General features: G+C 39.5%; 2 protein-coding genes across 5 annotated transcripts; both read left to right on the top strand.

The window, feature by feature from the left end:
• Positions 1–602: 602 nt before the first annotated feature.
• On the top strand, positions 603–28649 carry LOC116325745 (serine protease HTRA1A-like). The gene is made up of 9 exons (XM_031746742.2): positions 603–1197; positions 10251–10350; positions 10943–11147; positions 23529–23723; positions 23812–23844; positions 23941–24055; positions 25978–26041; positions 26164–26259; positions 27966–28649. Exons 1-9 carry the CDS (start codon positions 738–740, stop codon positions 28132–28134), a joined length of 1437 nt encoding a protein of 478 aa, XP_031602602.1. The 5' UTR covers positions 603–737; the 3' UTR covers positions 28135–28649.
• Positions 28650–31958: 3309 nt separating this feature from the next.
• On the top strand, positions 31959–51099 carry wapla (WAPL cohesin release factor a). 4 transcript variants are annotated; one of them, XM_031746726.2, is made up of 20 exons: positions 31959–32079; positions 32879–33292; positions 33478–34186; positions 35292–35590; positions 35783–35916; positions 37069–37164; positions 38449–38610; positions 39150–39286; positions 40639–40750; positions 41482–41712; positions 42257–42368; positions 42492–42589; positions 43815–43891; positions 44361–44536; positions 44858–44973; positions 45093–45308; positions 46020–46221; positions 47851–47939; positions 48039–48134; positions 49108–51099. In XM_031746726.2, the coding sequence occupies exons 2-20, from the start codon at positions 32905–32907 to the stop codon at positions 49171–49173; spliced, it is 3516 nt and encodes a 1171-aa protein (XP_031602586.1). In that variant the 5' UTR covers positions 31959–32079; positions 32879–32904; the 3' UTR covers positions 49174–51099. The 4 variants fall into 4 exon arrangements, with proteins under 4 accessions (XP_031602586.1, XP_031602587.1, XP_031602585.1 ...); XM_031746727.2 differs by having other exon boundaries at positions 31963–32263; positions 35786–35916; XM_031746725.2 differs by having other exon boundaries at positions 31964–32263.
• The last annotated feature ends 7548 nt before the right edge of the window (positions 51100–58647 follow it).

Raw genomic sequence — 58647 nt, 5'->3', positions numbered from 1 at the left:
ACAATCCACGCAATTATTGTTCCACCACTGATTTTTCTAATTAGCCATGAGGCTTGTGCGGGTGCCAGGACTGACTCACAAGGAAGCAATAAAACAGGAAAATAAATAAATAACTACACCATAAGGAAATAGTCACGCTGGATGTGTGGAAGGCTGTATAGCGTAAAACATCTGGGCTACATGCATCCTTATTCTGCTATTACTCATTTCTTGTACTAGTGTTTGTTTGCAAGTCAGAATCCATCAGTCATCGTAAGGAAACACTGGTGGACTAAAATATTCTCGATATTCTCAATGTTCTTGCTTGTTTTGAAGCTGACCTTGATATTTTAAGTTTTGTAATAGGCTGAAATAAAACTAATATATTTAAAATCACTTCCTCCCACCAGTCATGGCAATTTTCTGCTCTTTCCTCTGATTATTTATCTTCACACTTTTGGAGACATATCAGTAATTGAACTCTTCCATTCAGTACGTCACGTAAAGCCACCAATCACCCTGCTTGTTGTTATTATCTAGAAAGTGAGTTGCACGTCTGATGCGGTGCCAGCAAAAACGTAAAATCGCGTAATTGGTTACGCAGTGGAGTTTCTGTTAAATGCCTCTCCAGCTGGGAAGACTCCCCCCTCAGCACTGAGCTCTGTCATCCCATAACACTGCTAGCACAGAGCGAACTTTTGGAACTCTTTAAAACTTTCTGGTGACTTTTTAGGGGAGCTTCTTTTTCAGTCTGAAACATGTTTTGGTTGCTGTTGTGCGTAATCGCATTCTTTGCAACCGTGCCGGCGGATGCGCAAATCTCCAGCCGGTATGTTGTCGGATGTCCTCCCCGGTGTGATAAGTCGATGTGTCCTCGGCTACCAGCGGACTGTCCGACAGGACAAACCCTCGACGCCTGCCACTGCTGCCCGGTGTGCGCCTCCGGTGAAGGCGAAGCCTGCGGCGGCAGTGGGAAACTCGGCGACCCGGTGTGCGGAGAGGAGCTGGAGTGCTCGGTCTCCGGCGGGATTGCATACACTGTGACGGTGAGGAGGAGAAGCAAGAGTGGGATTTGCGTGTGCAAAACCACCGAAGCGGTTTGTGGAAGCGATGGGGTGTCCTACCGGAATATCTGCGAGCTGAAGAGGGTCAGCCGACGGGCGCAGAAATTGCAACAGCCACCTGTTCTTTTCATTCAGCGAGGAGCCTGCGGGAAAGGTAGAACTCAAACTGTTTTGATCAAGACACCCTTAACCCTAAATACACTGAGATATTGATAATAAATGGGAGGGAGTAGATTCGACGTTTAAAGTTAATTGATTACAGTAGTAGTGTCAAGAATCACGAATAGGCTACTCTCTTTTGAGCGTTGTGGGCCAAAAACATTAGTTTTGCAGCTGAAATCAATCGTTGCACATTTTCTGTAATATGGTGTCATTTTTTGGCCGTTTTACCTTCATTATTTACAACTTGCTCTTGAACGTGACCCCACCATTCCTCACTGGGCATTTATTGTCTCAAGGTCGCACAGATGTTGTAGCTCAGCGTTGCATTCAGTGGCACACAATCCCCATGTGTCTGGAACCACAAGAGCAGCCATTCAAGTGGGTTTCCCCCTTGATCCTGCATTACAATTAGACTTGATCAGAGAGGGCTTTTCTTTTGTTTTGTTTTCTTTTTTTCCCCCATGGCTGAATGAAGCCACGAGTTATGCCCCGTTGTAAAGCTTGATGTGAACCTTAGGATTACTCTGGCATGCATGACCAGCAGTCACATGACTATAATCTGGTTGATTCCTTTATGCCATGTGGTCTTTGCCTGAAAAATGTGCATTAGCTGAATGGAATGGAATGTCAAAGCCTGATATGTATGATATAAACTGTTATTAAATATAACTGGAGATATATTTATAATGATATATGTAAGTGTTTCAGTATGGACCTGCATTTTGTCATAGTGTCATGTGACAGGTATTTCTTCCTAATCAGTGAAGCTCACTTATAATGGGACTTCACTCTTCACATCTGCTGCTCTGTGAAACAGTACAGCCTAAATGAGAATGCACATTCTGTACAGAATGAATCAATGAGTCATATATCATCATTAGTAGTGTAATTGTTTACAACCTATGCATGACATAAAACATCCAGGAATGAAAAAACGATCACTAGTGATGCTGCAGGTGGTAAAAACATTGTGTCCTTTATGAGTTTTACTGTTACTGTGTACGTACTTTTTTTTTTTTTTTTTCAAATTTGGCAACATATGTGCACTTAAAGACACATGAATGACAAGGTTCAACACCTGTTGAATCAAAGATCTATAACTTACCTCAAGAAACTTAACTGAATTCCCCCTGTCACAGCCCCCCCCCCACCCCAGCTTCTTCCTCTCTTCTCTTTTTGACTGTGGAAGTGTCTTTCACTCCTGGTCTGTGTTGTCACTCATAAATCACACTTAACAGTCACACGAAGGAATTCCTGGCACTGATTCAAAGCCAAAATTCCACCTCTGTTGAAGACTGTTTAAAACAGGCGGGAGACATTGAGGAAAACACAAAATTAGCAACCCATATTTTCGGGAAAGTTTTACATGTACATCAAAAACCATGTGGGCACAGTGGAAGGGCAGACTGCATCGCCACATTTGTTTGTCAGTCATGTAAGCAGCTTAAATGGTTAAGTCATTCCCGAGCAGCTAACCATGTCTGAAACTGAGCAAGACTGTGGTGAGTGCTATTGATTTTCCAAGACACCCTGTGAGAATTTCCAAAGCTGGAAGTTGCATTTCATTTCGTGCATTAGATGTGTCCCTGTCCAGGCTGGTGCTGACTAAGAGTCTGTAGCATATATTTAAAAAAAATGTCAACTTTAACATAAATTGTGAACAGGTCTGTTGACTCAGAATGTCAAGAGCTGACACTGAAAAGAAACTTAAACCCCTCTGAGTGCCTTGAAATACACCGCAACCTGGCCTCATGTTAAGAAAAACCGTGTGAGTTTAGTTGCATGATGTCATTTTGTGTCTGGACAGTAAAGGCGTAGCTCATTTTGGGGGAAAAAAAGAAAAAAACTAGGCCAAAATTTGACTGTGACCTTGGTGTCATAGTTGTTAAAAATGATCTAATTATTTTTTTTAAAAGTGCAGAAAAAAACTTTTTGGCAGTTTAAAAGCATTAATGTGACACAGACTGACAGGAAAAGTGCTGAAGAGTATTGGAGATCAGAACTGAATCACTTGGTGCCTCTCAAACTGTGACGAGGGGTTGCATGAAGGTGTGAACGTGAAGATGAGGCTGACAATACTTTCTTACAATCTGTTTAGACTTTTATCCAGTTGAAAACCCGACACAGTTTGCGCTGCTCTTTAATTCAGAGCTGATGTTGCAGAATGTACTCTGTGACTCCAGCGAGTGACATCTGCTGAATACGCACATTCTTCGGCAACTTGTCTCAGCCACTCATGATATTAAAACATAATTTTTGGGCACATGCATGCGACTTTTGTTATTGTTGTTCTACTTGTCAGTGTCTGCTTTTGGTTCTGAATGTCTGCCTGTCTGCTTTTCTCATCTGTTCTTTTTCCTGTTTGATGTCTGTAATTCTCCTGCTTCCTTCATTCCTCTCTCTGCTAAACTATATTTGCTGCAGCCTCTTCCGTGCTCAGCCTCTTTTTAATGTCATCTAATACTGACTGCAACATGAAAACACATGTGTATGTCTGAATTGCCTAAATTGCACTAATTACAGAAATGTGATGCTTTTGCACCACACCAAATTACTGTACCTCCATTCTTGTCTATGGGCCATGATAAGTGTTAGTAAACACTGTACTGAATATTGCATTGGTTCAATGTCCTTTAAAGGGTTAAAACCTGCTCTTGAAGTTGCTGTACTGATCGACATACATCATTTTCTAACAATAAAATGTGACATGGTTTTGAATGGGTTCTCCATGCTGCTCTAACTGCCCTGTTACTAACTCAGTGTGTGTGTTTCTGGTTGTATTGTGTGCTTTCAACCTTAGATGGAGTTCACAATGGAAAAAATTAACTTCACTGGATTAAAATAGGGTAAATTGAATCAATATTGGGAATGGAAAAATTGGGTTAATTATAATCACTCAGTGAGTCATTTGAAACAGCTGCCAGTGTGTCATTGTAGTATTATAAACAGCTCAAATGTATGCTTTCATAACTGGGAAAAAAGCCCCATCGAAACAAAATGATTCATGGTCTTAACACTGTAGCAAGCTAGCATTCATATGTACTGAATCACTGAAGAAGTACAGTGAGCCAAAATCAATGACCTACTGGAAGTAATTTTATAATAACATATGTACTAAGGCGCATGCTTGCCATGATTCTCCAGTCTCTGCTGTAGTAGTTACTTTTTAAGGCCAAAGAGGAACCATAGTATTTACATTTTATTTGCTTTTTTTTAAAGCAATCAATAACGTCCTTTGGCAACAACCCATTTGACGTACCCTTTTCTTCACTCATCCATACCTCATGTGCCTTACCTTACTGCTGTCCTGACTTTCTCTTCACCGATTGGTTCATTTAATCCTGTATTCCACCTGGTACACCTTATATACGGGCGATACACCCTTCCCGTCACTTTTCTCATGCCAATGTGAGAGTGAAAAGAGAAAGAGTTAATTTATTAAACATTTCTATCTTTAAGTTAATGATTTACTCTAAACTTGGTTTGTCTCTTTCAGAGCTTATATGAGTTTCCCCTTTGGTTAGTTAAATCGCCTGTGATCTAAAGGAAAACAAACCTAAAATGCCAGAGAATAACTGATGGCTGTGTTCTTTGCATTCTTACCGCATGTCCATGCTGATAACGATCCTTTCCTTTGACCCTCCTTCTTAACATATCTGAAAGATTTCCTAGTGCATTAGCTTAATTCTAGCTGGACTGAATCCACTTTGTTCACATCTATGTTTTTCCATTTCTTAAGGATTTTTCTTAGGAGAACACAAATCGTCTTTTAGTCTGCAGGAACCAATAAAACGAAGGGCCCTATGCATGGGAAATCTGAAGAAGATAAGACGCCCTGATCTGTAGCTTGTGTGTTGAGTGGGGAGGGGTAATGGATGTATGGGGTTGTGAGGTTAGGGGGGCTTTGAGTGTGTATGTTGGGAGGGGAGAGTACTTTTAAATTAGGTTCCTTTTAATAAATGTTGTTTTTGAATGGTTTTCCCCACATTTAATGCTTGAACTGATTCCAAAAAACTCTTTCAGACATCTGATTATTGTTAATAGATACTTAAATTTTATTAGGCTCTTGCAGTTACCACACTTCTCAATATGTCTTGCATGTGGGCAAAGTCTTAACTTCATCAGGTCACAGGAACTTAAAGCAGGTTTATTACTGTTTTTATGTCAGTATATCATTTAAATTGTGTCGTGAGAGTGTGTATACGCTTCTCTGTCAGGATAAGTTACTGCTTAGTAGGAATGCCATCCTCCCACATAAGAACAATTTTGTTTTTGGACTGCTTAAAAATCTAAACACCACATCCACTCTATATTACATGCAACTCACTTGACCCATCCCTACTTTAACCTTAAGTGCCATCTCCAAAATATCTGCTGAATAGCAGTGTAATGTCTGTGATACTGACAAGAGTGTTCATAAGTCTCAGTCTGCCATTGCCCTGAAACTCAAGTGATATTTTGTGGTGTGCTGCTAGTCATTAACATTTACAGTATTACTGTTTATCATATTATCATACTACTTTTATAGTCAGTAGTTATTTCTGCTAATGCTTTCCTATAAACTGAAGCAATTAGATTAAGTGTCTGACAGGGTGAGTCTGAGTAACAAGAGTGTGTACTTGCTATTACACCAAATATATCACTTCTTAATTTACCAAGTGTGAAATAGTCCATTTCCAGTTTACTTTCTATAAAGTTGTTTATGCGTCTTTGGTGCACACAGATATACTCACCAGCCACTTTATTAGGTACACCTTGTTAGTACAAGCTTGGGCCTCATTTTGCTTTCAGAACTGCCTAAACTCTTTGTGGCACAGATTCAACAAGGTGTTGTAAACATTCCTCGGTTTTTGGCATCACATAGTTGCTGCATATTTGTGGGCTGCACATCAATAATGTTGCATCACATTGCAAAGGTGCCCTATTGGACTGAGATCTAGTGACTGTGGAGGCCATTTGAGTACAGTGAACTCATTGTCATGTTCAAGAAACCACTTTGAAGTGATTTGAGCTTTGTGACATGGCACATTATCCCGCCGGAAGCACCCAGAACAAAAATGGGTACACTGTGGTCATAAAGGGCTGGATATAGTCAGCAGTAATACTCAAATAGTGTGTGGCAATTAAACAATGCGCCCTTGGTACTGAGGGGGCCAAAGTGTGTCTAGAAAATATCCCCCACACCATTAAACCATCAGCCTGAACTACTGATAGAAAGCAGGGTAGATCCATGATTTCATGGAATTTACACCAAATTCTGACCACATGTTGAAATCACATGTCATCAGACCAGGGAACATTTTTCCAATTTTCAGTGTCCAAGTTTGAAGAGCCAATTTGAACTGTAGCCTCAAGTTTCCTATTCTTAGCTGACAGGAGTGGAACCCGGTGTGGTCTTCTGCTGCTGTAGTCTGCTACGTCAAGGTTCAATGTGCTGTGCATTCAGAGATGCTCTTCTGCGCACTCTGTTTGTAGTGAGTGGCTATTTGAATTACTGTTGACTTCCTATCAGCCTAAAGTAGTCTGGCCATTCTCCTCTGAGCTTTGCCATCAACAAGACATTTTTGTCCAGACAACTGGATTTTTTCTTTTTCTTTTTTTTCTAGCAAATGGTCCCAGCAGATTCTGCAGTTCCTGAAATAAACAGACCACTCCATTTGATGCCAATGACTATGCCACATACAAAGTCTTACCCCCCCACGTGATGGACTGATTAAATATTTGCATTAACAAGTAGTTAAGCAGGTGTACCTAATGAAGTGGCAAGTGAGTCTATATCTCTATATGATCAATCTGCATGAAAATTGCTTTCAGTCTATTATTGGTGATCCTGTTAAAATGTTTTAACCAGGTGTTTTTCATGGATATTATATGTGTTTATGTTGGTTTTGTTGCCTATGAGAAAAACACTGTTACTTGGATTTCTAGTTCAATTTGCTTTTTTTGAACTAAAAAGCCATTTGCCTTGTTTATTAGTGACCCACAGCTTACTTTTACATTAGCTTGTAAATGATTGCCTATAGGTAATCTCCAAATAGCTCCTGCGGGCAAATTATACTCATTAAATTTGCATGCAGTTATTTTGAAACCGCATGCAGTTTCTGAGTCTATTATAATGTACTCTACGACTCCAGGCACAAACCCATTTTCAAAAGTTGAACACACCATTTCTCACACCATCAAAAGTATGTCCTCTTTTCTTTCCTTATAATGACTCTAATTAAATGTATAAATGTCACACACACACATAAGCTGTTTAGAAAATTACCTTGCAATCACAGATCCCATCTTACTATAGCAGCAGTTCAGTAGGTGGAGAGGTTTTTCGTGAGCAATACTTAGATGAGACAGTGATCAGAAGCCTTTAAATCCCACTTTCTCTCCACATATCAAGATGAATCAGTCACGTTTTGGCATCTAGACAGCTTCTTTTCAGTTTCGCTCATAAGTCAACTTAATTTTCCAACAGTAAAGTCTTTCTAAGCTTCAGCTGTAAGCTCAGTTAAGCAATGAAATAATCTATCTCACTATATAACTCAGGAGAAAATGGCTGATTCATGACATCCCGTCTCTAACAAATCACCACCACTAGGCCTATAAGTCTGCTATCATCACACAGGCATTGTAGTGGCAGCAGAGTGTTCCTGGTTTCCGCATGTGTGCAAGGAGGCCTCACTCATTATAACATGGCGAAGTGGAAGAGACTGGGAGCCTGTCTGTGCACTCCAGAAACAGCACAGATTCTGGACACTGGGCCCTGCTTTCTCTCACAGTAATCCTATCAGAGCTGACCACGAAACCCCCCGGGTTTGAAGCTAGCAGGGAGGAAATTACTCCAACATTTCCATCTTTTCTTCATACTATTGCAAGAAAGTTGTGTGGCATTTATAATGTTTAATACTTGATTTAAAGTTCAGGAAAATATATGTTGGGGTTGGAAAAGAAAAGTGGTTACATTTATTTATGAGCAACTTGGGTTTTTTTTTCTTCCAGTGGCTTTTAGCTCTAAGAATAGCATTTGGTACACCGTATGCCCAGAAATAATCATCAACTATTTGATGGATTATAGTAAAATTCTGCACAGGGAATCTTAATCGCCAGATGCCCAGAAACCTGCTAACTTTGGTGAGCCCCTCGTTTGTCCTTTCATTACATTATGAGGTGGGCATTTCAATTTTTTTTAGATATAGCTTGACAATTATTAGATGGACTGAAATGGATTTCAGTACATACATCTGTACTCAAAAAATTTCTAGTAAAATTGTTGATTTGGAAAACATTCATGATGCTCAAAGGGTGTATCTAGAAGGAATTCTCACCTCAAAATGTACTTTATATGTTTACCTCCGTACTGTAGCACTGTTCATCCATCTAGACTGTTTTGGTGTCCAGTTCTGGACATATTGGTGCCTCACTTTAATGCGGTAGAAATAAATGATATTCCTCAACAACAGTGTCTCTTTCCAAAAAGCATGACCTTACTGCCATTGTTAATATTTAATAACAAGAGCAAAAAATCCAAAAACCTTAATGCAAGTAAGTTCATGTAGAACTGTTTTCTGTCTACATCCAGTGTAAAGGACTTTTAATTACATTACAGCTCAGCAGAGGGAAGGTGGGAGGAGCAATATTACCAGAATCACTACTACTGTGAGCTACTTGTCGCAGGTGTGCATGCATGCATCTTTCTGCGTTCATGATTCAGTTAAAAACATAACAGTTCCTAACCAAGTCACTGACCCACTTTTTCCTGACCTACCATTGTGAAGTGTCTGAAGAGCATTTTAGCTTTTAAAACTGGAAGTGCTGGAAAGGGTGGGTCCAACTTGGAAACCACATACTCATCAGGAAAGTGTTAATCCAAGTGAGAAGTAAGGTAATTTTCCTTATGACTTTTTCCAGCAGGGGTTGGTAATTAGTCGTCCCAAGGGGCCTGATGAGAAACTGTTGTGAACTGTAGTGAAGGGCCTCTCCGATACGTTAAACTCAGTTCTGCTCAATGTTAATTTTATGTCTTCATTAACTTTTCAGTGTTGCCCTCCACAAAAGTCCACCAAAAAGAGATCTGGTTTAAGTCACTTTTGAATTAGCATTATTTTTTTTCAGATACAGAACTGATCTGTATCCATCTTTTATCTTCAGTTTTCAATGAAGGTTGCTAGCTCACAGCTAACAAACTCCCGCTAAACAAATTCTGGTGCTTCACTGGGACCACGAAAACTTCAACCACACACAGAAGAATTTACTTCCTGCAGTTTGTCAAATGTTTGTGGACTGTACTTTTTAATGGTGTCCCATACAGCAGCATGATGCTCATTAAATGCTGGTGTTAGCTTAACTGCAACTCAAGTGTCTCTTTGTTGTTCCTTAACCCTTCAGTGCAATCACTGATATCCGGGGGATGATACTTTTGCAATTTCTGTCATCTAGGAGAAAGTAATGACTGAAAATTGTTCTTGTGAGACAAAATAGTTCAAAGTACGTGGCAAAATAACAGCTTATGGATGGAAGGATGAAAAGCAAAGAGGGAAAGGTTGGGGGCGTCTTGATTCATAGCCTTGCTTAAACTGTCATTTGGGTAGGATTTAATGAGCAGGTAAGTCAGTCAGCATTTCCTGACTTAGCCAAAGCTGGATGGGTGATTCAGTGACTTTGGCAGTCCCTTAACATGCAGTGTCACACTGTCTGCGTGTTATACTTGACAAAAGAGCTGTGGATGGTTTTAGAACTGCTCTGTTTTCACCCTTAACCACGGGGTAAGATAAGGGTAAATGTCAGTGTGAAGTGTTTATTTGTAAGGTTTATTACCAGACTCTGTAAATGAGTGAGTACATGTGTGTCAGACCTAGACCTAGACAGTCTCAACCGCAGATGAACTGTCATCTGTTCTTTTCCCAGATGTGTTATGATGAAGGGTAGTTTAATTTGTTGGTTCTCTATCCTCACACAGCTCTTACATCATGCAGTATTTCCAAGCATCTTTAGTTTGTTTTTACCAGGCTGACATCCTATTTGTGTATTTGTGTGTGCATGATGTATTTCCAGCTCAAGACAATCCAGACAGCCCGAGGCACAAGTACAACTTCATTGCCGACGTGGTGGAGAAAATTGCTCCGTCTGTGGTTCACATTGAACTTTACCGCAAGTATGAGCCGCGTACCTGTGTGTCTGTGCTCGGTGCTGGGGAGGGGCAGACTGAAAAACCCTAGAATTTACAACTTACCTGTGTACTTAAACACACTGCACCAGTTGGTAGAGCACCTTATTCTCAAGTTTAGTCTTTCATCTTCTTTTTAAAAATCATCCGACCAGCTTTTTGTGCTTTTTAATCTCTGCTTCTGGTTGTTCTTTGACACTTTGATTCTCCATCTGTCTCATTTCTCTTCTGTCTGTCACCATCACTTGTGAAGTGGTTTTTTTGAAGGTCAAAACTCTCTGATTTCCAGATTTCTGTCTCTCCTTCTTCCGTCTTTGTTTCACTTAGATCTGTCTCTTGTTTTATTCACCTCTCCAGCTTAGCTTTATATACTCACCTTCTTACTATTTATAGATATATATAGTTAGTGTACAAACTCACATGCTTTAAACTTCGTTTTCTTTTGGTTTGCATTTAACACTTCTATTACACCATGTACTGCTTTATTTTACTATTCTGGAAAAACTGTTAAAGGGGAGAGGAAAGAATAGCAGTAGTCTAACCTACTCTTTCCTAATGTCTCTCTTTCTTCCCTCCACAGGATGACTTATTCCAAGCGTGAAGTGGCAGTGGCGAGTGGTTCTGGTTTTGTTGTGTCTGAAGATGGCCAAATTGTGACCAATGCCCACGTGGTGGCCAATAAACACAGAGTGAAAGTGGAGCTAAAGAGCGGCGCCTCCTATGATGCCAAAATCAAAGACGTGGATGAGAAATCAGACATCGCCCTCATCAAGATTGATGCACCGGTTAGTTAAAGTGTCAGACTTCTAGAAGTCTTGCAAAATATAGAAGATGTGGTAGTTAGAGGTGTTGTGAGTGAACCCCATCAATTTTTTGTTCGCTTTTGTTTTTGTTGCTTCGTATCTAAGCAAGCACACCATAAAAGGAATAGTTTTAAATACTGGAAATAGTCCTCATTCACTTTCTTGCCAAGAGTGAGATAAGAAGATCAATAAGACCATACATCTGTCTACATTAAACATTAAGCAAGAGCCAGATGTGCTGATTAGCTTTGTTTTCAGTGTAAAGACTTGGCAGTAGAGACTCAAAGCAGGCATGCACTTGGCTTCTGTTCGCCAAGAAATAATATGAGCATTTAACTACTTGTTTATAGTTATTTGACATTTCTATTTATGTACTGATTAAACAAACGAGACAAAGGTATGCTTTCAGTCTTTATGCGCATCTAAGCTAATTGCCTTTTGGCTTTAATTCTTAGCTAGCATACAGGCTTGAGGGTGTTATTGAACTTCTAACAATATCTAATTTTCAGCTATACAAGTATTTTCTAAAATTTAACGGTAAGCCATGGTAAGTTTTTAATGATTTCTTTGAACTATCTGTTTTCCAGGGTGCAATGATTGTACATGTACATGTTTAATGACTTTAAATTTGGTGCACAAGTTTGAATTTATTTTGGATTTTCTGTCATCCACACAGGGTCAGAATTATACAGGCTCAACTATATACACACACCCCTATTAATATGTGGTTAAATTTCCCTTAGCAAGTTGCACCTCTTGTTCTCTTGTTGCTGTGGCCAAATATCAGTCTTTGTCTCGCCTGACTGTAAAACCTTTCTCTAGAAGACATGTGGTTAGTGCATGTTGGCAGCTGCAAATTTCAGTCATGCTTACTGTTGTTGCAGGGCCTTCTTTCTTGGTCAGCCCCCTATTGGTCTATGGTGGTGTAAAACTTTCTTCTCTATGTACAGTAAAGCTGGTGTTGCAGTAGTTTCCAGTTCGTGGGAGGCTTGTGTCTTGGTATTTCCTGGGTTGTTTTAAGGATTTTAACCAATTTTCTCTCATCTGAGGGTGATACTTTGGCTTTTCTTGCAGACTTTGGCAAAGTTGTCACAATTCTGATTAACTTATACATTTATTTGAACTGATGATCTTGAAATATCCAGTATTTTAGAAATGGCTCCAAGAGACCTTCATAACTTGTGTAAAGCTACAATTCCTCTTCTTACATCTTTGCTGAATTCCTTGGACTCTCTCATTGTTCTGAGTATTGGTCAGTATTGATCACTGAGTCAAACAAATCCTTTTTATCTTGACAAAAACAAACTACCAGCTGCAGTGAATCATGATCACTGAGAAGTTAATAGGCCTTGGCCTTTTATAGTTAATAGATCCTGCAGAACCTTCAGCATCACTTATTAAATGATTTAAGTAAAGGTATGTATGTATATATTTGACTTTTGACTGTAGGGATAAAATCTAAACCAATTCTTGTTTTTTAAAATGCTGTACAATTATTCCACCATTATATTAGCATGGTATCCATGCCCTTGATGACTGTACATAAATGTGCCACCACATCTCCTTGTCTAGTCCCATACTGCAGTAAAGAGAAACAGCTTTTACAAAACTACAGACGTACCTTTGTGTGTCTATTGCCATGTATGTACAAGTCTCTGAATTCGTTTCACCGAGTACTGTACTGAGTTCATTTGGCCAAATTAAGGCTTGACAAATAAGCATTTATCCAAAGAGTCCTGAGTTAGTTGGAGTGAGAAAGTCTGCAAAGGTATTTTTGACCAAGCTTTCTGAACTCACAGCCAGCACAACAGAATAAAAACATTAACTCACGGTTTTGTAATTCTCCCGTTAACCTGCTGTTAAAAAATATTATGTTGGTTTGGCGATTCAAGTCTGGAATGAAAGTGTTCTAAATTTAGCCTCGTACTCAGAGTGCAAGTGAAGCAAAGTGAGCATGCAGGTGCAACCAGATGGGTCTTTAAAACACAGCTGGCTTGCAGTCAGTCCAGATCTTGTTAGTGTTCATACACAACAAGCTGCAAAAACAACTGACAGATACTACAATGCTCGTTTCACAACCAATTTGCAGAGACGCTCACTTATTCCTGGCAGGTAAAAATCTTTGGACGGTGTTGATATTTAAAGGAAAACGCATTGCTTTGCAGCACATATGTTTGTTGCATTTTCTCTCCAGTTCTCTCAATGTCCCTATCTGTCTGCGTTTTTGTCTGTCTGCTGGACCAGAGGGATCCACGTTGCATGTTAATCACAGCCAGTCATGTGAAGGAATGTGTGGCAGAGAGCCACGGCCTATTGACTGCGAATCATAGCAGAGCTGCATTAGGGAGCTCACTCTCATGGCTCTGTGACACAGCTGAAAAGTTGTTGGTCACGATTGCAGCATGAGGTGTGTTACAAAGACACCCCCCCCAACCACCCTTAATTCTGAAGAGGCTGAAGCATTCAGGTCATGTTCGGTCCACAATGTGAGCAAAGAGTGCAGAAAAGAGCAGTGACATGTGCTTTGTGTTTGTTCATTCTATGATAAAACCTGTTCAGTCTGTTGATGACAGTCTGGTCTTTATTGAGGGGATTTCCCCTGTTTGTTTGCAGCACATGGTCAGTGCCTGTGCAGATTCAGGAATGACTGGTACTTATAACATATAGTAACATAAAGATATAGGCCGTTTAAGAGTCTTCGTCATCATAGAAACCTTTCACTGCAAATGCATTTGAAAAATTTCGATGCATCAGACTTTTTCTTGATAAACAACAAACCTGCTTTACTAAAAATCGCCTGCAAAATAAGAAGCAGGTAATTTTAGTAGGTTTGCTGTAATTCAAGACATTCAGCACTATGAGTATGAAGTGTTTGTTTTATATGAAGCCAGAATGAGTTATCCAGACCATGTGTCAGCGATGAAGCCCCAGAAGACCTGTGGTCACTTTGGAAAGGCACCATTATTTAGATTTTCATTTGGAACTCAGATTTCTATTAATGTGCAGAACTTAGTATGTGGAACTAGTGAGAGTTATTAGATGGAAAATTAGACGATGAGTCTGTTATAATGTGAGGGCAGGAGGGCAAGCAAAGTTGGTGTGCATTAAAAGGGTCATTAAAACCATGCAGAATAATTACCTCGGGGTGTTTAATTATAGCACCTACAGTGTAATAACCACATATTTCAACTTCATAATAGTCTTCTTTTATTACCACAGTTTTAGATGACAGAGTAATGTCAACATAAAATCTGAGGTCTGAGTATGAAGACTTCAAATAAGCCATCGTGATAGTAGCCAAAGGTTAGTGAAGCCTCCAGCACAGCAATTTAACCATCAGCATCTTAGTGTTTTCAAACTGGATGTTATGAGTAAAGGGGCAGTTCTGACCATGAAACCAAAGAAGACTTCCCACTCATACTGTTGAATGTCCTGCTTTATACTACATTTTACTGCAAAGGTGAGTCTGTGCTCACAGACTAAGTAGCCAAAGGATCGTTTTCCCCTAGACTCCTCTGAAAACACACATTTTTGTAACTAGAGGATCATCCACTGCTGGCTATTAAAAATAAGATTTAAAGGGACGTTAGGAATGGTTTGACTTTCAGATCCAAAAGCTACATCCATCTTTCAGATACAGTCTGTAATCCATATTGTTAAAATGACACAATCTTTTAGTTTTGAAGATGATAATAGCTGAATTTGGCAGAGAATGATTAATTCAATGCCTATTCACTGTCTATGAATAAATCAAGAAAAAAGTGATGTTGGCTATTTCTATATCATTTTAATTTTCAGAGTAAGTAAGTAAGAAAAAGCTAATATTCTCTTGTTTAAGCTTTCTATTTTTTGTGTTCAGAAAGATTTGAGGGATTTTAATTTTTTAAAGTTACAGAAGTCAATTTTCAGCTATTTTGTTGCTGAAAGTCTTCCATCGTCCCCTCCATCAGTCATCATTTGCCTTTGCTTACCAGTCCCAATAGTGTTCTTCCAGTTAAATAAAAGCTAATTGTTTACAATGTCAGCAGTATAGAAGCAGCCAAAAATAATCAATAAAACTCCACAATGGTACAATTGTTTATGAGTGAGAAAGTTTGAAGTTAAGTTTTCCCTGACTGTATAATGAATCTCTTCTCTTTTCTTTCTCTCTCTTTTTCTATGTGAAACTAGAGTTTATTGGTAGCAGGGCCCAGTCTGTTCCTGGGGCTGTGGTCTGCCCCTCAGCTCTGGGGAACACATTAGTCTGTCTACAGCAGCTGGAACTTCAGAGGGGGACGGAAAGAGGGGGAAAAAGTGCTGTGCTCACTTGTTCCTGTGTAGAGAGTATGGGGGGAAAGAGAAAGCAAGAGGGACAGAGAATGAGAGGGTGATGTGGTCAAGGCCTGGAAAATGGATCCACATGTCTGAAGGACTTTGTGAGCTAATAGGTTAATGATTGCACTGCGTGATGTCGCGTGATGAAGCCCATTGAGTTTTAGGTTTTTAAAAGTCTCTCATACCCTTGTTCACTTATACCTGTAAGTGATTCCAAAGCCCGTTGGACATTTCTTTACTTAGGCTGATAGAGAGCCCCACAGACTGCCTCAGAAGAACTTCAAAGTTCCAAATGTCCTGTGCAGTATGTCATATTTTTTAACATTTCAGTTTATGGCTTAATCTGAGCAGTTATTAAAAAATGATTTGGTTGCTTTAATAAAATGCAAATGCAGTGCCATGCATTATCTTTGACTCTGCAGCTTAAAGGTGCCTCTTACCAGTTTATCTTCAGTCTATAGTCCCTTAACACTGCAGCTCTGTATAGTAATCCAGTGCGAGAATTCTACTTGGCCACAGGAAGGTTGTGGTGTGTGATGTCTGTGTTAGGAATATCCATCCATCCATCCATCCATCCATCCATCCATCCATCCATCCATCCATCCATCCATCCATCCATCCATCCATCCATCCATCCATCCATCCATCCATCCATCCATCCATCCATCCATCCATCCATCCATCTTCTTCCGCTTATTCAGGGCCGGGTTGCAGGGGCAGCAGCCTAAGCAGAGAAGCCCAGACCTCCCTCTCCCCAGCCACCTCCTCCAGACTAAGGCCTGGCCAACAGACGCTCCCTGGGCCTGGAGCCAGGCCCAGGGCCCTGGTAACCCTATCCTGGGCAGGGTGAACTGTTCCCTTGGTGTTCTACTCATAGGGGTCTTCTGAATTGGTCTTTGTCTGGTCCCTCACCCAGGACCAATTTGCCATGGGAGACCCAACCAGGGGGCAGAAGCCCCTGGACACCATAGCCCCTGCGATCCCTGGGGCACACAAACCCCTCCACCACGATAAGGTAGTGATTTGCAGAAGGGTGGAATAGTGAGGACAAAATGTTAAAATTACCAAACTCTACCTTACTTTCAATGATAGTCATCTTCTAAAGATATTGTGAAAGTGATTGAGCTTTTTATTCAGGTATATTAAAATTTAAACTGCAATTGTTAACAATGGCCAGGGCATGAAATAGAAAGTCTTGGCGGGATATTCATTACCCCCTATCTGGATATCCTAGGCCTTGAAAAACAGGCCACTGCCTCCAGAGAAGTGAACAAAGTAGCTGAATCTGGTCATGACATTGTGTATTATTTGTAGGCAACAGAGCAAGCAGCCATCATTTTAGATATTGCAAACTGACCCCTGCATACTAAATTAAAATCTGCTTTTGCCCACTTACATCTGAAATTACTGAGAGGCTAAATGTAGAGCTATAAATGTGCCATCAATATCACTGTAAGTGTATATCCTAGAATAGGTGAAAAAACACTGTGTGAAGATAAGGTGACTCAAAAAGACTCAAAGTTAATGAATCATTAACTTTTTCTCAGCTTTACAAGTGCTGTATTGTGGTAAAACAGGTCTTTTATTCTCCATGTGTTCTCCTGCAACAATAGAACTGTTTTTACTGGCGATCAACATTTTTAACCAGTCTCTCTGGGAAATTTGCCTGGTGTTGGTTTGGACAGGGCTAATGCTGGATTTTGTGAATGTCCGTAAAGCAGCCTGCACTGATCTGTTTATTTTGTCTGTTTATATTAGTAACACTGGGTAAATATTTCTGCAGAAGATGCCCACATTTCATTTAAAATCCCTCAATTAACAGAGGTGATAGACAAAAGCAGTTATTCAAACCATTATGAAAGTGTATGTGTCCGCATTTGTCCACGTGGGTGTAAGACAGCTCACTGCGGGGACGTGGAGGTCATGCTCCTCTGCCAGTGGAAAGACACTGTGTGTCGCCCTTTGGAGACAGGCAAAAAGGAAATGAATCACTTCCTCCTCCCTTCCTGAGCCATCTATTCTCCTTCATCTCTCTCCCCTGTAACCAAAAGGGTTCCCAGGCTTAAAGATGCAGTAGTATGGGAAAAGAGCCAAGGAAAATGGACACATAGACACACAGTTTTACCAGGCTGGGTGTTGATACACATTGTCTTGGCCTACTTTTTTGATGTGTAATTGTTTTCTCGGCAACAGCCTTGCCCACGGGATAACCAGCATATTTGAGTCAGTGCTGATCATCAATAACCTTTATTGTTTCCCTAATGACACAAGGTATGATGCATCTTCAGCTATGTAAGTATGAGACAACTGCAAGCTATTTTAAAGGCAGCTGAGTGAACCCGTGTTTTAAGGTTAGTCCACTCAGATTTGTTTAAAAAAGTCACATTTGCTCCAGTGGCATATAAACAAGGACACAGGCTTTTGGCCCTGTTTAAAACCCTGCTCTGAAACCAAGCACACTCACTACTTATGTTTAAGTGTAATTAGAGTTTTTACATTCATAAATCAGCAGTGACACATCTTCCAGGAAACAATGAATTTACAGATTGCATTTTGAATCTTTTTTACAAGTTTTGTTAGTTTCATTTCCTCAGATATATCAGGCATTTACTAAGAAGCCAGAAATTGTAGGAAAATGCATAAATGTCTGTTCTCTCCACTAACACAGAGATGTTACATGTAATGTCAGACTGATTGTGCTGATTTGTGTTGTCACCTGACAAAGGCCCTCTCTGAACCAGAAAAAAACGTTTTAAATGTGCACTGTTAATGCTATAGGCTACAAAATTGAAACACCACTCATATTTATTCCATTATGGGGGGACAGATATCTCAAATCCAGTACAAAATTAGGCTAAGGCATCGTATATCTAGGTATAACTGGTTGGTTCTTAATCTGGATAGATGACACATTACCTTTAGCCAGTTTTTCCTGGCTTTTATTATCTGTTAACTCACTTATTGCAGCTGTCATACTCAACAATTTGGGTGCGTGCTTAAAGAAAGTATAACACACCAGAAGCATCTGGTTCCTGAACAGGGAGAATTGTGCTACTCCACCATATAAAGAAGGGTAAACGATAATAACCTCCTGAGATATACAGCATAATTCCTATAGGCGTATTAGTGTTATCGCTTTTTGTCAAAATGACCTCTACAATGGCAAAGAAGCTATTCATCTGAAATTAGATTGAGACTAGGAGAATGAGTAGTTTTAGCAAATGCCCCTAAATGACACATTTATGTTCTAGTGAAGTAGTTCTTTTAATAGGTCTAATAATTGGCATGAAAGGCAAACAGGAAGTAAAGTGACCTCTTTTTCAGTGAAACCATTTCCATGCACTGCTAGCACCTGCACGTTATCATCAAACGGGTGAGCCCAAAGTTGGAAACACTGATGTCAGTGGCTCTGGGAGGGGCCACCATGGTTAATTCGCCAATGACCTGCAGATTCTTTTTGCCATGATTTTTTTTCCTGTCTTTTTTACCCCAGCTTTTGATACATAATGCTACATAATGTTGCTTGTTGATCTAATCAAAATGTAGATTGCTTCTCCAAAGGCAAAACTGGCACGAGAGCCGTAACAGTAACAACACAGGCACGGTGTTGGGGGAAATGTGGAAAGGGTCAGGGACAATGTTAGGGGCAGATAGATGGTTATAAAAAAATGAAGCTTGAGGACTTGATCCATTTTTTATATCTCCTGTTATACTCAGGGTCAGATAGCACAAGTATGGCATATTCCAGCACATATTGGCCAAGAGGTTGGCTCAACCCCAAAGTAGCTACCAGCCTTAAAAGAACAGAAACATCTTGAGCACCATGTAAATACTTCAAGTAAAAGCGAAATAAACCATATTATGCTGTCAGATCTCTCCCCTGGAGCAAATGAACCCACTAGACCTCCTCTGCTCTCATCACTGTGATTTGCACAGTTCAAAGTGTTGTGGTGTCTAGCCAGAACTGAGATTTCCTTTAGTGCTCGTAAGCATTCATGCAAAGTTACAGAGTGAAACATGTCCAAATCTCGCAGACATATGTTTGCTCTTATTCTCAAGAACATATGGAACCTATAGTGGAGTGGTTTCCGTACTGGTGTCAGCAAGGATATGGTTTCACCCAGTGTGACGTGGACACCTACAAAGTGGGAAATGCCTATTTTATATGCTGATTGTGACTTTACATACTTCTACAAAATTTTCTCAAATTATAAACAGTGAGGTAATTACCTACTTACTTATTTTGTACTTGTGCTATCATTCATGTAAATGAGTCCATTGTGTGCCATGCAACCACTCACAAGCACACACACACACACAGTCAGCATAGCCTCTTTCAGACTCCTGAGCCTGATCTTCTGATTCCCTTATTTGATGTTGTGTACTGCATGAGCATGCTGAATCCTGCCACATTTTTAACTGCATCAGCACAACCTCGAGGGCAAGTTCAGCAGTAAAACCCTATACCTTAGTGTACTTATGAATTTTGTAAAGTAGAGCTTTTGTAAAATATGCCCCCCTTGCTTTGAAGACACCTGCATGAAGGAAACATTAGAGGCCATGTGACTTCATATGAGCTTTAATACAGTTCAGGTCGTGCACTGACCCAACCCAAGCTTCTGTTTCTGAATATGTGTATTTTGACGTGGTCTAGCTGTATATCTAAGCAGTGCCAGGTGTGTGGGATTTAATTTACAGACTTCAGCTTGTGAGGGTTCATGCTTAGGCGACCTCCTCCCTTTCTCTGAGTGATTATATGTGTGTCCACATGTGCCTTAGACACTATTAAGCCTCAGTCCATCTTAGTTTGCCTGGAGTTAAAGTTTGCACCTGGTTTAGTCATAAAACGGTAGTTAGTGTAATGGCTTTTAAATGAGGCTCCAAACGACCCAAGCTTTAACATCAAACATTGATAAATCCCTTTATAGCAACTCTACAGCTATTTTCAAGTCTTTCTGTGGGGTTGTCAACCAGCATATTCTTCTCACTGTCCTTTTGCCAAACTTCTCTGTGTGCAGGTGGTTGAACAAATACTCTGCTAGGCGACAACAGATTTTACGAAAGCTTTGAATTTTTCTCAGTAATGTGTCGCCTCTTTGGTTAACATAAACAAAGCTGTTTAAATCTCCTTTCCTCAGTCTGATGGCCCACTTCTCTCTATTATCTAAACACTCAAGAATGTGGAAAACACAGATTCTTTTGGGCAAGAAAAGAGAGGATAATCTATGGCATCATTGCCATCATATGAGGTAATGAAATGGTCTCAAGCCTAACAAAACAAGAGCCTTGTATTTAAGAAGAAAAAAAATCTATCCTCATAGACCTCATCAGATCAGAGTTTTTTCTTTTTGTTCTATAAATGTTTCCGTGGCTGTCGTTGTTTTTTCAAACTGATGCTTTTTTTACATTTTAGGCCAAAAATATTTTGGGGGTAATAAGCTGACGTAACTTTGATTCACTCGTTCGTCTCACATTCTCAGACTCTCTTCCTGTGGTTTGTGGTGTTTGTTGTTCCCTTCTTTCACCTTGCCTCTTTCCTTTAAGTGCGGCTATAGTGTCTTTGGGTAAAGTACCAGTGCATCTGAAATAGCACGGTGAGTCACTTGGGTGGTCAGACGAGGCGGACTCACATGGCGAGATGATTTTCCACAAGTGATTCCAGATTGCTGACTAGTAACAATTAGTAAGTGATATGTAAGCTAGGGGTCTCTTGAAACTTTGGGGAGTCCACTCGCTCTGTGTTTGCTCTGCCTTCTCACCTAGGTGCTGTTTGCATGTCAGCCAACTTCTGCATTTTGCCCTGCATGTGCATGTTTTTTGTGAATGCAGTGTGATTTTTGCATGAGTGTGTGTGGGACCCAGGGTTAGGTAGAAACTTTTAAGCAGCAAACTGCTTGCATTTAATAAAGTCAGATCAGGTGGTAAGGTAGCAACAGTCACCATGACACAACCAGTATCACTAACTGTTATCATAATCATGGTGACAGGCAGTGGGTAAATGCCTTGGCAGGGACTTGAATCCACCTGATGTCCTCTCTCTCTCAGCAGCGTGTGTGTTTCTTTTTCTTCCTGTCTCCATCTGGTTATACTCTTATCTCACATGGAGTGTGACGGGAGGGGGGAGCTGGAGTGGTTAAACAGACTGCTACTCCTGTGTCAGGTGTCTTTCTGTATGTGCCTGTGCATGCCAAATGCTTGTTTGCTGGATTGTGCGTACACTTATGTAGCTTGTGTGTATGTGCCATTTTTTTTGTAACAAACCCTACAATGTTGAAACAAACCCACACTAATTGGGAACTAATCCTGCGACATTTGTAGTAGTTGTGTTAGCATTTCTGTATCTGTGTCTCTGTCAGCATATGAGGTAAGATTGAAAGGTTCTCATCCTCACTATCTTTGTCATGTTCTAATAATAACTTCACCATGAGCACTGAGATCATTTACAGAAAGCTTTAACATGGTATCTCTGAAAAGATTTGTCTCTGACATTTTCCCCGCAGCTCAGTTTTCTAAATACATTTCAGTTTGCTTATGAGTCACATGTCTTTATTTAATCTACATTTGCAGACACGCATAGATGCAGAGAAAGTGTTTGCATGCATTGGCAGTTAGGTATCCCCGATATAGTGCTAGGAATAATATAATTTTGCAGATTGCTTCCTACATGATCCCTTTGTCTGTGTACACTAACATGTGCTACTGTCCCTGTGAACATTCACCCTCCTACGCCACCTATTTATACCCCTGAGTAAACAAAATGGATACACAAGAGGAACTCTTGGGATAGGTACTCATTTCCCCTCTAAGAAAGTTGCCTGCCTGCAGGTTATTGGGTACAACTGTATACAGACCCATGTGGATGTGGCATTACATATGCTTTGACTGTGGACTACCCAGCAGAGATGATTTCATATAAAGAAGGAAATTGTCACTGTGGATGGATAAATATATTCTTTTGGTGTCTGAGGCAAGCACTCAGTAGCCTGGTTTCTACCACCCAGTGCAACAGGCCCAACCATACCTTAAGGTACTCATTATTGACTGTATATCTCTCCATTTTCCAGCATCTGTGGTCTGTTGGCACACATTTGCCATTAGGAATCATTTCTCAGCCGAGCTGCACTTTCAAATAAGCCTTTCATCGTGATTATTAGTATTTTAGGTTGTTTGGCATAAATTTCCCTTCCCCCTGTGGTTTTAAAGGGGTAATTGTTTTTGTGTGGGAGCAGGACCATGCTGCATTGAGTGGGTTATGTTTAGAAGACTTGCAGTTTAGCTGTAAATCTTTTTCTGCTGTCCACTCATAAAACACATGATCACGAGAAATGCTCAGCAGAGCGACCGCAAATGAAGCAACACTGAACTCGTGATTTTCTTTCAGAGTCACTTATTTCCATATTACTCAACTTTACTTGGAGGATGTCGAGGGAGCAAAGAAAATATAGTTTTGGTTTAAAGTGAATGCATTAAGTTAATATAAGAATAGCTGAAGAAGTTTAACTGCATCACTTGATTTGTTTTCTGTTATTCTGTGCATAACTTGTAACTGAAAAGATGCAAAGATAAAAATAGCAGATGACAGAGCAGCTTAGGCTAAATGTAGATGCTAGTTTCACAAATGATTCCCTATTCCTTTTATGGAGTCTTTCAAATGGCTAGAAAAATATCTGTGTGTGTGTGTGTGTGTGTGTGTTGGGGGGGGGCGTTCAAGACTACAACTCTACAGTAAGCTTATTGCGCTGAGAGACTGGCATGTTTATATTTGCTGCGAAAATGCTAAAATGCTAATAAGCATATTAGCACAAAACACAAAAGGTGATGGAAGTGTTATTAGTTTTTGCAGCATATTTGGTCATGAAGTCAGGTAATCACTAAAAGGAATGCAAATTATTCTGAGATATGAGTGGACTAGTTTGCAGACCATAGTGTTGAGCTGACATTGCTCCTCTAAACCCTATCCTATCAATGCTAAAAAAAAATATGCTTTCTTTACCTGCAAGCCTTGGATTCCAAATATAAACATACTGACCCTCCGTGTCCCACTTGCAGACCAAGCTTCCTGTACTTCTGCTGGGCCGTTCATCAGATTTGAGACCAGGAGAGTTTGTGGTTGCTATTGGCAGCCCATTTTCCCTCCAGAATACTGTTACTACAGGAATTGTCAGCACTACTCAGCGAGGGGGCAGAGAGCTGGGCCTTCGCAACTCTGACATGGACTACATTCAAACTGATGCCATCATCAACGTAAATAAATAAAGCTGAATTATCATTTCTCACTGAATTTCTTTTCTCTGATTACTACATGTAAGTTATTTACTTTTTTGGTTCACAGTATGGCAACTCTGGAGGGCCTCTGGTCAATCTGGTAAGCCAGAATTATATATTTGTTTTTATGCTTCTACAATGTTTAAATAATATAAGTCACCATTTACAGTCACTGAGTTGAGGTTTACTGGCATAGGATGGTGAAGTGATTGGGATCAACACGCTGAAGGTGACAGCGGGCATCTCCTTCGCCATACCCTCGGACAAGATTCGACAGTTCCTGGCCGAGTCATACGACAGGCAGTCCAGAGGTATGAGCTCTCACTGACACGTTATTACTGTTTTCATTTTACTGGCTCTCTTCAATCACTCTTAGTATAGAAGCCAAGAGAGTTGGACCGAGATCTCAGTTAAATGAGCTATAATTCAGCTCACTAGTTCAGCAGGTTTTATGTTTTCATCTTTGTGTGATCTCTTGCGATATGTTCACTATATTTAGAGCTTTGTGAATCCATGCCCAGCATTACCTAATAGAATTTTGACATTGCAATAAACTAAAAAGAAAAATCTGTGCCAGTGCATATAGGTTTGTTTGTTTTTATTTTCTGCTTTTTACCCTTTACATTGTGTAGTGTTTCATAAGAAATGAAATTCAGAAATTTACCTATATAAAGCAGACTTCACCTGATCCATGCAAATCAAAAAGGAAAATGCAAGTTGGTGTTTTCAAAAGCTTTTATAGACCAGCACTATAATTCATATATAGTAAGTATATTTGATAATACAGCTATTCCTCTGACAGCAGTTGCCTGTCTGCACAAGTGTCCTGATATGCTGTTGAGAAATTGTTCTCCTTTCCCGGATGTGTGCAGCCTGCAGCTGTGCAGTGGACATGAAGACCCAGCCTGTCTCAGACATGTTTAGTAGGAGACATATCAGGACTAAATGCTTGCCAATAAAGTGCATGAATATACTCCTGATCCAGAAAGTCCTGCACTACTCTGTCAGTGTGAGACATTGTTCTACTATTGTTCTACTAGCAGGGTGGACAGCTCATCTCAGCATCTCCATCCAGATTTCCAGAAAGACCAATCAGATCACAGTTGATGCTCTTATGGAGATGCAAGGCTGCAGCAATAACTCAGACATGCATGCCAGCATCCACCATGCCAGCATCCCAGCCTTGGTCACAGGTGCAGCATGGTGCCACTGGTGACAATATTGAGCATATGCTGTTCTGAGGCCACTGGCTTGAGAATGCAATACACTGAACCAATTCTGAGGTGGACATGTGAGTTCATGTAATTGTTTAATAAACAAATTACTAATCCCTCCCCTAAGTAAAACCAGTGAACCAGAACAGAAAGCTACTCACAGATGATCTTTGGGTTTTCTAAATGATGTACTGAGAAATGGATCTCAAACAAAGATTCAAAACATATTTCAGAGCATAAAACCTGCATTTCGTTTTTTTCTTTATACCCTTTGAGATTGTTCACAGATTCGACTCTGTTTGGATCACTCTTTAGGAATCCTGTTCTGACTCTTGTAATGTATGCTGGCTGTCCCTCACTTTGTCAAAACAGTGAACCTTCTAGTTGAAAGGGACAAAGACACTGGGAGCCAAATATGGCTCAAGTAGGGCTGGTGAAAGGTGAAGATGGTCTCAGTCCTTCTCAAAACCTGCTGTCTTTTCAATAAAGTGCATATGCTACAGTTTTGGGAAAGTCCCTGCCACTTTGTTTCCCCTCTGAGGCCCCAGGATGTTGCAGTATAACTCCAACTTGACAGTCTTAGCCTCGAGGTCGAGCTGAATTCACAGTGCACATCCCATTGAATGCTTGAAAAAATGATGAGGATTCCCCTGGTCACATTCCTTACCCTAAAGCACTGCCTTTGGGCAATGAAACTGCAGACTCCAACACAGAAAAGTGCTGTTTGGTCTCTGGTTTGTAGCTAGAGACCCAGCTCCCATCACCAGTGATGATCCTCGACATGTTTGATCACCATGGTGAAATCACAGGTGTGCACGTACAAATGGTTATAACGGAACTTTTAGAAGCATTCAGAAAAGCTGTGTGTGTGTGTGTGTGTGTGTGTGTGTGTGTGTGTGTGTGTGTGTGTGTGTGTGTGTGTGTGTGTGTGTGTGTGTGTGTGTGCGTTGGGGAGGGAGGGTGTTCCAATATGGTTCCTCAATATGAGGTTAGAAGATAACTGAATATTCTATGTCCAGCCTTAGGGAGAACAGAAGCAAAGAAGAAGTATATTGGAGTGAGGATGATGACTCTCACTCCAGGGTAAGTTGTACACTTTTATGTACATAGTCATTGTGTTCAATCCCCAGAATGCAATATACTCAGGTCACAGGGAATTGCAGAATTTTGTGTATAACTCTCTCTCCTTCTTTTCCTACCATTAGGCTAGCCAAAGAGCTGAAGACTCGACTCCGCGACTTCCCTGACATCACCTCAGGAGCTTATGTTATGGAGGTCATTGCAAAGACACCAGCTGCAATGTAAGCAATATATTATAAGGTTCCAAAGACACTGGCTCTGTAGAAGCTAACTTGATTTTAACTTTATGCATCTCAGTGAAGTGCAAATGGAGGTTCTCTCTGACTCTAGCTATGGGATATTGTCTTTGGCTCGTAGTACAATACATCTGCACTAAATTCACACAAGACTCTCATCACTCTCCACACAGCCCCTGCTCGCCTCTCGAAATGCAAATAGATAGTATATTTCATTTCCTTTCTTAATTTTCTTTTCCTAGTTTAACCATCAAGAGTGTGCACACATGCCCAGAGCTTCCTACATAGCTGTCCTACTAGGATGTGAATTCATGGCTCACTCTAGCATGCCTAGAGTGCCTGGCCCTCTAAAATATCCCCCTCCTCCCACAATCGCGGCCCACTCCAATCAGCCACCACCACAACTCCAGCAGAGTAGGGCGCGGGAGACGCTGAGGTCAGCTATTTCCTTCAAACCTCATGCAGGGAGGTTAGTAGCTGAACTGTGGTTTTCCTGCGCCTGCTCACCCATCCCACTATATAGTGGTCTGTCCTACAAGGTTTCATCAGTGTTTACTCATTGCTTAAATAACCCACCCTTTTGCATTATAACATTTCTGTGGTTCCTTTTATATTCTCTGTTTTGTTTTTTCTAGGCTCTGCTTTTTTTTACTTTTGATCTCACTCTGTGTTATATTGGTTTATGGACTTTGGAAATCTTGATCCTTCTGTAGGGAAGGGATTGTTTCTGTGGCGACCAAGTGCACTGAAATCCCAGTTTCAGCTGCGTTAATTGATGCTGTTGCAAGTGAAGGTGTGGTGGTCTGTGTTTACATGTGGCTATGATTAAGTGGTTGTTTTAAGAGTCTGCTTTTGATATCACTACTGGTTACTGCCTTAGTCTGTGCGTGATCCCCGTTTTACTAGTTTGTTTTTTACATTGGAAGTGTGCTGTTAGTCATCGTGTTTTTATTTTTGTTATTCTCAAACCTGGCTGTGCTGTCAGTCGATCACTATTGCTCTGTCATTAAAATTCTTAAACAGATGTTGATTTAGAGGCTCACAGACCTGTAAACAACCCTACCAATAGTTGATTATGGCTATATAAAATGAAGAGTATTACACCTCTATATTTTCTTTCCACTGAAATCTAAAGAGGGAATTACAGTTAAATTATGTAAGAACATGTATAAATTGTCATAAAACTAAGCCACTAATCTGTTAAGGCATCTACACCCATGAACATTTATTTCATTTGAACATACAGATTACTTTAATAACTTAATTCATTTAAAAACATCACAGATTTTCTTAAAATGTAACACAATGGAGGATGACCAAATATAAACTTCGGTTCATATTCATGGAAATAAAGAATAACAATCAGTTCAGTGATTGGTACGGGTTTAATTAACAATAGGATAAAACCAGTGGACTGACATTTATTTCCTACGTTCCTATGATTTTGCAGTATTTTGTGCTCTGTTAGTCAACATATAAAAAAATAGTGTATACAGTGATAGAAGGTGACATGGAACAGCTGGACTTGATAAACATCTGTACACCTCCTCAGAGGCTAAAACTGTGCCTTGATGTCATAAAACTCAACTAGAATAGCCAGGCTCAGAAAACAAAGATTACTTTTCATCCTATTCGCACATGTTTTTCCATTTATGAACTCCTCAATCATCCTTTCTTCTTCTGTCCTCCAGCGCTGGACTCAAAGAGCATGATGTCATCATCTCGATCAACGGCGACAGGATTTCAACAGCAACCGATGTCAGCGCCGCCATCAAGAGAGATGACACCTTAAAAGTGGTTGTGCGCCGTGGCAATGAAGATGCCATCCTCACTGTTGTTCCCATTGAAATTGACCCTTGACCCTCCAGAAATCACACCACAGTTGCTGGAGCTAGCTTTTACTTATCACCAGTGGACCTTATATCAGAGGGGGTTTTTACTGACACGCCCTCTCCCCGTGGCCGAAGGCCGGTGGTGCCTCACATCCAGGAAAATTCTGGCATTGCCTTGAAAGGAATGACTGTACGGATGCTCTAAAAGCAGCGCTGTACTTTGTTTTCCCTGTGTGTTCTCATGTTTAGTCTTTAATGCTTTGATCAAAGCTACTACTGTGTGTCCTCAAACATTAAAAAATAGTCATTGGCATAGTGTTTTTACCTGCTTCCTTGTTTTGTTGTTGTTGTTGTTTTTTTTTTTAATGGACTGTTGCTCAGTCAGGCCAACTGCAATTTTAAGCAATTTTAATCGACTTGCTGAGCAAATCATATTTGTAAAATTGTTGTTTTCTAAACTCCCTTTTTTAAAGTACTGTAGAAATACTTTGTTGTTTATGTGATGTATACTGGAGAAGAAAATAAAGGGTTTTTTTACCTCCATTTGTTTTGGCACTGTGCATACTGCCTTTTAAAAAATGCTCTTTCCAGCTCTCTTTCATTCAGTTTAATACATACGTAAATAAACACACACATTTGGAGAAGAGCTGCACCCAGGATGATACTACAGTATTTTCTTTGTCTCTGTGTGTGTGTGTGTGTGTGTGCAGAGATGATTTAACCTTCTCTCATGCATATGCACACAGAAAGAGGGACATAGAGCCTGTTGAGATCTGGTTTAAATTTGCTTTTATTGCCTTCATATGGGCTTGATAGTGGTCTGGTGTGATTGTTGGGCCAGGGTCTCCACAGGCTGACCTCAGAGACAGGAGTGCGAGCCAAACTGAGATCCGACCCATGATGCAGTGGTCACAGATGTGGGGCTCGCATAAATACATTTAATGTTTTGGTAGAGATTTTTGTTTACCACATAAATGTTGGAGGAAGATAATGAAGTAAACCTCATGAGACCTACAACTGCAGCTTCAAGCTATACAAAACAAAGTCTTTGACCAAAAAGTCAAACGCACCGTCTATTATGCTGTATGTATTAGAAGATAAAATTGCACTTCAACAGCTTTACAAGTAAGTCTAAATGACAGTGGAACATATTTTGTCATTCAGTGGTCGGCTTCCTAGTTTTTACTTTTAAATTGCAGACCATGTGTCCAATAGCTAGTGGAGCTTTATCTCTTCAATTGCCCAATTTTCCATTTACACAAAGCACATGGAAGCTATATTACAAAGTCATCCTTTCCCTATAATGTCAAGGAGCCCAAAGGTGTATAACGCAATTAAACATTATTTAAATGACATAATGGACATTTTAATAAATTTGATAATGACATATACTACATATATAAGCACTAAGCAGTGTTGCTGCCATCTCATGGATTCGTCTAAGTGTTGCAGTTTGTCGTTCTAGTTTAAAAATCCAGCTTTGCTGTGAACATTTTGGACAGATATTACACTCAGCATTGAAATTCAATGTCTGCATTTCACTTGGCGATGCCACAGGTTTGTGACTCACTTGCTCCAAGACTGCAAAACATCCAGAGGTTACAGAATACATACGGTGCATTTGACTGAGCTGTAAAGTTTGCTCGTTAATGAAGTCATGACTGCCAGAGTGCCAAGACCTGAGCTCAGAACTATCAGTCAAACAGGGCATGGTTGTATTACCTCACCACCTCTGGGCTTTTGATGTGGACTGACTGTCTCTTTTCTGGCCCAAATACATACAAATGTTTGTATGCTTAACTGTGATTAAGTTTCATTTATCAGCCTCTTAATGATCAACCATGTTATGTTTGTCCAAATGTTGCAAAAATAATCACAGAAACAAAGTGACTAAACATTTGGCTAATTGTGGTCTATGACTCCTCTCATAAACTAAAAAAATATGTCAGTGTATTATGTTGACACTTTACTGTTTATTTCAGGAGATTAACTAGTGTGACAGCTGTTTCCCAATCACAATATTATATTAACACTATTTGTGTTATTTACTTTTTTCATTAGGTGAAATGGATGGGATCCATCTGAAATTTAAACATTTCGGGCGGATCCTGTGGGAAATTAGTGTCTTGCTGTTTCTGAACTGAGGCCAGTCATTTCCACAAAAGATTTTCATGCTTTTAAGGAGATATTGTGAGGTTTGTTCTGGATGAGTAATGCTCATTCCAGTGTTGATACAGTTGGGACCACTTGGCCCTGAAGACCCAGGCTGTTTGGAACGAACTATGTATTCATTTGACACCATCTGTGCCCCAGGCTAGTGCCAGCGTGGGTGATCTATACATGATTTTTGTTTACAGTATGTTGGATGTGTTTAAAAATTCAGTCCACTGAGTATAGAACAATCACATTTGGCAGCATACAACAACATTTATATTGATCGTGTAAGATCTTATGTTATGCTAAGAAAACAACCAGAAGAGTTTAAGTAACATAACTTTACAATCTACCATGTGTCTCATATGGAAATCAAGATAGAAATACTGTGCAAATCAGAATTCTGCTTGTTTGCATGTATTACCTTAAGTATCCTAATTTGAAGCAATTACACAAGATTGTTTTTCCTGGATTAAAGCATTGGCTCATTCAAATATATTTTTAAAACGGTCTCAATTAAGTCTTAGTGTGTGTAGCCATCATGTGCCTTTTTGTTTGAGACATAATTGCAAGTGGCCCCATTAAAACACATCCTCAACACACTTAAAAAAACTTAAAAAGGCTCAGCAGTACTGTGCAAAAAGTCTTGAGCTACTACTCATTTCTTTATGAGTTCTTCAGGCTATTTGAAGGTCTTTCAAACATAAAAAGGGGAGGGATCAGCCAGTGTTTCTCTTTATATATTAGACAATTTTGCCAAGACATAATTTTAAACTGTAACTTTAGGCATTTTGTTATGAGCAACAGGTCACAAAAACATCTTTTGTTCACAATTTCTTTTTATAGAACTTTTAAAAAATGTGAAAGATAACACAGTTTGACAGACATAAAACAGTATTTTTGAACCAAAACGTTCATTTTCAAAGAGCTATTTGCTGAAAACTTGGCATATCTCAACATAATGTCAAGGGTGTCCTAAAAAATTGAGAAAGCTGGAGAAGTGGAGGACAAAAGAAATGGCTGGCCTAAAAAACTGCCTACATTAAATGAACAGTATCTGAAAGTCATGTCCTTAAGAAATAGGAAAAAAATATATGCAAGGACCCGACACAGCAAGCTGGCGGTGTTGATGATCTTGTCAAAATGTATCACATTATGAATGCAGACCTGCCATGCAATACTACCTGAAAAGCATCTGTTTAATGAAAAATAACAGTTTAATTTTGCAGCATAAAAACAATCCAAACTCACTGCTAATGTAGTAAAAACATACTTGCATCGAAAAACACACAAATATAAAGTGAGAGGTGGAATTTGACGACATTTGTACAGTATTGCATGTGTAAAGGGTTTCATTCGAAGAAGATTAGATTCGGAGATTAAACCCTTTTAAGCTGTTCACAGTATGTTGTATAAATTGAGTGGACCGATGCAAATATTGTTTATTTAATTATTGCATCTGTTCTTTCCCATAGAAGGTGTATGGATAGACCTAATGCCTATCACAGACGTTAATTTAGCTTCTCTTTGGCACGTCTTCAAGTTCAACCCAACTAATGTGGTCCTCTTGCGCCCCCTATTGTTTGTTTTGGTTTCATTTTTAGACCAATCAGAGTCGCGTTTGCTCACAAAGTCTCAATGCACGGGAAACCTTTCCTGTTGCTGGTTGGTCGGTTGCCTTTGACCAGCCCTCTACATGAGGGTCTTGCCAAGCATCGAGGAGGGAGGGGATATTTTAATGGCCGTCCGTAGCACTACAAAATGCAAAAAGTCCGGATTATCTACCATATATAGACTGTTACAGGCACCGGTGCGTTAAGTACGTATTCCTTTGTTGATAAGCATCGCCGCGTGGACATATTCGGAATAGAGATGTCTTTGTAATGGTGTTTGTACTCTGCTGAGCGGACTTTACCCGCTTGATTTGTGTGCGAGTGGGAAATCAGGCCTAGCCGGCTGGCTAAAAAACAAGCGAACGGTTAGCCTTTCGCTGGAGTTAAAAGGTAACAGTGCATTATTACTCATTTGTAATTACGGACGATTTCTGCACCATAGTATTTCCATTCAGACCTTTACGTCAAAAGACTAAAACGTGTTTCAAACGCAAGGTTTCCGACATTTGAGGCAGCCAGGTGAGAAATGTAAACAGACTTACGTTAGCATAGTTAGCCATGTTAAGCTAATGGCTAGTGGCTAACTTTATAGTAGTTAACTTTACAAGCAGGGGCTAACTGAGCTAGAGTTAACACAGCACTTAGCTGTCCTGTCAGTATGTGCCGATATGTAAAGAGTTTCTAATTGTATTAAAGTTGCTCTAAATCGTTCAAGCTTTCTGTCGTGTTGCTCACATTTACCGATGATGGTTTGGAAAGCTGTACCGCTTGAGCTAGCCATGCTAACTTTGTGTGCTACCAGCCAACAGCTGAAACATAACTTAGCTGGATTAATATAAATAACATTCCCCAAACCACTCATGAAGGTTACAGCCTGCTTTTGTTTTATATATATTTTTTTAAAATCTCCTAAATCATTCGTATTAATTTAGGTGCGCAGGTTATAATGTACTTGATGTGCTATTGGTATAGTAAATGTATTATTGTCTCTGCTGCTGTTCACAGGGAATATGTAACATAGAGAAGCCAACATGACATCCAGATTCGGCAAAACGTACAACCGCAAAGGTGGGGAGGCTAACTCGAAATTTGAGGAGGTCTTTTCCAATAAAAAGCCCACTCTGACCACCAAATGGGGGGAGACCACCTACAAGGCTCAGCTCGGGGCCAAACGGCCTTTGTTAAAACCTGATGTTTCTGAGGTCCCCAAAAGGCCCAGGCTTGAGGACAGTGATAGTGAGGAAGACCCATTTGGCTTTGACAGTGATGAAGAGTCCAAGACTGTAACCTCCCACAATGTGTCGCAGGCAAAAGTTGCTGAAGGGGAGGTGAAGAAGACCACCACAGTGCAAAGCACTGGGACAGCCGCTGTTGTGACTTATGCACAGGCCTCTGCATGTTCAACAGCCACATTCACAAGTAAGTTTTCAGTTTTTCCATGCATTTTTTAACTCCTTATCCAAATTTATTCTAACCTGCTTATTTAAGTTTTACAGTGATTTCTAACTATTATAGAAGCATAGTAGTTCCTGTTTTTTTTTTTTTTTTTTTTTTTTTTTTTTTTTTTTTAACAAACCTGCATTTATCTTCTCTTTTGTTCAAAGGCAAACAAAAAACAGAGGAGAAAGTAGGTAAAAATAACCAGCCGTGGTACAAAAGTGCATCAGAGAGCAGCCAGAAACCTGCATGGGGGACCTCTTTGTCAAGCACAGTCCTCTCTGATGATCAGAACTTCTCCCAGAGGTCCACCTCCTCCTCTCCTAATATAGACACATCTGTTAAACTGTCCACTGATGTGCCAGGTGGTAGCAGGGACTTCCAATCCTCATCTTCTTGTGATGGCTTGCTGTCAGATGAAATGAAAGGTGCAGAGGTGGAGCCTTCAGCGGAGGCCCCACCAGAGCCAGTGGACAACATTCCCCCTTCCCCATTTACCCTGAGGGCCTCAAATTGCAAAAAATACCAGCGGCCAGGCCGGCCTGACAAATCATCATCTGAACTTGCAGAAAGTAACAGCAACAAGTCCACTGATGCTGCGAGTGCCCAAGATAAGCCCAACAGTGCCCTTTCTGCTGGTGCAAGTAGTACTGCTGCCAGTGCTAAAACAGCAGCCAAGCCTGCGGGAAGGGGTGGTGGGAGGGTACGGGACTACACGGTTCTCCACCCTTCCTGCCTGTCAGTGTGCAATGTCACCATCCAGGACTCAATGGAGCGGAGCATTGACGAACTGGTCAGCCTCGCTCCCCCAGCTGACCTTGGGGAAGCAGGGCAGATGAAGAAGAAATCAGATGCACCACCACCCAAACCTACTAGGTAAGACTGGTAGTTCTGTGTCTTAAAGGCCACATTGCAGAGAGAATTCTCAAAAATGCTATATTCTGAATCTTATTTAAAGAATTGTAGCCTATCTAGCATTGCTAATTATAGGGATGGGTGACTTGAGTACATTGTCTTGTGTCATTGAAGAGTTAGTTTTCGTAGTAAACATTTTCAGGTTAAATATTTATTACCGTGTATACACAATATCATAAGGCAGCCATCATGTGGTAGGTTAGTAATTTAAATATAATAATACATACTACCTTATATCTTACTTCATCGTGTGCTCATACACACTTTGCTTGATCTCTCACTAGTACTGGGTCTTATAAAAATGTCATTCATTCATATTCTGAGGAACAAAGTGTAGACGCTACTGAAGTTCAGCTTTAATAAAGATTTCACTGGCACTTAGATTATGCTTTCATGTATCGTATTGTTATACAGTATTGGCCAGACTTTTGTTCTGAAAGAATGTGCTTTACCTTGATGTGTCCCTGGCTTTAAAATTCAAAGTTTCGGGTCATACTTTGAAGTTTTATATGTTCTTGCGCTTTCATTTCATTGCTTTTGAGAGGCAGGTCAGATTGAATCACCAGTGGCAAGAGAGGCAGCAGGGAGTGAAGCTTTAGTTTGTTAGATTAATGTTAAATCCCCCTCTAACAAGTCAAAATGGCAGATGGTGGCAAAAATGTGTGCTCTGTTCCGCCAGAATAGTATGTCTGTGTCTGTGTCATTGTGTGTGATCTCATCGCATGTCAGCCATTTATATGGAATTAACTTGATAAGAATTATTTTTAAACTAAGCTATTGACATCAACTATTTGGAGAAACGTGTATTAGTGTTTGTGCTATATTGTAGAGTCTACAGTTTGTTTTACATATCTCTAAACAGTAACTTGTTTTGACAAAAAAAACATTCTATTCACTCAGCTAAGTAATTTTAGGCACCCACTTTGAAATCGTATTTTCTTTTCTTTGTTTCTACAAAAGAGTTTTTTCTTTGTCCTGCTTCAGTTTCCATCTCCTTTGAAAAATCCCATAAGGCACAATACTTCAAAACAAAATAATCTAAAAAAATTATTCTTCTTGGTTGTAGGTTCAGACCCACACAGACAAAGACCAAGAAGACCAAGACCGAGACCAAGCTAGAGTTCTTTGGCTTTGAGGACAAAGAGGACCAGGAGGGGGAGGAGGGTTCAGAAGCTGGCAAGAGTAGCTACAAGATCAAGTACTTTGGCTTTGATGACCTGAGTGAGAGTGACAGTGATGATGAGAGCTCCCAAGCCAAAGAAAAGAAGGCCAAGAAGGCAGCCGCAGCCTTAGCTGCTTTGAGCTCCAGCGTGGACAGCCCTCATACCAGTGACTCTCAAGATAGTCATGCTAGCAGTAATACAGGTAAAAGCAGTCCTTAAAAACAGATCTGGTGTTGGTGTAATTAGCATTTTATTGCATGATCCAATGTAACGACATAAACTTCAAACACCTCTTTAAATTAGAAGTGCTTGGATGACCCACTTTGGTTAATATTCCACCCATTTACAAACAAAACTTTGTTTTTTTTAATCATCAACAATCTGGTGTATCCAGCAGATGCCTTTGACTTTTCCGATGACTCAAGTCCTGGTGGCACCGAGGGCCAGAAAGCACGCTCAGGGAAGCCAAGTGACAAATCCAAGGACATTGGCAGTGGACTGAAAAAGATTTTCAGTGGACCCAAAAAGGTATTTGAGCATGTTTTAAAATTGGCCGTGTGTTTCTTGGCTTGCTTTCATCCAAATGTTTTCTTTGTCCTGTGCCATCCAGTGTCTTTGAATATTTGCCCATGAGACTTTTTTTTTTTTTTAATTGCATAGACGATGGATAGGCACAAACCTTTTAACTACAGTCTGATCAATCTAAGTGTCTCAGTACAAGTCATCTAGCCCTTTTGATGACCTTACTCCTGACCAGGGTTTAAAGCAGGTCTGACACGTCTTGGCTTATTGATGTTTAAATGACATTTACATAACAGAATGCCCAGCTTGTCTGAAAATAGCCTGAGATAACGAGAGTGAGGAGAGCATCAGAGAAAAATAGAGCAAGTGGGCGGGTAAGAGGCTCAACTGAAAACTAAATTTATATGGTTGTCATTTTATGTAATGCAATTCTGTGATTCAGCAGTGATGCAGGTTAGAACTACAGTCGGAGACTTAAGGCATTGAACTGTGATGCCCAGGGAATAACTTTTGACAGCAGTCTCATTTGAATCCCATAAATGTGCGTTCAGTAGCACGCACCCATAGTGGGTTTCCACTTTGAAGGGGATTTGGATATTACCTCTTCATCAGGCACATATTTTTCTCATAACTCTGCTGTGATTTGTAATGCTGTGCTGTTTTGTGTAATGCCCACATTTGCTCTCTTTATCTAGATCATGTTTTGAAGTGGCTTTGGGTTATTTGTAGTCTGTCTTACTAATTCTGTGTATTTATTCTTTCTACATCCTCAGCAAAACTTCCTACATTGTCTTTGTACGATATAATTGAGTTTCACAATCTGTCATTTTCAGGAAATGTTTTGTGCTGCTTGGGGACTGTTGTGTTCTACACTGAGGCTGCTGTTGTCTTAGTTTATCAACATGAATTCAGCATGCAGTGTTTATGGGTTCAGTTCTGCTAATTTACAGCTGGAACTTGGTATTCTTTAGAGAATTAAATATTGGCATATAGGTTGTTGTTGTAATTTTTTTAATTTATTTTTTTTAAACTGTCGTCACTGAAATGCGCCAATCTGAAAGCACCATCAGTATTTTCTTATGCTAGCAGTTAGTGATCACTAAATATGTGTATCCGTTTAGTTAACTGACTAATTTTTAAGTTCTTGCTGTGTTTCAGTCTCCTGCTAAAGCTGTGTACAATGCTCGCCACTGGAACCAGCCCGAACCTGAAGAAATGCCTGTGCCTCCACTCTCACGATCACTGACTGTTCCGGTAAGATACTGTATTTTGCCTGTAGACTGTTGGTAAAAGATGGACAGAATGTGGCATCATCTATTAGCTTCTTAAACCTGCATTTTGAAGCCATAATATTTATGTTTTAGCTGCTGGTATGTTGACTTTGTTGATGTAGAGACCATATTTAGGCCAGTTGGTGGGGTGCTAAATCATCAGCTGATCCTAGCAATGCACAAACACAGGTATCTGCTTATTAACAGAATTATAATACTTAAATTTCAGTCACTGAAATTGAATCACAAACTTCTCGGACGGCCTGTGCCACCTGGCAAACCATATTACTTATCAGATAAGTACATTAAAATGCTTCAAAAGTTCAATCTAGTCCAGTCGAGTACTGGAGGTAAAGTATTGCACAAAATCCACTGTAGCTAATGTTAACACGCCTTTCAGTTAGAGTGATTACATGTCTAGTTTTAAGCTATAATAAAATGTCAATGTGAGCTATAAAAAATCTGATGTTATGGGGGAGGAAGTTGGCTATGTAGACTAAATCTGTTCTTTGTACCAGGTGTTCTTTTCATGGCTGAAACTAGGCATTTTAAAATACCACAAGTCAATCACACATTGATTAATTTTGGAGCCAAACTCAAATTGCTATAAGAGAAGCCACAGGTTTTTTTTTGCCTTGTCTTAATTTTTCAGCAAGGTTACTGCTTGGTTTGGCCTTTATTGTGTTTTCAGTGTAGTCATTGTGAGCCAGCTTGTCAGGAACTGGAATAAAAATGTACATCTGTCATTGTGAGTAAAGAGTGTATTTGTATGTTTAAAGTTCTCATTAGGAATGTATACATTCATTTTGCACAGAGAAGGTAAACACTATTACTGGGTTATTATGTAAAGCAAATGCTATTAACTAGTGCCATTTATTTGTGTTTGTTTTCTTAATGTCCACATATTAGGATACTGCTTACTGGTCTCTTAGTAGTCAACAATTTCTGTATTAATTGCTCTAATTAGTCTTGCTGTTCATGTGAAATTACTTTTCCAGGCAAGTGAAGTTTGCTTGTATGTTTTGTATTGAATTACCCCAATGGAAATGATGTTTGTTTAGAGACTAGCTAATCAGAGTCTGGCAACTGGGATTTAAAAGTTATTGTTAACTTTGCACTACCTCGTCTGACATCTGTTAACAGCACTTATTAAAGACTTGTGTGGTTAACAGACTGTTCAGCTGTGGTAAATCTTGTGGACATGTCATTAAACAGATTTTGTTGCTTTGGTATGAGCCCCGTTTCTCAGCTTCTTTTTTGTCCTTAGGCTATTTTATCGAGCAGCAGCAAGGACAGCAACTCCCATAAAGATGACGGCTTGTTCAAAGCTCCTCCACCGCCACCCAAAGTCATTAAGTCAGAGACCATCCCCACACGACTCAACCAGGATATTGTCACAGCACTCAAATGCAGAAAAGAAGACAAGGAGGTGAGTCCAGGTTACACAGATTTGCTGAGTAACAGCAGTTGTTAGATAAATCTTTCTGATCAGTTTTTACTTCACATTTTGTTTGCTTGCCAGTATGAATTACCCTTTTTTTTTCTTCCTCTTTAAACACTCAGCCAGTGAAGGGATGGCATTCATTTGATGTGTGCCAGTGCTACTCCCATACAGCTTGTGTCATTTACAGATGGGCCTTCTGGCCCCAGATCAGGCTGTTAGCCACAGATCCCCTGAGGTTAAATGGCTTCAGCTACACTAAGCTGTCACCACACACTGATTCTGTTATAAACCCAGGTCCTCCATCCTGTGTCGTGCTGAGCCCACTCACAGTGTGACTGCTGATATAGATATACATACAGTGTCAACTGCTGATCATACTGACCCGAAGCTTTTGCTGGCTGTGAAACCAATAGAGGAATTTAGTAATGTGAGCAATTTGCTGTGTGTGTGTGAGCAATTTGAGGGTCTGGACAGATGCAGCGCTTCTCAATTAGCTACAATTAACCCCATTTCCCTTCTACCAGCTGTATACCGTGGTGCAGCATGTGAAACACTTCAACGATGTGGTGGAGTTTGGAGAGAATCAAGAGTTCACAGATGACTTTGAGTACCTGGAGACGGGGCTCAAGAGTAGTCAGCCGCTCAACACAAGATGCCTTAGGTAAGTTTAATAACCAGCTGGGAATTCTTTTCTTGTTGTGTTGTAGAGGAACATTTATATGTGACTTGCTAAATGTTACTTAGTTTACAAAGTTCAGTGAATGGTACAAGCATATGCCAGTTAATATTTCATAAAAGTACCTAAAACCAAAATTCATAAAGTAAGTTATTATTCTTGCAACAAAGTAGTAGGAGGTAGAAAACGCAGAGTTAATACTTTGAAAACAAGCACAGATGATCAATTTTAATTGAATTGCACTCCAGCCCAGAGACTTCATGTGTAGCTAAAGTTCTCAATCATTTCTGCTCTCTTTGCATTTGCTCGCCTCCCTTCCACCGTTGTGCCTCATCCTGTTAATCACATTTTACTTCCAATTGTGATTTTTCACTTACAGCATTTATGAATTAAAAAAAAAAAAAAAACTAAAAAATATCCAAGGTTAAACTAATATTGTTCTGCATTCATTTTCACAGCACTGCTCTCTCATTGAAACCATGAAAAAATAGTTATTGATCATGTGTCACTGATTAACCAAATGTGATAACAAAATCACATTTCTTATCCAATGTTTTCATAGGATTTAAGTGATTTTATTCATAATTCAAACTAGAAATGCAGTACCGGTAGTTATTGTGTGGCCATACAGCACACCCAATCCTATATTTACATTATGTCTGGGCTAATATATGTAAAACATTAGCCCTTCTGAAGGTGTCTCACACCTGGGACACTAACAGATTTTCACTGTATGTTTACAAAGTCGTACTTCAAATTGGTCAAGTAATGACTGAAGAGCTTCAAATAACTGTCATAATGAGTTGAAATGATGATCATAGATGATGATGATGCTGATAATAAAATTATAATTAAATATAATAATAAACTAAATTAGTTTTACATTGTATTTTTTTAGTCCTATAGTCTTTTTGGTATTTATTTGTTTTTACTTATTGCTACCTATTGAATAAATTGGACATTTTTTATTTGTGATATATGAACTTGCAGAATTAGAAAGGTGATTAAGTCAACACTGACATTTCCTTACACATAAAAGAATCATTCCCAGTTTCTTTCTCACACTGAGAAAAACAGCTTAATAATTTAATGCTTGCATTGGATCCATACTGTGCATCAGCAGAAAGCCAAAGTCAGGCTGTTGTTGTTTTATACCATTAGAACGCTGGATTGATGCATAGCATTGGTAACATTGAGGCCTTAGTCTTCAAATCTTTCGCTATATTTCTTTTGTTTGCCATTTGTGACATTTTAATTTAAAAGTAGGCTGGTTTCATTGTCATAAATCTATCTTTAACATTCCCTCTATTCTCCACTTTCCTCCCTCATTTCTCTAGTATAATCAGCCTGGCTACACGGTGTGCCATGCCCAGTTTCAGGATGCACCTGAGGGCAAGAGGAAAAGTCGCACAGGTCTTCAAAATGCTCAGCGATGCTCCACAACACCCGGTCAGTGAAAGTTTTGTTTTTAATTAATTATTTTTTTGTCACCTCCTGCTAGAATCTCTTTCTATCATCTCCCTTGAAGTTTTGACAGATGGTAATACAACTTTTGAATAACTGGTGCTTTCACAATTTATTTTGTGACATGAACCATTACTTTTCCATCTAAGATGAAGTGTCGAATCACGAGCCCTGTTTCTTAGGTATTAAATTATCCAAATGCAAGAAGAGTGCAGGGAGACCTCAGTAGTTATTCAAATGACATCCCAGGGTTAGACGTATAAATAGGTTTGTGATTTTATTTTTCACTCAACAAGTGGGTTTTCTGTTTTTAATATAGTGTCTTAAAACACGTTAGTCTTTCCTTTAAATAAGCCAAGATGTTGTGGTGGGTATTATGTTTTTATGATATGGCAGTATTTTTGACCGGATGGACCTTTTTTTGATGTCAGTTTGTTTTAATCTTTATTTTATTTTATTTTTTTGAGTATTTTCTGTTTTTCTCTTGGTGCTGTTTTTAACATATTCTTTGTGTTCTGGTTGTAATCCTTGACTGAATAGCACTGTGAATCAACTCCTGTTGTTTTTTATATATATCTAAATATAAATTTTGTAATTTTGAGAACTGTGTAGTGAAAGTGACACACAATAAGATTTTTCTTACTGATCCAGAGCTTTCTCCATATGATCTACACTGCCTGCACCCCTTTGTAAAACCTGATCTGTCATTTTATCAGAACCTCGCTCTGTGCACGGCTGCACTGATGTACATTTTGAGCCGGGATCGTCTTAACATGGATCTGGACAGGGCATGTCTGGAGCTAATGATCAAGCTGCTGGAACTAGACCAGGACTACTCGGGTCACCAGGATCAGCTCACAGCAAAGGAGGTGGCAAAGGTCAAAGAGAAGATCAGGAAACTGTGTGAGACTGTGCACAACAAGCACCTTGACTTAGAAAACATCACGGTAGGTTGTCCATCAATAAAGAAATCATCATAACAAAAATCTGGTGAATCTTGGATTTAACCAGTAACCACAATCTCTTGTTCATATATTTATTGAATAAGCAACACTACGTACATTTTTAAACTGCTTTAATGGAAAGGTTTTTCATAAAAATATAATATGTCAGTCTGAGCTGTTTGTATACACCCCCTTGTTCGTGCCCTGGTTGATGAAAATAAATGCAACTTTAAAAATGACTGCATGCAAATACACTAATCTTACTGCAGCTCAGCTGTCAGTTTTGACCTGTCACAACTGATCGACAGTATTTCAGTCAGAAAATTTGCTTATTTGATAACATGACAGCGTTAATATTACATATGCTTTACTACCTAGTAATGTTTTCTTGGTGAACTGGTTTATATTTCTTCTTATCAAGCTTAATTAGGGGGAAAATGTGTATTTTAGTGTAGATGACTTTTACAATAGTGGGTTTGTAATACAAGCATACATAAAATTCCAGTGATGTTTTTTTTAAACATGCTTCTGTCCTCTGTCCCTGCAGACAGGGCACCTTGCCATGGAGACACTTCTGTCGTTAACCTCCAAGAGAGCTGGTGATTGGTTCAAAGAGGAGCTCCGGCTACTGGGAGGCCTAGACCATATTGTTGACAAAGGTGGGTGTTGGATACTAATGTGCTCAAACCCATGCTGTACAGTGCATATGTGTATACCTATGCAAAGATTTTGTTTGTAACGGTTTGTAATCGCCACGTGCTGTGTGTGTTGCATTGCCACAGTGAAAGAGTGTGTTGACAACCTGAGCCAAGAGGATGACAAGGAGAACCTTGTAGCATCGTTATGGGGGGCTGAGAGGTGTCTGAGAGTGCTTGAAAGTGTAAGTACAGTTCTGTCAAGTTGGGTTCTCTCTTGCACCAAAGTCACACTAGAGTGAGCCTCAAGGACAACAGTAATTGAGTACTAAGCTGTGAATTGGCTGGTGACTTTTGTTACCCGATTAAATGCCTCTGCTTAACCCTTTAAGACCTACCATAGAACCAAGTCTGCCAGAGCTTATATTATATTTTTACATGCTGTAGTGCCATTTTTGGGAGCATTTCAAGTTGCTATACATCAATACAACCATTATAGCCCAAATTTTAATAATATGTATGCATTAAGTGCATAGTAATTACATAAATTGCCAAAAAGTGCAATAAACTACAAAAAAATTGAAAATCGTTTTTGTTTTTTTTACATATATTTCTAGTTAGAGAAATGTAAGAGGCTTATCCCTCAAAACTGTAAATACAAAAAAGTTGCACAAAATAGTTTCCCACCACAGGAAATTTATTTTGAGTGTCTTCATAGTTTTATTTTTGAAATACACCAATTTTTATATACTACAGAAAAAACGAAAACAAATATTATAGTGCAAATTTGCAAAAAAGCAGCATATACATCAAAATAAACTATTTCCAGCAGTGCAATATGAGTCCTAAGCATCCCAGAAATGACACAGTAAGTCATAAAGTCAAAGATAACTTTTAAAAACACCAGTACAGGCTCATGAGGCCCTGATGGTAAAAAACTACATTTCCGCGAAAATGACGTCACTTCCGGTTTCGGGCAGGTCATGGCGGACATGCGAAAGTTCGGGCTGACGTCTATTCCAACCTAGAAAGTGTTATGAACAGCTGATTGGATCGGCAAAGCGTGTTTCTAGAATATTATGTTTTTGTTGCTGCAAGCGCTTTTTATGCAGTTTTTGCAAAGCTATATGTGGAAGGAAACTGTGACCTAAAACAAGCTGATGGCATGAGATGTAAGTACAACTTCTCCGTTTTCATATGCAAAAAAAATTATTGCGCTAGCTCACGTGGTTGCAGAGCTACCGAGATTCAAAAATAGTTACGCAAAACAGAGCGTGCCCGCTCCGACCGGTTTTAAAGGGATAAAGCACTGAATGTGTCTTTATCAGCTATATCTTAAAATGCCATTCAGCTTTCCGAGCTAAACATAAAAGGTCTCCTTTAATTTTGTGTTTCTTGTCTTGTTTTCAAGGTTCTTGGTGTACTTTTTCCCTCTATTGATTTCATTTCTCTTTCATCTCCTGCCAACAGGTGACAGTGCAGAACCCTGAAAATCAGAGTTACTTGATTGCCTACAAAGACTCTCAGCTTATTGTCTCCTCTGCCAGGTGAGCACCAACTACTGCTTACAGCTATTATTGACTGTCTACAGACATATAGGGACGCACTGGCTATCATGACGACAGGTCCTTTTCACTTTCTCTTTTACTTTTTGTAAACTCATTGTACTCATCAGATTATAGATTTACCTCGGGGCAATTCTAAAGCTTCTCATGCCCATCAAAAACAACATTAGGGCAAGTAAAAATAATCCTAGGATAATAGATTTGGAAAACTACACTGATAACCAGGTCTGTGGTTTCTAAAATTGATAGCAAAAGTTGGATTTTAGTTTTAACCATGGATTCTTCTTAGTTTGTATTCATGAACACAGTATATCGAAGATCTACTGTGCTCAAGCTCCTTGCACTTTCTGCATTTAGGATTATATTTCCACTCTGCACTTTTTGGATTTCTTTATTTCTGTTATTCCACTTTTTACTTTCTGTCAACAATATCTTGTCTTACTTTTATCAGAGCTTTGCGATACTGTGAGGATATGATCCAGCGGTACAGCAGGGCATTAAACAACACCTCTCTGTCTTCATCGGGTGCTGCACTGCCTCACTGCAGCTTCACAAATGTGGGAAAGGCAGTGGAGGACTGTATGAGGGCTGTTATTGGAGTGCTGCTCAACCTTACCCATGACAATGGTATTCTTATTTATAACTGTAAAGAAAAATTTTATTAATTATAATTTCCATGTTCTTTCCTTATACTATTTATGGAAAATTGCAAAAACTCAATTTAGTTTTTTGTTTGGATTGTAGGTCTATAAATATACAAAGCTGAAATGGCTCATTGTGTACTTCCGTACAAAATGAATATATTCGTGTTAATGTGGTCAGCTAGAATTCAGTTGTATCTTGTATGATTATAGTCTGTACCGTGAGCTATAATATTCAGGTGCTTAGCAGGGAATCATGTTGACATGTGTGAGCAGAGGTTAATAACAAGGTTATTTTTGTCTGCAGAGTGGGGAAGCACTAAGACGGGTGAACAGGATCAGCTAATAGTGACTGCTCTAAATTGCGTCCTTCAAGTCCCACGCTACATCCCCCAGGAGCAGCGCTTTGACGTGCGTGTGCTGGTAAGGTTCTCTTCAACAACAGAAAACATCTTCGCAACGGTGCAGTTGCTGACACGATGTTTGGTAAGTTTATGTATGTATGCGAATGTCTCATTTGTGTATTCTGTGGTGTATACCAGGGTCTGGGTCTACTAATTAACCTTGTGGAGTACAGCTCCAGAAACCGCCACTGTCTGGTGGACATGGAGTACAATGTCGACAACACCTGTCTGGAAGACAGCCTCATGCAGCCTGCTGACCCAACGCAATCTGACACATCGGCAGAGTCAGCTGAGACTCAGGCAGACACGGCTGACAAGCCCAAGTCCTGCGGTGCTTTGGCTGCCCTGGTGAAGGTAGGAACTGTGCCAGAACTCATACATCAATATTTTAGCAGTCACTGGATGTGGCTATCTTTTGTCTTTTTGTTTAAAAAAACAAACAAACAAAAAAACCCACAAAAAACAGTTTAATGTAGTTTAAAGAGTTGATTACCTCTTTAGTATTCATAATTTGAGCAGAAACAAAGTGATGGAGTGTTGTGTTGAAATCTTTTTTGTTTTGTTTCAGTCTATGTTATGAACACGTGAACCACTCATTTACCTGGTAAAACATCTTTGTCAGGAGTGTTAAACATCTCTTCACTGCTTTAAATGCACACCTCTATATTTGCTCACAGTATTAAGTAGTAAGCAAGTGTAAGTAAATGCTTGCTTGTTTGTGGATTAAAATTTCCAAATTAGGTTTTTATTTAGGTTTTTCTTTTTTAATCAGTGTCACTTCAGACAGAGTTCTTGCAGATTTTCAAAAAGTCTGGAAACTTTTAAAGAAAAAATTGGCAATTAACCTCAAAATTACTTTTCATGTCAAGTATTACAGGCTAGTTTCACAGTATTTGCCATGCCTATTTGTGTTCTAACTTTGCCAAGATGAAATACCTTTGCTGTCAAGCTAAACTGCCACTCTTTTATTCCCTTTGAATTATGAAAAATTTGCTGTGTTACTTGGCTCCTGTTTTTTGGCTTGTGTTTGGAGTTCACATCTGTTTATTTCCCCTGGAATCCCAGCTCTTCCTTGAGAGGGAGCGTGCTGCCATCCTGGCTGAGGCTAAGACTGACGACCTCATCAGTGAGGCCCCCAAACCGGCACTAGACCAAAGCGGAGAGTGGCAAGAGACATCAGGAGAGATCCAGTGGGTGGCATCCGAAACAAACGACAGCCAACCTGAGAAGAAAGAGGAGGAGGATGAAGAGTTGGACCTAAATAAAGGTAGATATTTTGGGGTTGTGAAAGTGGGGTTTGTGCATTTAAGAGGAGCTGTTTGTAGCTGTGAGTAAAATTCCGATCCAAATAAATGCTGACTCAATTTAAGCGTGAGTTAATAATGTCTGGAATAAGAATGAAGATACCAGTAACTGTAAAGCTTTGAAAAATATCCCTATTAAGAATTCAGTAACTGAATCTCTAATAGGGATATTAAGGGAAACCGCACTTGTCTTAAAACGAATTTAGCCAACATTGCTTAGTTCTGGCTTCTCAAATGACATTCTTGCTGATATTTCACACACCAAATGATGGAGAAAAAAAAGGGATTTATCCATAACAGAAATAATTTCATTTATTTTTCTTTGAGACGGTATTTCCAGTTTTTTTTTTTTTTTTTTTTAATGTTTCCCAAAGTTTCAAAACTTCTAGATCAACATGCAGAAAACGTTTTTTTTTTTTTTTTTTTTTTAACTCGTAAATTCCCGTTGTTTAAAGTACAGTGGGTTAGGAATGATGTAAATACTGCAAAAAAAATTTAATGTTTACAAGAAAGCATTCCAAGAATCTTTATCCGGAGGATAAAGGATAAAGATGGCGGAGGCGGAGGATAAAGATGATAAAATTTCCAACAGCAGTAAGAAGGGGGAGTTTGACTGACTAAATGGCCAGGTCGCATCCCTATTGACATGTGTGGGTGTGCCGAGTGGGGTTTTCCCCACCCGGCACACCCACATCCACCCAATATTTTAAAAATATGTCGTTGATTATTCTCCGTCTCTATCTTTGGTTGAATTTTATCTCGCTGCATCACTTTTTTTTTTTTCCCAATATTTTGTTAAAGAAAAGAAAATTGACAGGGTGTTTTTGTTTTCTTATCTGCAAGACTATTAAAACCACAGATCAAAGTGCTGTCTTCACCTTCCTTGCAGTCAACTAGAAGTTAAGCTTGTTTATAAAAGCCTGAATATAACACATAATTTTCAAATTGCTTGCTCTTAGTTTTTATTTATTTATGCCATTTAAAAAAAACAAAACAATGATTTTTATTGAAAATAACATGGGAACCCTGTAAGTACAGCTGGGGGGGATTGTTACAACACTAAAACAAGTCTCCACCATACTTTCTCTGGTCATTGAGTGATGTTGTGCCACTTTGTCATGCAAGATCATCAGCTCTTGTTGTTTTGCCTTCAATGTTCTTCTCAGAAGGCTTTGATGTAGAGTGCTGCCACGATTTTTGGCAAATTGACTTCTACACTTTAATCTGTTTAGCTTTAGCCTTGATGCTTTTCTCAGCTGCGTCGTTAGTCTCTGCCACAGCGCATGCTTTGCATCATAACAGGCTTTGCTAATGAATAATGAAACCTGTGTCCAGCTATTGTTACAGTTGATTAGTTTTTGCAGCTCCATTGAAGTTTAGGTTGAGAAATACAAACCTTTGTTCTTTAGTATTTGCTAGTCCTTTGAATGTGACCTCCATGAGCACTGTAAAACAGGAATTAATGTTACTGTTGTGAACATCATAGACTCATTGTTTTTAATGCTGTATAGAAGTGTTGTGTGAGCTGATCAGTGAATTACAGCTAAATATATATTGGGAAACCTTGTCTTTCTCCTTTGTGCTTACTACAGCTCTGCAGCACGCAGGCAAGCATATGGAGGACAGCATTGTTGCTTCATACACAGCCCTGCTGCTGGGCTGCCTCTGTCAGGGCAGCCAGGTAAGAACCGGTGCAGATGTATACATTTTTTGTCCAGATCTTTAAAAAGAAAAATATGTGTTGTTGCTCACTTCCTTTTTTTTTTTTTGCCATTCTTAGATTAATGTGACTACTGTGAGAGAAAATCTACCTAAAGGAGATTTCTCCATCATGACAGAAATGCTGAAGAAGTTCTTGAGTTTCATGAACCTCACTGTGAGTGTGACGATCCAGATCACCCCTCTGTTATCAGTGTTACGTGATGATGCATGTTGAGATTGACAAAGTTTAAGATTTTCTACAGTTATGCAAATACATGATGAATATCAGAATTATACGGGCTCAACATATCAGTGTTTTTCTTAAAAAAAAACAAACAAAAAAAAATGCTTATATTTTAGTGACAGTGTAGTGAAAATACTGACACTGAAGGTCCCCCCGCCCTCCTAACGCCTCTGAGTGTTGATGCAATCCTTGGCTTCAGGCAAATTAAACTGAAGATACAAAAAGCCGTTTAATTGGACCCATTGAGCAAAAGCACATTTTTGTGCAGTGAAGTGGCTTGGATGAAATAAACATTCTTGAGGCCCAGTAATTCTGTACAATACCACATTTTCTCTTTTAGTTTCAAATAATTGCAGTTTTTCTATAGCTCAGTTCAGCTCCTTTCAGAACCCCCTAGAAAGTGAGAGAAATGCTTAGCCTTTATTTCTGTTTATTAATGAAAAGACTTAGGAATTCAAAACATTTGAAAGATGAATAAATGAAAGCCTTTCTGATTGTTGCTCATCTTCCAAAAAATAAAAAATAAAAAGCTTATAGTAGCACTTGGCTTTTATGAAATACTACTTATTTATAATACTAAATGTATTCAACAGATTATTAACAATTCAATATTTTTTTGTCCAAGAGGCATAATTGAAATGATATAAATTTACAAAACATAATTTTCAAATAATTCAAGGATTCCTGTGATGCTAGCACCACCACACCACAGATGTGTGTTTTGCAGCAGCTTTGATTGTGACACATCCTGTCAGAGCTGAAGATTGGAACCATCTGTTTCATAAACATCCCCTTTGAACAGAAGCATCCTGTTATCATCAGCGTTTGCATCGAGACCTCACAAGTAAAGTTGTTGGCATCCTCACACACTTGTTTTTATTTTTCCTGTTCTGTCTCCACACAGTGTGCAATGGGCACCACAGGACAGAAGTCCATCTCACGGGTCATCGACTACCTGGAGCACTGTTAACAGACAGCAAACTATCGAGCTCTTACTCCGACTGCACATTAAACGGTTTCCAGGTTACTCTTGTTCTCCACTACCCATTAGAAGCCACAAGGGGCCATTGGAGTCTTAGCAGCATTCTCTTGACTTCACCTGATCAGCAGATGTTGCGATCACTCTAAACTCTGAGGAAAAAAGGCATACACTGACATGTGCGTAAACACACGCACACAGATATACACAAGTTTCACTCCCTGTCTGGAGCACAACCCGAACCAAAGCCCTGCTAGCTGACAGACATGCAGACAACTTCAGTTCCACTCGGCTAACAGCCCATTTAGAGTCAGATCCAGATTCATCCTCAGGTGAGAATCGGGCAGACGCGAGGCTACATCCCCGTAATCCGTGGAATGTTAAACGAAGCAGACGTCTTCACGCATCGTCCCGAGATGTGTGACGGTAGCAGGCCACTGAGGAAGAGTCTCCCATTTGCTGCTGGGTCTTGATTTCTGGCTGCTTAGCTGGAGTGTGAACCACTGAATCAAATTTTATGGATCATTACATTTTCTTCTGTGCGTGTCCACGTCCAAGCCAAGGGTGAAATCATAGATTAGCATGAAATCATTTTCACAGACGTTTGAATGAAGTATCTGTACGTAAAACCTGTATGGAATGATTTTGAATGCTAAATCCCATTGACTTACACGTTTGCAATTGGCTTGAATGTTTAAGGGAAATAGAATTTCTAGCTTATTTTCTAAGCTTTTTATTTTGTGCCCAGTAATTTTTGGGAGCTTGATTTTTGTAGGCTTTGGCTCATTATATTTTTAGATTTTTCTTTTTGCCTTGAGGGCATTTCTCTACCAAAATTATGAGTTACTGTTAAAGAAATCTGGACTGTGTGACATACTGACTTTTAATAGGATGTCCGTTATTTGACTGGTGACAGCACTTGGAAAATTATGAGCTTTTCTGAAAGTTAAAATTCTTCTCAGCCATTGTCTGTTTGCTCACATTTTAGTTTGTTTAGATTATTTAAAGTTCATTTAATTCAGCCTTGTGTAATTAGAGTATGCATTTAAAATCACTGGTATAACGTGATGGATTACTCAAAGTTATGATTGTTTTGCTTCCTTTATGTTTGTAATGAAGTTATTTTTAATGTATTTAATTTAATACGTTCTCCTCTTGTGTAAAATGCAAAGCCTACGTAGTGAGATCCCAGTTGTGTCCAACGATGGCTCATTATAATCCACCCCTTGTGATACAGCTGTGTGGCTGGACACAGCACATCTATGTATGGCTAAATTTTTGCTTAAATTGTAGTTTTTAAACATCAATCACTAAAATATTATGCACATGTTGGTCAACATAAGTGGGATGGGGTTAGGGGAGTCTAATATTTCCCTGTGTCCAGCCACATGCAGCTTCATGTTTTTGCTCATGATATGTTTGCATTGGATAACGTGCATTAAGCTCCCATTTATTTATTCTATATTGGTGTCATTTAACCCTTGATGATGATGTTGATAACGCACTTGATCCTTGGAAAAGCCTCTGTCTTGTACTGCTCACATGTACGATCACTGATTTGAATGACAGCCATACCTGTATAAACGTTAGTTTTATCTGGTTTGTAGGTAGGGCTGCAGTGAACATAACTGCAGCTGCATTTTACTGTTAATTACTTTGGAAGAAAAAAAAAATTCTGGTCTGAATGTAAATACTCCTGTACATACCAGTTAATGGACATTTCAGATGCTTAGACTACTTTTTTCCCCTGAAGCTGATATTTTTATTTTATACAATATTTCTGAGTTGTCTTAAACAAAAATTACAGGAAGAGGAAAAAATGTTTGTACCCCTTTCAAGGACATTGTCTTTGGTTACATGTAAATAGTTGTATCTCAAAAAGGAAAAAAAAAGTTGCTACTTTCAGTACACTCCCTATGTGGTTTCTTCCTTCGATTGTTTTCTTTCATTCTGGGCAAGTTAAAAAATTTTATGTATTCAGAGCTACAGGAGGTGACCACTTTACTAAACACAAGTGGTGTTTAGCTTCCTTTTTGTATTCATGTATGTGTAGCAGCTGCTAAATGCTTAACTTTGTATCCCAGCTTGTGCCTGTGCTGTGTGCGCGTGGATGTGCAAAACCCCCTGGATCTCTCTCATCCCTGACAAACTGGCTGGGATAGAGTAAGAGTCCAAAGCATGGTCACTATACTTAACAGCACTCAGCGGTGACAGTTTGTGAACGCGGCCCCTCAGCTTGACTGACTGCTGCATAATGGAAACAAAAGATTCTTGTTGCAGTTGCTAGCCAAGAGTCAAACTTACAAATAGCTTGGGGAACGAGGGGAATGTAGTGATATACTATCTGACAACACTGATTTCATACAGGCGACAGCTGTGTCAACCACGATTCAACAAACGCTGCCTCGAAATGTGAAGCGTCAGGAATTGTCAAGACTGGGAAACATGTTGAGTAAACATTGCACAGATAACATGTAATTATGTCTTTATGTTTTGTTGCCCAACATGCAAATACATGATTAGACGCAGGCAGAAGAGCAGATTGAAATTCTAAAACGCATGAATGGCGATAACGGGCACCTCTGTCTTTCATCCGCCTGCTGTACATTATAGCTTTCATGGCAGTTTCTCAGTAGTGGGAGGTCAGAGGCAGAGAGAGCATTCCCTCTGTGATGATCGATGTGGCAAGGAAGTGGATGAGTAAACACAAAGAAGAAAAACGCAGCATTTCCAATAGCTTAACAAGATTGGTAGGATGTCCTCCGCTGTTGGTGAATGTGAGGGAGGAGAAAAATGGGGAAAAGGAGAATGCAGAGGACATGAGATTAACGTTTCTAACCTGTCAGTCAAAACCCTCTCAGTGAGGCTGCACAGCCTACGGCGGGCAACTACAACTGTTTTTTTGTGTTTGTTTGTTTTTTTTCCCCTCTTCCCAGCATTCGTTCTTTCATCTCCCTCCATATCTGGCCACATTTCCTCCTGGCTTGACTCGTTTGTCTTTTCAGCATCTCCCCTTGCGCACAGGCTGCTTTAGATTTTCAGAAACCGCTGTGTTCTGGTTTCTGCGGTTTTAATTATGGGAATTACTTTGGCAAAATGCAGCTTTTTTTGACTCCTTGCGGCTCCATTTGATGCTTTATCTCACAGTTTGTTGTATGTGGAGGGACTGAATAGGTGATTAGCTTGCAGGTGCAAGAATTGTTTTGTTTTTGCAACTTTTTGACAAAAAGAAAAACCAAAAAGATTCAAGGGCGTAATGCCACTAGGTGGTGTGAGTACTCAGCCTCTGACCACAGTGTCTGAATGGCTGAAGTAAAGTGCACACACCCACACGCACAAGTATCTTCTCATCAGTGGTGTTGTCTAATGATTTCCCCTCGAGCTGTAAGAACTCTGCTGTCTTTGGAGAGAGAAACGCGCTGGTCTCACTGATGCAGTCACGTGCATGCGCACTTGCGCGTGCCCCTGAGAGAGGTGAAACATTTATGAAGAGGCTCTGTTGATGCTTTGCTGACCATTAGCGCCCCTGTTCGCTTAAATCAAGCTGTCACATGAAGAAATCGTCGTACCACCTGTGCACCAACACGTGAAACTCCGATGGGAACGTGCCGACTCGTTCATCTCCTCAATCCGTGCAGCTGCAAGTGCTCCTCATGACAGTTATGTGGGTGAAGAAATGTTTTTAGAAAGACTCCTGCTTTCAGAGGTTTTATAGATTTATTAATTTCGGTACAGCATTTCTAATGCGTGTTTTCACAGCTTTAATTCTTCAAGGATACAAACTAACTCACCCTACCTTTGTCAGAAGATTAACTGAGGCGTTTGGGCAAAGAGGAAATACTTGAAGTATTCTAATCCAAAAACAAAAGTTCTGCCTTTAAAGATTTCCTTAAGAAGTAGTACAAGAGTAATGTCATTGAGATGTAATTAAAGGATAAGACTGGCAATAGATCCTTTTTTTTTTTTTTTTTTAATGAGTTCATGAAAAAAAAGATTGATCTTCTGAGTGTTCACCTCACAGAAAAAAGTCAGGATGTTAATAGATAACACACTATGTAGCGAGTTTTGGTTTAATTACCCCAAATGGGGTATTTTGTGAGGGATCTGTGACAGGCTTTCAGACAGTTCGGCAGTTTTAAAGTTTTAAGTTCGAGTTTTTGAAAACTCTGAGTTTCCCAGTTTTAATTACAACTTGGAAGCTGGTGGGAATGTTATTTAGAGCTTAGAAACTCAATATAGTATTAATGTGGCATAAGCCCCAAGACAAATGGTTCCTACTGAAGATCTAAATATTTAAAAATGACTCACTTTTTTAAAAAGTCGTGAGTAATTTACTTAACTGGCACTGTTTTTTTTCAGCAGATATTAGTCTGCAAACTAAACTGCACTGAAACAGAATATTTTTAGGGTAGTGTATTGCAGGTTTGGTTCTCTGGTACAGCTGGGTCCATAATCTTTTGGACAAAAGCTGAATTTTTGCACCTTCAATCAAGATGTGATTAAAGGGCAGACTTGAGTTTTAATTTAAAGGGTTTTACAAATATTTTTGCTTTAACTGTTACTGTTACAGTCCCCCCTTTCATGGGCTCAAAACTAACTGGACAACAAACTGAACAATGTTTTAATATTTTAAAATCATGCTGGTTTTTAAACTCATGGACGAAATTCTGCATTTCCTCCCCTCCCTCGAGGTGCTCTGCTAAGTCGTTAAAGCCACATTCAGTTGCTGTTGGTTTTTTAAAATTCTTTCTTCATTGAGTTTTGTATTTAATAACTGAGAAGCACTCTCTGTTGGGCTTTCTTTGCCTTGAGAAACTCTTGGGTTGCTTTTGCTGTATGCTTTGGATCATTATTCATCATCATTTGGAGGGTGAAGTTTTGTCCTATCAGTTTTGGAGTATTTGGCTCAGTCTGAACGTCAGGTAGAGCAGAGAGCAGCTGTATATGCTTATAATACTGCCTTCACCATGTTTAATAGATAACGGTGGCATGCTTTGGATCATAAGCAGTTCCTTTTATCTGTCCGTAGTTTTCCATCATTCTAGTACAAGTTAATCTTAGTTTCATCTGTTCAAAGATTATTTTTTATTAAATTTTTAATCTAATTAAACAGTGCAGACTCTTGTACATGTTTTCCAATCTGACCTAAGCGGGTCTTGTTTATTCAGTAGTTCACATGATGTTTCTTTGCTTTTTGAATTTTCATTTCCATGATGGCATCTCTTGGTTGTAGACCTTGACAATGATACGCCTCCCTCCTCCAGACTGTTCTTGACTTGCTGTTTAAAAAAAAAAGAAAAAAAAAAAGTTTTTTCTTAACTTTGGAAATATTTCTGCTATCATGCACTTTAATTCTCTTCTGTGGTTTTTCAGGCCCTTTGGTGTTGCTCCTCTGGCAGAGCTGGCCTGAGGTATATTAATTATTTTGAAGGGCAGACTAGACTGTTGATTTAAGTAAAATTTTTGTCTGTCTCTAACAATATTATTTTGTTTTTTCAGCCCAATGATGGGCTCCCTCACGTACACTGACGTGTCCCCGGGCTACATATTTGAAATTAAAATGAAAAGAAAATATAAATTCAACACTTTGAATCAACTTCAGATATTATGTCTGCTTCGTTTGTCATGAGGTAACAAGGGAACAGACCTCACCTGGCCATGAAACTGCTTGTCAGTCAATTGTGCAATTAATTTTTGGCCTCTGGGGTTTGGTTCATAAAAATGGCTGTAATTACTAAACAGTTATTATATTATTTTATTTTATTGGTACGACCCCCCCTGATTTTAAAGCTGCATGTCTGCCAATTTAAAATCCACAGTGGAGGTTCACCAAAGTACAAAAAACTGTTTCTTTGTCCATCAAATTCTGGACCTAACTGCAACATAAATAACAGATCCTGAAATTGTTTTGTGCCCACATTTAATGCAATCAGACCAAATGTCCGCCTCGGTGTGTGCTTTTATTGTGGAAGTCTGTGGCACATTTTATGTTGCTTTACTGGATTATTCTTACGAAACATTTTAGGAGTCAATCATTTGTTAAAGAAACAGTTACAGTCAAGTTAGATATAACGTGTGTATAAATGCAGAGAAACAGTACGAAGTAGAAATGGAGTGGACTGGAGTGCAGGTGTGTCCGAGCTGTACTTAAGGACAGTGTTGGAGTTAATGTATTTTGTTAACTTCTGCCACTGCTGTTAAAACCAACTCCCTCTCTCTTGTGCTCTCCAATTTGTATGTCAAGACAGATTAAGTCAGAGGCTAAACACTGAAGCTGAACAGAGCGTATTATCTTGAAACTGCAGGGGAACCAAGAATCAACCCTGAGCATCACACTGTCAACTGAATGAGGAATTTTGCATTGGCCACAAAGCTGAGCCGGCACTCACTGATTTCTGTACAAGCCTGGGATTATTTAGCTTTCGCTACAAAGAATTTATTCAAACAGTTTGTCCACTAGTGCCGCCCTATTGTGCTGCCACAGCACACTGTGCTCTGCAGCCTAAATGGATGCTTTCACCAGTGTCTTGTTTACTCACACACCCATTTGAAGGTACACACACCGTCAGCCAGGCACATGAAAGAATACACACACCCCTGCAAACACCTTGCAAAATAAGCACTGAACAAAGAGCCATCAGTACGGCACATGTACGGCATAACAAATGTGTAAACACAAATACATTCGCATTTTGTCCAAACAAACGCAGCACACAGATCACTCTCTGCTCATTCATAGCCAGGTTGTTTCTCTTGTCTAATCTCACCCCTTAAATCATTGAGTGGCAGGGCAGAAAGACTCACCAGCCCATCTGTATTCCTGGGTGTGCGTGACCTGCACTCTAACGGATGGGCTTTGACCACAGGCGAGCCAGATGAGGAGCAGAGCAGAGTAGTAGTATTACTATCCCACACTGGCTCTGCCTTTTGCTATTCTCCACCTCCGGGCTCAGTCAGCCTTCTTTCTCTCTGTGCCGGCAGGGTGGAGCCTGATGAGTGTTGTGTGAGGTCGGCAGGGTTCCTGTTTGCGCGTTTATGGCTGTCCATCTGTGTTAATGCATTAGGGCAAGAAGCAGTTTGTGTGTATGTGTGTGCATATAAAGAGGGCATGAAGTTCTTCATCTGAAATGGCCATCACTGCAAGTTTCTTCAGGTTTTGCATTAGCAGTGCAGATTCTACCTTTCTTTCTTTTGCGCACACATCTTTACATAATAAGCAGACAGATATTAATTATTGATCATCATTTTTACTTTGGTTTGTGTTGATTCCAATTTTTGCAAACACATTTGTCTTCAAATCTGAGGAGATTCAGAGGAGAGGCAAAGCATGTGGGTTGAGTTGCAAGAATGCTCTCTGAAGCCCTGTGTCTGTGCAACTGCATCAGATCCGAGATCATAAGGTCAAGGGAAAGGAATTTGTACAAAAATAGTAACTGGCAATTAACTTTCCCACAGTGAAAAACTGGCATCGGCCCAGCTATTTGTTTTTTATCATCACCCTATTGTTACAGCTGCATTTTGGCTTTATTTTTCAAGGCTGATGAAAGATGGGCAAAGAGGCAGAAAAGATCCCAGGGCACTCGGATTTGAATCAGGCATTAGCAATTATCAGTGTGTCTTATCCGAAATGTGATTATATTAGCAGAATCTTAGATTCCTAAATCTCCAATCTGCAGTGCTGTACTCATAATTTGTCATATGACGTACTACAGCACATTCATTTTCACTGTAGATAGTAGATAATAAGGTTCAACAGAGTTCTTCAGCGGATCATGATTTGTGTCAGGTGTTGCTGCAGTTTTTTAAAACCCACTCCTGTAATCCTGTTGCACTAATGTAAAGCTGAGACCTTTAAAACATGTATGCATTAAGCTCCAAAAACGCCAAGTGCTATACTTAAAAGCTGCAACCAGAGACTCAGGCAGATACTGGGATATTATAACCAGCAGTGTCTTTATTTCAGCACTTCAACAAAAACCCAGTGCACACTTTGTACTCTCTGCCACCATCATTTTCCATTGAATACCTGCATGGTGCTCTCTCTCTTTTTCTCCTAAAAACAGCTAGCTTTTTTCTTATGAACTACCGGTATATATAAATGTAGTTCACCATAAATTACATCAGTACACCTTGCATTTGCATCTTGCATGGAAATAAAATGATTGTCCTGTAAAAATCAGGACAATAAAGTAATTCTGATTAAACAGACAAATATTAAATGTATTGTAGAGTTGATGACAACAAAACTGTTAAAAGTGGAAATTACCCACAGTAAGAAATAATAATAATAAATAATAATGATTAGAAATAAAAAAAAAAAAAAATCATTTTTGGCCTTTTTTATTTTCTCTTCACTTTCTTTACTCTCCCGTAGTGGCTCCACGATGTAGTGGTTAACACATTGGCCTTACATGAAGAAGATGATGTCCCAGTTCAAGACTGGGAAGAAATACAAACCCAGCCTCAGGGAGTCACAAGCTACTGTAGTCCAGTGCTGGTCCCAAACCTGGATAAATGGCAGGGTTGCATCAGGAAGGGCATCAAGTCTCTGCCAAATCAAACATGCGGTTCCATCTGCTGTGGCAATCCCTTGGGAAATAAACCAGTAGCTGAATGTACCTTTTGTTGTTTGCTCTGTCCTGGCATTATATTCTCAGGAATTTTCATCAGCGAAAAAAGTTTGCAGGCTTGTTAGCTTTTCTGCCAACAGGACTGAGTTTATTCGAAAGTTCTACAAGTACCATGTATGACTTTCTCATAATTATTTTTGAAAAAGTCCATTTTTGTATGTTCTATTTTCAACAATTAACTATTCTGAAATACTGTTTCTCAAGCTGGGATTAGTTGCAAAAGGCTGCGTCTTGCTAGGTAGAACTATTCATCCATCTCTAACGAAACGGTGCAATGCAGCTTGTTTTTTGCGCTCAAAACACAGCTGCAGTAGGTTCGTGGATAGAGGCTTATCAGTGCTCTGTGTATGGCTTATTTAGCCAGTCATAAAGACAAAACAGTGGCAGCGCGGATTACAAGTTTTACAGTTTTACTGTTTACATGCACTGCTGCCATCTTACATTGTGAAGTCTGTAGGGCTGCGCTGACTTTGTGAGTTGGGAGTTTGACTTCCAGACATCCAGAAAATTCTGACTGGGAACACAGAAATGACAACTTCCAACATCAAATGGAATGCACCAATAGTGACCCCCAATAGTCAACAACCCATAGCCAAGGAGCCATGAAAGTAGTCTGTGCTGTTTCATTAAAATGCGAATATATATACAGACTGGGACAATTGGCATGTTTCACAGCAGCCATTTTTACATCAAATAGCAGTTAATAGTGTTACAGAACCTTCATGAATTTCATTAGTAAGTTCCATCTGTCCATTTTCTTCCCATTATCCAGTTCAGGGTTGCAGGGGGAGCTTTGAGCCTATCCAAGCTGTCATGGGCTGAGAGGCAGGGTACA

The sequence above is a fragment of the Oreochromis aureus genome, linkage group 13 (genome assembly GCF_013358895.1).
Source record: "Oreochromis aureus strain Israel breed Guangdong linkage group 13, ZZ_aureus, whole genome shotgun sequence".
NCBI classification, from domain to species: domain Eukaryota; kingdom Metazoa; phylum Chordata; class Actinopteri; order Cichliformes; family Cichlidae; genus Oreochromis; species Oreochromis aureus.
The sequence above is the reverse complement of the archived record's forward strand: the minus strand, read 5'-3'. Positions and strand labels throughout refer to the sequence as shown.

Bases quoted from the DNA above. Each gene is read 5' to 3' on its own strand.
- LOC116325745 (XM_031746742.2), top strand. From the start codon at position 738: ATGTTTTGGTTGCTGTTGTGCGTAATCGCATTCTTTGCAACCGTGCCG. The intron at 23,845-23,940 runs GTAAGCCAGAAT...TTACTGGCATAG, and splicing joins GAGGGCCTCTGGTCAATCTG to GATGGTGAAGTGATTGGGAT. The intron at 26,260-27,965 runs GTAAGCAATATA...TCTGTCCTCCAG, and splicing joins GCAAAGACACCAGCTGCAAT to CGCTGGACTCAAAGAGCATG.
- wapla (XM_031746726.2), top strand. From the start codon at position 32,905: ATGACATCCAGATTCGGCAAAACGTACAACCGCAAAGGTGGGGAGGCT. The intron at 37,165-38,448 runs GTAAGATACTGT...TTTTGTCCTTAG, and splicing joins CACGATCACTGACTGTTCCG to GCTATTTTATCGAGCAGCAG. The intron at 42,369-42,491 runs GTGGGTGTTGGA...GCATTGCCACAG, and splicing joins AGACCATATTGTTGACAAAG to TGAAAGAGTGTGTTGACAAC.